The following is a 63737-nucleotide window of genomic DNA, read 5'->3' on the forward strand; positions in this document are numbered from 1 at the left end:
GCCCAATTAATTTTATGTCAGCTAGTGGCATACAGCTAGTGACAACTTATATATCAAATACAGGTGCGGATCGCAGTCTAACCCAGTCTTATATTTGGTACTCGGATGAAAACAGTTGCACCTCTTGCTTTGACCTAACTTTCTGTTCAATCAGTCTCTGATTACTCACTTAGCCCAAGACTTGAAATGCCAACAATAAGGCTACCGTAAACGTTGAGCATAAAAATCTAAAAACTTTTTGTGCATATAATTTATGAAGACCAATTTTTATCAGATGCTTCAATACCATCTTTCCTGAAGCAGCTTCGATCTCGAGTACAAACTTCCGAGTTTTGAAAACTTCTGCAAGCGCATTTGAAAGGAGTAGTTTTTGGACAAGTGCAATTCCATTCATCACTCCCATCCATGCAATTCACCACTCCATCACATAGCTCTGAAAACATAGCAATAATGCAAATCATTACTTTTTCAGAAAAGTAGTAAAAGTAAGAAGCAAGACATTATATTTGACTTTTTTTTAAATCTTTCTTAGAGTTGTATTGTCATTGCAAAATCTTCATCACAAAAGTTGATCTTCATTAAAATTCTTTATTACGTGCGTGCTAGGCCATTCAAGTTTGCCTAAGACTAGGTCATTAAAGTTAGTCTAAGTCAGTTTAGCCAAAGTCATTCTAGTTATCCTAGTATAGGCCTTAGTGCGTGCTCTTTCGTTGAACTTTTAATTCACATCAGATCGAAATGTTCATCAAGCATAAGAATACTTGTTAGAATTCATTAGTTATTTTCATAACAAAAATATTAAAACTTTTAAAACCAAAAGAAAGCTTTTGAAAGAGATTATCTCAATCCGAAGTGTATCTCATGCAGTGTTCTTGTTTTAGTGGTACTAACCCTCGGTTTTATAGCACGGTCGTTCCACGCATACGTCACTGTTCTGATGGGTACTACAGTGGCAAGATAGCTCTTCACATTTACAATTCCATTCATCACTTCCATCTGCACAATCTTTTACACCATCGCATTCATCTAAAAACATGGCTAAGTTTTTAAAGCGGTAAAAGCCGATTGGTGATGGCCATGGAAAGACACTCGAAAGAGCGCCGGTTCGACACCGCTCAACAGAATGCAGATGCGTCATTGGCAGGGCGTTAATGGCATTCTTGACTACGCTGTGTGCACACGAAAATTTGATTTTCTCTCCTTCCAGTAGCCATAATCTAAATTTTTAACCATCCGGCGTAAGCTTGGCTATAACAAAAATACTAACTGCATTTCACAGACAACTTGAGCTAGTTAACAATATCTATAAAAATTCTTTGAAGTTTAAGTAACGGATGCATTAATTTAATAATAATTTGGCAACCAAGTTTCATGCTGCAAATAATTAGCCACAAAATGCAGTGGTTCACAGAAAGATTGTGCTATAACCTATAACCACACACTTTAGTAATATGTGTCGTTTTCTTACAATCGTTTGTTTTTTAATCAATTCACTAAAGATGTTTTATCCTGTGAATCAATTGCACTCTAAAAACATTGTGATTTGATAATAATCGATCATTATCATGGGACAAGCAAAAAAAGATTTTCAAATTAACAAACGAAAAAAACGAATTCCAAAAATTTTAAATCAACGGCTGTTTTTCATATTTACTAAACCGTATATAGTCCCATTACAATACATAGGCCGAGTCCATTTCCAAATTAAAAGTTAGCAATTAAAAATCTCTTGGAACAATGATGGTTTTGAAATGTACAAAAAAAAATTCATTCGTTACCTTACTTAACTTAATCAACAACATTATCAGTATTTAAAAGTTCAGATTTTGAATATTTTTTACAACAAATAATCGTGAAAATAACATCCCATAGGTAACTAGATTAAACCTTTCTATATTGGTCCAACGTTTGTAAACGTTGAATCAAGGGCTGATTTGCTGGTAAAACAAAACCCACCTTCAACTCTATAGCAAGGCAATACATCAACACACGTTGAATCTCCTTTGCAATTGCATCTGTTGGGACGCAGTTTTGTGCACCCCGAGCAATTCTTTTCGTCTGTTCTTTCAAAGCAATTGTCAACCCCATCGCAGGCATCTAAATTATTATATAAGGGAATTAATTTAATTTTCTATTAACATTGCAACACTCAGATGCAACTAGATCACTTTAGGGGTGCAGAAACTGTAGTAACATTATTTCAAATTTTATTTTCGTGCAATGCAAATTGTATTTTACGTGGTTTTATTTCAACTTTTTTTTAGTAAAGAATTTTACTTCAAACTCCCTTGCTAAGAGAAATTTTTATTTTTAAAGCCTTGATTTCAAATATTGTATCTTGCTATAGTCTGTGGAGGTTACAGTATGTGCGCAGAATTCAGTTTGAAGTCAGTGTAACTTTATTTCTAACCATCAAAACGCATACAATACGGGTTACAACATAACCGGGGTTTAGGAAAAGGTAGATGCGTTTCCAGGAACAATAAAGGGTCAATTACCAATTTGGCTTTACACCTCGCTACTAGCCTAGCTTGCTTTCAACAAAAAAACTTAAAATGCTTAAAAAGCAACTTCACTACCTTTATATAACCATGGCCATTGGCCACCTGGAGATGCGGCCTGATTTGTCACATTTTACAGATTTTGATTGCAGCTACTGCTAGTGTTTGACTGACATTTTCTGGGATTTTTTTGCTTTTTGTTGTCTCCTAATAATATAAGAGCTTTTGGTTGCCTTGGGGAAGCAACAGAAAATGAGAAAAAGTAAGTTGCAAAACTCTGAATCAGACTGTTATTGAAAAATTAACAGTCTGACTAAAATCTTAGAAATCAAATTTTCTTCATTTTTTAACATCTGAGCGAGGATGTTAAAATCTATTGTGTCACCTGGGGAAAACAGTAAAGAAAGCGTAAAAATGTAATTTCTAGAAAAATTTATTGAAACATTCGCCCAAAGTTAGCAAAATCTAGAAATTTCTGCAATATGTGACAGATCATTCCGTATCTTTCGGTAGCCATGGTATAACCCATTAAAAGTAGCCCACGCTACAATATTGCGCAAATAAGAAAAAAGTAATCCTTCTAGTATTGCGGATAAGCCGAAAATGGAAGTAAGTTCACATTGTTATGAGTTGAAATTCCTAATGTTAAGAAGCAACTACAAAGTGTAGCGCGTCGTAACACCACAAAATATTATTCAATACATGCAAGAAAAAAAAAATTCAAAAGCAATAACTAGCCTTCTGATCTGTAGCATGGGGGACCGATGTTGCATGGGCCACTCTTGCATTCACACATGAAAGGTCTGGATTGTGGGCAACCCTCGCAGTTTTGTTCATCACTCCAATCACCGCAATCGTTGTGCCCATCACAAGAATCTAAACATTGCTTCTTTGTGACGTCATATTTGATGGAACGATGTAGGCTTAGTTATGTCTATTTTGTACTTTCAACTTTAGGGTTAAAGGTCTATTCCAGGGTTACCCAACTAACCTTAACAAAGGTCCGGTTTGACAAGTTGAATATTTTTAGCGGTCCGTGAATAAGTTATTTCACACGCAACCACGAAAGTTAAACTATCTGTACCAAACCAGTTTTTCAGGTAAAATGTAACTCGAATTGGATTTCTGAGAAAGTGTTGAGGAGTCTGGGAGTTGAAGTCCCCCAGCAACTAGGATAATAACAGTAAAAGTTGCTTCCTTCCAGTAGAAATCTGTTTAAAGAAGCCCTGAAACGTGGCAATGAGGTTATTCTTCCAAAAGCTCAAGGTCCACCATCAACAACCAGAAGGTCCGGATTCGGACCGCGGTCCGCCAGTTGAGTAGCCCTGGTTTATTCTTTATGTGCAAAGTAAATTTTATGGACGTGTCCCCCAACAAAATCGAAAACAATGCAATTTGTAAAATAAAACAAATTTCATTATTTCTTGGGAGACACTTCCAGACCCAACCAAGCTAACATTTAACTTCTTAAGACTGGATTTTGCCTCTTATATTTTTCACAAAGCCATTTAGAAACAAATTGTGCTGCACCAATATTTTCATTTCTGGACTGGCTACTGCAAGCGAGGACCTCAAATTGCTTAATTTGGCATGATGAGCAAAAGTTTTTAAGCCATTTTATCATGATTGTGTTGATGGCTACAGAGCAATGTCAATAAACTACCCTCTTTAAAGTAACGTGAAATTTAGGTTCCTGAAGCAAGATGTGGAATATGAAAGCAGCACTAACTTTTAGCAATATTAGTACATTGTGAGTATGTTGAATGTTACGCAATAAAAAAGTTATGTGTTTGTTGATAGTTCAGAGAAAAAACCTGTGTGTAAATAGAGCAAATTTCAGTTGCTTCCCTGTTGACAATAAGTAGTTTAAAAAAGTCTAACAAAGGAGTGACGTCAAAGTTCAGCTAATATTAAAATCATTTTACCTAACTCGCCGTAGCAAGATGGCGTGCCATTGCACGTAAAATTTCCCACTTTGTTACAAGCGCATTTATTTGGTCGAGATACTGTGCAAGAACTGCAGTTTTCTTCATCACTTCTGTCGGAGCATTGCGCAACACCATCACACACATCTGCAAAATGTAGGCCATAAAGATTCAGTTAGCTGGCAGCTGTTTTTTGGTTGAAATGCAACTTAACCACACAAATTATCACACGAAAACTTTAAAACAAGTTTGATAATACAATCAAATTTTTACTACCATCGACTTGTTTTAGCACATTTCTTAGCGAGTGCATATCTCTCTCAAAACAGTGATTTATTTTTTTCCCAAAGTGTTAGCTGCCTGTCCGATGTATTTAATTTCTGGTTAGTTTAAACTTTTTTCATTTTCTACGTTATGACATACAATTACCTTCTGCTGCAATACAAGGTTGTCCCAAGCAAGTTACGTTTCCGTAGACATTGCAGTGACATCTCCAATTCAGTGCATCCGGACAATGGGGACACTCGCGCTCGTCTCCCCAGTCTCGGCAGTGCTGAACTCCATCGCATTGACCTAAAGAGTAAAGAGTCGCTCTTGGCTGTCAAGTACAAGCTTACGTGAAGAAAAGGAACATTTCCTGTCGTATGCTGTAATGTGTGCAGCTCATGGATGCTTTCCTAAGATGGTATTTGTACATGCAATAATGATAATGACTTGTGTTTTTGTACAGGGCTGTGCTCATCGTGAATATGTGTTGCTTTCTGCGCTGTACAAAGCAGACAGCGTCAACATAGTCGTAGTAGTCGTAGAGAAAGTCGAGTACATTCAGAAATGAGCTCATATAGTAATTCTAGGCCTGGGTTTAGGCCACTTTAGCAGAAAAGATTGGATTGAAACAAACTCTGCAGATTAGGAGCAACAAAATTATTCTCTACTATCAAAAGCAGATGCTGAGTGCTAACCTTCCATGGAATAACAAGACTGCTCTCCAATACAAACATCTGAACTTTCCACATCTTTGCAAGCGCATCTCAGTGACTCATTTGTAGAAGAGCAGTTACAATGCCACTCATCGCTGCCATCGCTACATTGCATTATGGCATCACAACGTTCTAGAAAAATAATCGTTTGCAAGAGTTCATACCAAAATTATACAAAATAAAATTCCTGTCAAATTTATTCATGGTAATTTAATTTTAAAGAAGATGAAATAGAAAAGCGCGTCGTGGTTTCTGCATAAGCCTTTGTAACAGAGGGGGTATTTTTTATCACTGATGTTGGCAAAATTTTTCAACGACACGATGAGAGACTGTGAGAGAGTATAGCCAGTTCTTAGTCTCAATATCCAAGAGATGTGGAACTTCTAAAACTTTGGTCCTTTATAAGTAAATATAACCACAATAATAATTATTATCCCACTATTAAAATTATCCATATTTGTTTCAAACTACATGATTAAAGAATATTAAAAACAATATTGCATTTTGAGGTTAAATCAACTTCCAGCTGCTAAGGGTTTTTACAATTGTATTTGCTTAAATCCTGACATTCGTTTTGACTTAGTTTATCCACAGAAGGCTGTGTAAAAAAGAATATAAACGATACCATCTTTAAATTCTTTGGCATAACCTTACCGAAAAACGAACCTAGGCCTACCGTAAACAGAAATAGAAAAACAGAATACTTATTGCTGTGGAATGACAGCAAGAATCCGATTGCAGCAAGAATCCACAGCAATAAGTACTTGTTTTTGCCTTCCACTCAAAAAAACAATATTTTTTCCAATGATTCGGTTGCAGACGTTGAGTCAAGGTAAAAAGGAGAAATTTGGTGGTTGGGTTTGAGCTTCCCCCGTATCAAAGAAAGAAAATTGTTTGTTGACGATGCAGCTTTCATCATTTTTACTTGCGCGCACATTCACTAACTCACTATACCTTCCTCAAAGTAGCAACGGGGTGCAGCTGTTGGACAGTTATTTTGACCCTTGCATGCGCACTCATTGGGTCGAACTTGTGGGCAGTTCTGACACTCTTCATCTTTCTTGTCGTTGCAATCCGACACAGTATCGCATTCATCTGCATATAGGGCAAAAAGTCGAGTTAATTAGTTTAAGAGCAAAGCCCAAGCCAGCATTGCAAAAGCTGTTCATTTCCTTATCCATACTCTTGTATTGCACACAAATTAGACTTTCAAGAGTTGATTTGTGGTACAGAACTTGGGTAAAATTACAAACCAGATAAAAATTGATAATTTTTTTACTAATTATGTTTTCAGTAACAAAATAACACAAAATTATGTAAATTTATGCATTTGGGTTTAAAAGCAGATTTCGTAAGTTATATTGTAGAAAATGATTTCAGCAGGTCTAAAAAATGTTCTGATGCTCAGTGAAAAGTGTTCTATTTAAGTACACGTCTTGTGATTACTGCGGCACGAAGGTAAGAATAGTGTTAAATTTTTGCTAGTAAAATTAAATGCACCTTGGTGAAGACATCTTCAACGTGTATCGTAACAGTATTTATCATATTAGAAAGTGCTAAAAACTTACAAAAATTATTTCATCACAAGCAGACTTTCATGCAAATTTTACCCCATTCTGAAAAGCAGGTTAAAGCAAAAGCGAAATAAGTTTTCGAAGTGTGCTTGAGAACAACAGGAAGACATATGCCATCTTCTTGATTACAGCCGCACGGCTGGAAGGAGTTGTGAGAACAAACTTGGGAACAGTTTTTTTCGTCCGACCCATCACTACAATCCACCCAACCATCGCATTTATCTACAAAAGAAACAAACTTAATTGGTTAATAAAATGCGGGTACATACACTATGCTGCTTCAGCTGGTGCATGCACTGCTGCATCAGACCAGTGGATTGGCTATCAAGTGGGCAAGGCTGGGGTTGACGTGTCCAAGGTGTCAGGTCGTCCTTTGGCAAGACACTCATTAACTTAGTAAAAGGTAGGCAAAAATAAAGATTAGTTTATTCAGTATACCTTGTCTATTAAATCTGAAATCTTCTAAAAAAATTTAAGGAAAAATTAACAGTTTACTTGTCTTAAATTAATACAACTGCATGAAATCTAGAAATAGGCTACAGACGAAAGATCCCAGACAACCACTTTCTCTGGTCCAGATCTAGACAGATCCGTACCCGATCTGTTAAAGATATGGACCTGATGAAGTGGTTGTCTGGGATACAAATATGAACTTGAGATGGTGTTGCTTACAACATTCTAGCGCTGTGCAAAAACACAAAATATATCAATATTGCTTACCAGCGTCTGAATAGCATGGGTCCCCTTGGCAAGAGTAATTTCTGTACATGTTGCATTCGCAGAAATTAGCCTTTTCAACAGGACATGGCCGCCCTATGCATCCTGCCTCGTCGCTCCCATCGCTGCAATGATTTGTAACATCACAGGTGCCTAAATAATGTCTGTGTTGATTGAGGTAAGCCATTTCTTAAAGGATGTGTAAACATGGCATAATTAATTAATGAACGAAGTAGGTCTATTGTTAAATTATAAAACAAAAATGTCTAATTCTTGTGCAGTAAGTGTAGGAATGCATAAAAAGGCAATCAAGGTTAAACAAATATATTACCTCTTAAAAATCTTATTAGCGACGTAATGCCCAAGATGATTTTTTAAAAAACACATTCCATTTAAAGTTTTAATAATAGTTTGACTAAAAAGTAGCCAATTTAATTTTGTTTGTCAGAAAATGGTAGCATAATCCCACACATGTCACTCTCACCACTCTGATTGAAACAAGCGTAAATTCCTCTGCATTTAAACGAAGAGAGTTTGTTGCAGTCACACCGAAAAGGAAAGTTCTCTGGACAAGACGAACAGTTCCACTCATCACTGAAATCACTGCACGACTTGATACCGTTGCAGCGCTCTGCGTCGTAAATAGTACCGTAATACAATTTCAAAAAAATGATCGAAAATCGTCTAATAAAAATGGCGAAAAACGATAAAGTTAATAATAAAACGTTCGGTTCAGTTCGATACCGTAATGGAACTAAAAAGAACCAACAAGATCAAAGGACCCGAAACAAGAACAAAATATCTTAACTTGCTTCATCTATCAGAAAATGCTTTGAAATCAACAGTGCTTATTTATTTTCAGTGAAAACAGAATGCTAAACTTGTGTTCCGCACTTATGGTGAAATCGATATCGTATTTCAAACGTTTGCCACAGGACATACGTTTAGCTAAATTTACTGTGTTTTGAGCTATGTTTTTCTTTTTTAGTTCATTTACATAGATGGCTAAACCTTTCAACAATTTTGTTCTTGAAAGTTTTCATTTAAAAGATTTCACCATCAAACTCTTAAGCACTGAGCATTAAGCAACTGCTTTATTTCAAGCGAATTTTCATGCCAATGAACAAACGTGAACATTTTTCAGTTTTTGCAAAAGCATTTAGTTTTAAATAATCAATTATTTTTGTCAGCAACAAGAAAAAATAACTTTTCCTATATAATGGACCATGTCTGTAGTGTCAACTGTTTTCAATAATAATTTCTATATTATACTAGACAAGATTTTGTCGTGGGCGACGTTACTGCTCGAAGCCAGGTCCAAATATTTAAAACATTATCTTGATGTAGAAAAAGCATCATAAACCAAAAACAATTCTGCTTTTTACTTACCACTTGTGTGATAGCAAGAATATTTGCCTTCACAAGAGAAATCGTTAGGATTGCTACAGGCGCATCTGTAAGGAAGATGCAGAGGGCATTTTGAGCAGTTCCATTCATCGCTACCGTTTAAGCAATCAATTATTCCATCACACTGCTGCGATGTTCGTATTGTCTCTTCGGAAGAGCAATTAAAAGCACATTCGTTGACTTCTTCATCCTTGAAATTTTCACAATCTTTTACTCCATCACAAAGTTTAGAATTTGAGATGCATTTAAAACTGTCTGGACAACTTCCACCTAGTGAGCATCCGCATTGGAAGAATCCGTTGTCGCAGATGCAGTCGATCTCATCTCTTCCATCAGGACAATCAGAAACACCATCACATCTCCAAGATTGAGGGATACAGTGGAGCTCAGGATAAGTATCCCGGTAAAGATCTCCTCCACACCGGCAATCGAACTCTTCCGGAGCGCAAGGAGTTTGAATTGGATTGCACAAGACTAAAAAGGAATAAAATTATGATTTCACAGCAAAGTTTAGCTTTTTCTGCTTATACAGTAGCTGTAAAAATTATACAGATGCCAATGTAGATTTTTTCAGGTTTTGACTATTAGGCCTAACGCTCAAATGGATGTATTAATGGACAAAACACACAAATATTTCCAATTATGAAATGTCTTATAGTTCTGTGAGTGTGACTGGTAAAATAAATGATGGAGACAGCTTAAGGTATCTTCTTACCACGTGGAAAAGAGTCTAAAATAATTTCGAGAGTTCTGTTCAAAATTTCTTCATCAAAATGTCTCCCCTCTTTCCTGATCAATATAATGGCGTGCAATTAAAGCAAGTCACACCACAGAGTTAAGTTATTGTTATGCTTGTAGTAAAACAAAGTGAATTTTCTACCAAACGTCTAAATATTTTATACTAGAAGCAACATCGCGTTCTATTACAAACATTGACAGGGGTCACATGGATACGTTTAGCCGCGTCGTGATCTTTTTTTTAGGACCGATAGTTTTGAGTGGCCGGCTTTTTAATGAAATCGCCGCGTTTTTGTTATTCGCTTGGTTTGGTTTTGAATCTTTATCCTCGGACTGACAAAGCCTTGATAGATTATTCCTGGTAGTTTCGCATACTTGTAGAGGCTCTTAACGCAGGGCCGGCTACCGAGATTGGCACAGTGAAGTTTTCCGAATGTTGAAGTGTTGTTGGAAGGGAATTATTCCATTCACTGGGTGCTACTGAATGGAGAGCAGTCCTAAAATACGTTACTCAAGCGCGCACTCCGAGAGTCGAACCAGCACCGCGTGATCTTGAGCCGGGCGCGTAACCACTGAGCTAACGGGACGGACAGCGTAGCGAAAGCGATAGTGTCGTGTCCTTCCTTATGAAAGAAACACGTGACTTTCCTCTAAAAAACGCCTTTTTAAAGGTGTTTTTTTTTTACCAGCGATAGAGAGTTGAAATAGTTGCTTGGTACATGGCCTAACTTGTTCCTCTTTTTATTAAGCCCAAGATTGCTAATGTTGATTTTTCATACTTGTTTTGTCCTTACCGAGAAAGCAGCATGTATCCCATCAAAACGTTTTGTGGAGTGCCAGAAATAGAGGCGGTCGTAGAATAGTAGTCATTAAAAGACGTATCTGTGACTTCCAATGAGCCAGATGTAGACTTCCATGTCTAAAAAATAAAAGTCAAGAAAATTATTGCAATTTGACCAAATAATCGCAGTTATATTTCAATCATTTTTTCTTTATGTTGCTTTGCAGCAAACTTAATCTTTGCTGTTCATATTTGTAAAGATCTGCCATTTTAATCAACCACTTTCAGTGATAGTGGACGTTATCCAAGAAACAGTGTCGATTGGACAACACAGTACCAACATTGTTAAAGTATTGACATGGTGTATTCACAAACTGCACTGTATCCACACAGCTTATAACTATCTAATTAAATCCAACAGACAATCTCATAAACTCGTTTCTAAATTTTATTGTTCAGTTTTTTATCGTCATTTTGCAATGCCATTGTAGTGCAATAGGAACATTATAGAATAACAAGGAAAGTTCATCATTACAGGATATATGTTTTTCTTCAGAAGCTTCAATCTCCATGGTGTCAAAATTAATCATTTTATCAGTGTACATCAATAAAACGTGTCCAACTGCAAAGTATTATTGTCCAACGGTACATACCTTCTTTAAATTTCAAATATATGCAACTTTCAGTATTTGGAAACGATATTGTCTCAGCTTTGACCGTTTTTTGTGCCTCATTTGACAGATTGTGTTTTTTAAATCTAAATTTTTCTAATAAACAAAGTAATACTATTCAAATAATTGTTCTTACTTCTCCTTCCACAAGAAAATATACTTCACATAAAGAAGGAAAGCTTGTGTTGCGATAAACTTGAAACCAATGGTACTTCACATTCACGCCAGCTGACGAAAAGGAAGAGTTATTTCGTGACAGCACATGTCCAGATCCTTGAGGTATACCTTCAACCTGTTAGCACAAGTGATTAGATTGTTGTGCAAATGCTAGCATTTGATAAATGCAAAATAGCAGCACAAGTGACTGATTAGTTTTGTTAACAACTAAACATTAGTTGTCTGATGATTATATTGTAGCCAAAGTGCTTTTCACAACCTATACAAAGTATCTACTTGCCCAATTCAAAACCATGATAATGGGCAGAAGTAAAAGTAGCCCAATCGGCTAAGTTTAGCCCAATTGGGCAACTCTGCTCTGGTTTCTTATAGTACAATCTGTTGAAATCTCATTGAGTTAATTATTTGCCGATTAAAAATTAATTTTAGGCCATTTCATACCGTAAACATGTAGTTGGACTTATGCTCGAGTTGGCCTTTCACCCAAACCATGGCTACGAAAGGGTGGATTTGTCTGGAACCAAAGTCGAATGAAGGGTTGTTATACCTTTAAAAAAGTTGTAGTTATGTAAAAAAACAATGATTTTTTATTACATTATACGCATTCACGCAGTAAATTGATGTGCTTGAGCTGCATGCAAACTCTATAATAGCCTACTCAACCACAATAGAATACCACTGGTCCACAATTTGTTAAATGTTATTTGCTTAGGAGACAAAAAGAGTCTATTCAAATGTATTTTGCAACACTAAATCCAAAGACCTTGATTATAGAGCTGCTGATTAGCTCTGGTTTAAAAGATATGCGCATTCATTTCATGTGAGTGTACATAGTCTACTTGTTTGAACGCCAAGGCTGAGTAGCTATCAACCCGTTTATGCTTCAACATTTTTAAGATTGCCAACTCAAATGCTTTCCATAATTTTTTTTATTTTGACCAAATAATGATAGATCAAATTCAGTTTGTGTGTTATTGTATTTTGATTGATTGACTTTTACCTGTATGTGGTGTTGTACTGAACTGCCCGGTAGTTTCTATTATTGTAAGACTCCATTTGTCGCGTGGGAATTACATCATTTACTGATATCTGCAAAAAAATGAAATACCATGCATTGATAAAATTTGATCAACTTTGTAGGCCTACATGAAAAAACTTTAAGACCAGGCAGCGCGGGTTCGACCCTAGGTGTGGGCGCTTGAGCAACGTATTTCAGGGTTGCATTTCCATTGAGCGGCACCTAGTGGATGAAATAATTCACAGACAACAGCACTTTGACAATCGGATACTTTACTCTGCCAATCTCGGTAACCGAACCTGCGTCAGTGGTTTAAAGCTTTTACAACAAGTATGCGAAACTGCCAGATTTAGCTTTCGACAAGGCTTTTTCGATCCTCAGATTAAGATTCAAGTTTCAACCAACGGACTTAATTTTACATTTTCAAGTTCGATGAAACTAAAAATCGCAATTAGTTCTGCCCCATGGTTTTGCTGAAGCAAACTCCAATCGATACATTGTCTTTTAACTTTTTAATGTTCATGTTTCTTCAACCGACCAATTGGAGTTGCTTTGATGTTAGACCAAGGAAATCCGCCAACTAAGCTTGGCAGCACAAAGCATATGATAAACCATGATCCATGGATAAACATACAAACCTCAACGACAACACGGCATGTAACATGATAAAACAAAAATATCAAGGTTTTCGGCTACGCATCTAGCCCTAGCTGAGTTGTTTCGTCTGTTTATGGTTGAAAAAAGCTACTTCTCTACACAAATTGTGCCAAGCATATGAAACACATTCGAATTTAACGTTAGGCCTGATCTAGAGGCTATTTCTTTTTGACATGGAAAGGGTACGCTTTCGGTTTCTTTTTGTGTACATCAATAGTGTATTGTCCTCTCATAATGAGCAAACGCGTCAGTAGCGTTCGCATTGTTTAAAAACATCTCAAAAACTTCACTTTTACCCGATTTCCAGCAACAAACAGCTCTGTGTTCCGAATGGAAGTCATATCACCATCACTGAACTTATATTGGTGCCAGTCTGGTATGTATTTGATAACATCCTCTGCAGCATCTTCTACCGCGTTCAAAAACGTGTCAACGATGGAAGGATCTAGAAAGTTTAAGATTACCAGCGGTTTTATGCTGAAGCTATACATTAAGTTTGTGCTTTTTAGAGTATTGTCTTCATTTGATTTAATCTTTAAAGACTTCAAGTCCTGTATGTCTCCCAAACCAGTTGTATGTAGATATTGTTATTTTGCATAAATATCATCACACAGTAGCCTTACTTTATCACATAGCATTTTTGCTTTAATAACAAAGCTATTTTATGCAGATTTTGGTTGAAATATTGCAGAAAAGACAATCAACGTCAGTTTTGGAAAGTGCGAAAAAGTTTTTTTTATGAAAACCTAAATGCTGTCCAAGCCAACACTTCTCTGTAATCGATGTAGTTAAGCTACACGATCAAACAAATTAGGCTACAATCACTCTGTCTGTTTTTTTCAAAACATACCTTGCGTACTCGCAGGTTGAGCAAACCAACATAGTGCAGTGAGAGTTAAAGAGATGATGATCATCCTTGTGCTTACAATTCATTCAATGGAAGTTTAACCTTTCTTGTAGCTGACGAAGTAACAAACTCCTACTTTTAACCTGTAAGATAAAAATTATAGGTTTTCGCCAGCGTTGCCTCAGATTTATTTTGAACATTCACTGGAGCGAACATGTCCCAGACACTGAAGTCCTTCAACAGACATCTATCTCTAGCATTGAATGATCTCTGTCAAAAAGATAACTACGTTGGCCGTTGGGTCTACCATGTTTTCAGGATAGACAATCACAGACTCTCCAAGATCACCGCATTGTTGGTGCCCCAAAGACACCTCAAAAAAATCACTGAAATTATGCAACTTGGACACTCGACATTAGATCAACCTTGCAGAAGATAGAGACGCGTGGAGGCTCACTGTGCAAGAAACCGTCTCCAAGTATGAAGAAACGCGTATCACCAACCAAGAGGAAAAGCGTAGAAACAGACAAAACCGTCGGAATTTTCCATCATCACTGGTGACAGGCTTTACATGATGTCGTTGCTGTCCCGCCTGCCAGCCACGCATTGGACTTTTTAGCCGTAAGATGTGCATGCAAATGACGTGATTGTTAAACTGCTATCTTCGTTCCGAGATAATCGCTCTGCTTTTCTTTTTGCTTGGCATTGAGCACTTTTTGTAGTATTAATAGTTTTCATTGTTTAAGTGTCTACTTGAATGATTTGTTCGTGTTGATATTTTTGACAATGTTATCAAATTAAAAATTTAACACTTCAGATAAAAAATGTTTTAGTGAAGATCTATTCTGCTGGTATTGCACCACGTCAAAGCAAACGTGTTATCTCAGTAGTCCCCTACAAGCTATCAGAAAACAACCTATTTTTCTGTATTGCTCCAATACTTCCAAGTCTTGACAGAAGACTGTTGACTAAAGCAAGGATCGCTGAGGTTTTCTCCTGATTTGATTTATTTTTTGATCTAATTGTCTGCTGCATAGCCCACTGGTGAAAACTCTGCACCACTCTCAGAAGGGCATAAGTTCAATACTTACACACATCTGTGTCTTGAGCAAAACGCTTAAATAGATAGATAGATGTTTTTACCTTAGATATTTTTAAGATGGATGTTTTTACCTTAAAGACATGCTTAGGGTAAAAACATTGACTGGCTTTTTTGGTTGATCTAAACTTTCCATCACAAAGCGTAAACCTAGGACCTAGGTATAGCAAAACCTTTTTAATTCAAACACGCCATTTGGAAGTCAATTACGACGACATCTATTCTTTTCAAAGTTATCGTTTTAGACAACAAGCAATAAGAATAGCTCCAACTATCTTTGTCTTTCGTACATTTATCTTAATGTGTATAAATCTAACAATTCAATGTTCCTATCAAGAAAGCTGCCATTTTGAATGATGCATTCACCCCATAGAAGGACCAAAAGTGACAACTTTTGCCAACTTTGATAACCTGGCTAACAGTTTCATCTACAACTCATTAATATTTGCTACAGACATGCGCACTAATCTTTAACAAAGCAAGTGCCTGCAAAACACAGTAAAGGAACTGGTATCATGTCGACAATTTCCTTGTTGTTTGAAAGGAATACAAATATAATTTACAGTATCAGACGCTTAGAATGACCTTTTCAACGTTACTACAGCAAAGGTTGCTCCAATCATGCCTTACCTTTCAATAAAACAAAGCATTATAATCGTAGGTCTATTGCTAACATCACGCAATCTAAGCGCTTTCTCCCGAATGATGACGTGACATATCCCGTTTCTTAAATTGAGGAACTCAAAATAATCATTTAGGTTTCCTCCGTCGTGTTTCTGAAGCTGCTTTACATGCACTGGTGTTGTACAGAATAACAGAAAAACTATTATGGCTACGCAAAAACGTTAAGACCAACGTATGTAGTAATTCGAATTTAACTACTGTAAAAAAAATTCAATTTTGTGTTTATGGGTGTTATTGGCACGCAACTTCAATTAAACTTTGCTTTTTTCAAGTTGTGGTCTTCATAGCGACCCACTGTCTTGATAAAGCACCGCTGCCAACCAACAGAAATTGTTTGTTTACTGTATAGCTTTGTTAATACTTATATTTTTCTTTCACGTTTTTCCCCGTTTATATGTAGATGTATGTTGTGACAGCTTAAGTCTTAAGAGGTTTAGATCAAAACCAAACAGCATGACACAGGTCAAGCCATATACTAAAACACCATTTTGTCGCAACAAATACTGCACAAATGAAGAAGCTGTAAAGGAAGTCGCACATAAAACAAGTAAAATAATGAAAAGATGCTTGTCACTATAGTCTTGTCTTCCTTCATGCGTTCCAGCTGAATAAAGCATAAACCTCTGAATAATATAAAATCTGTTACAACAAAGCTATCCAGACAATAACCCCGTCATTTTTACATTGATTCAACGTCTGCAGACGTTGAATCAATGTAAAAAATAACTAATTTTGCTGTGTGGGTAGTTTTAAAACTGAAAACGATCCTTGTAAGAGTTTTAATAGTTTCATGAAAATTTATCACATCAATTAGGTATTGAGTAATGCAGCGTTGATTGAGCACGATAATTAAACGTAACTTGTTGCAGAATATAACTATTGGAACATATAAACAACACATTATGCGGTTTTAATTACATGCGGCTCATTTATTTTGATATTGTCACAACCCACACTTAATGGTGATTTTCATATCTGTTGCATTTCCATTATTTATAAGTAATATGGAGGCTCATACTAGGGCACATCACTAACGAAAATATTTATGGTGATCTTTCACTCTCACTGACACCATCAAAAGACGAACGAAGCTGCTTGCATCATTGCTTTGAAAATTAAAAGTAAACTTTAATCATTGTGCCTTGTTGACCAAACTACGACATTATGTTAAGAACAAGAATCAACACCTAAAAACGATTCTTCCAGGTTCTACCACAAGACACTGGAGTGCAAAAATGTGGATTTGTTAGTCTGGTGAGCGACAGAGAAGTTTCGAAGGACTAGTATAGTAGTGATGCATTGCACCAAATTAGTTTATGATGATGGTGATGTGGTAAATGTTACTTATTTGTTTTTTTACAACATATTTTATTAAAACATGGACAAATGAACACTTTTAACTCTTTCACACCTCAATCATTTTTTATGATTTGTACTGTTTGCCTTCAGCGAAACTGAAGGTGATCCAACAGATGGAAATTTAGGTATAATCTATATAAGATTGAACTGACTTGCGTGAAAAAATATCTGTATTATAAGACTCGTAATCGAATCGATCATATCAAGCATTGCTGTAGAGTTGACACCAGTCAGAAGCTAGTTTGTTTGTTTTTTTCGTTTTGTTAGTATAGTATTATCAAACAATGATGAAACAGTCTAAAGCAGCCTAATACATTACGGCATCAATTTGGTGTTATTCAGTAAAGGATATAAACCTTAACCCATTTATTCACAAATAGTTACAATCAACAATAAAATAATTATTGAAAACGACGAAGTCTATTGCTTCTCTTTTGACACATTTTCATATATTTTGCATGACGTTGCAATACATTTTCTGACCTTTTATTGAACCCCGGGACAAGTATCTCTCTTCACTTTAAATCTTAGGCTCTGATCAATGATTTTTACAGTCATAGGACAGTCCAAAACGATGCTAAGTGTATTCAAGGTAGCAAAATAACAGCGAAAAGAAGATATACTATGCTGTATGGCATCATGCTATTACATTGAAAATTAATTTAGGAGTTCATGAAGAAGTGAGAATTATTTTACCAGCATCGTTCCCGACGCCACTGATCAAAAATTGCCAATATGGAAAACCAATTATTGCGCTCTATCTTTGTCCCTTTAACGTCAGAACAGCAGAAGACATTATGAACAAGGTGCTGATAGTCTTGATGAATTGCCAGCTGCTTTCTACGCTTTCAGTATATAAATGATTGGCTTCGTTTACAGTGACTACAGTTGAACTTCGTGCAACCAGTTTGCAGAAGTATGATTTAAAACTTTTGCTGCTTTCGAATGAAACAGATCTTTCAAACTAGAGCAGGTAGTGGAAAACCAGGCCATAGTACTTTTTGTCTTATGCTGCATTTTTGTGAATCTCGCTTGCTAACACAGGTGGCTATAGGGAACTTAAAAATAACTCAATGAAAAAGGTGGCAGTTTAGTTCTTCAATCAGGTGCAACTCATGCAAAAAGTAAGTATTCCAATCGCTACAAGCGCAGGCGGCCTGGCACTCACAAACACAATAGGCGTTAGTATTTTTTCTCATCATACTCACGAACAATCGGTTTTAACCATGATACTAGCCGCTTAGTATTGACGTTTTATTAAGTCTTCTCACTTTTTTCTGCGGTTAGTAATCTTGGTTAACGTTTTGTATCGGTTCAGGATTTTCAATAGAATTCCTGCAGTTTTATTTGTAGAACTGATACGTAGCTTAAAACCATGGCAACCTTTGACTACGAATCTTGTCAAGATGCAGCTCAATATCTGCGGATGTCTCATGAGAAGATTCTGGAAAATCAAACCAAAAAGCCGGATGGTAAATACACGTTGTGCCGCATCGTAAACTGCTTTTTGTCTGCATTGTTTTTACGCATTTTTGTTATCACAAAGCCTTGTAGTTCTAACCAACTGATGTTACGAAATAACTCAGCTAGTTTGGAGTTAATGTATAGCCTACCATAATCAGTTGAAGAAAATACAGTAGGTCTAACCTTATTTTATATTGGTACGAAACAGACAAATAACGTTTTCCTCGCATCGCTGTCCGAAACAACAATCCATGCATCTGATTCAAAACGATAATAAAAATAAGTATGCCCGAAGAATATGAGCAATGTTACATTTCCATGAAACTCTATCAAGCTGAACAAACGTTAGAACTTGTACGAATCTGTCAAGACTATGCTGCTGCGAGAACGTAGCAGCACGGATTGACATAAAGAAGAGAGCTGAGCTCAATATGTACCGGCAGCAAAAAACGAAACAAATGACATAACAGGCGTTTCTCAAGCAGAATGATTTTAAAACGTCTGTTTAACCCAACTGAATCAGGTCTTAGTGCTTAGCTTAATAAATTGTTTCGACCATTTTGTTCTACGTTTTAACTTTTTCCTCAACAAAAATACAAAAATAGTTGAAACAGTCAGAACATTGGGTATTTGTGACTTTAAAGCACACTTTATGCAAGCAATATTTTTAAGGTAAAAAGTATGTGTGGTTTCCCGACAAAGAAGAAGCCTACGTCAAAGGAGAACTCATCAAAACTGAAAATGGCAAATGTACAATCAAAGCCATTGATGGAGGAAAGGTAAACTTGAATAGATCCGTTTTTAATTTGTTTTTTAATATTAGATGCTCCAATGCATTGATTCATAATTTAGAAGAGTAGGCAGTCACAACTCACAATATCTCTGTTAACAAATGCTGTGCTTTAAAAAAAAAAAAATATAGCAAAATGACGCTTTGATGGTTCAACTGCTGTTGCAGGCAGGTGATCTATGTAATAAACCCAGACAGCAAATCAGTCGTTTTTTACATGAAATCATCCGTCTACAGACGTTAAATCAATAAAAAAAACGACTGATTTGCTGTCTGGGAATGGTTTTCAATTAGCTTTAGCGCCTCTACTGGATGAAATAGTGCATTGGTCACAACACATCGACTGCAAAGGGAAATCTCAAACAAAATCGATGAACAAACCTGTATCAGGGGCTCAAAGCCACAAATATGTGAAACACCCAGCAATAAGCTTCAAAAAATATTTTCCTCTCCAAAATGTTACCTCAACTGTTCATACAGTTTATTGCCCTTAGATTATTAAGTTAAAATGAAAATTATGACAGTTAAAAATAATTTAAAAGAAGAATTAATATTAGCCCAATATGAAACAAATCATCTTGCCATTGTCTTCCTAGAGACTGGCACAGACAGAGCAAATTTTAACAAACACAAACACAGCAAATTCAAGCTTATTATGGATCTTTATGATTAAGGCAAAAAATTGTACACATTTCTCTGCCACCGTGCTCTTCCACTAGTATCTGAGTTGCTCAAAGAGTAGGTGAGAAATTAGGGAGAAATTCATTGAAAAAGATCAGTTTTTTAGCTGTCCAACTTGGAGACCAACAGCGGTTATAAGATAACCGCTTTTAAAAAAAAAAAAAAAAAAAAAACAAGAAAAGGGTATACAACATGATCTCATCTAAGCTTTGAAGAAATAAACAAAACAAACGATTGCTGCAGAAACATTAACTAAGAATATGATATGGTAATATGGTTTTGAGTTAAACCTGCTGTTTTTAGGAAATGGTGGTAAAGGAAGAGGACCTTCAGGAAATGAACCCAGCCCGTTACGAAAAGTGTGAAGACATGGCTGCAATGACTTTCCTTAACGAGGCTTCCGTTTTGAACAACTTGAGGACCCGTTATGAATCCTTCATGATTTATGTCAGTTTCTAAGTTTTGTTTATTCATTGTAAAGAAACTTATAATCTATGTAGCATATATGTAAATATTGCGAAGTATGTAGCGACATAACAAAATGCTCGTTAAGTTGAGATTTTACAACATCAAATTAAAAAATGTGTTACTCTTTTAGACCTACTCCGGACTTTTCTGCGTCACTGTGAATCCTTACAAGATGCTGCCAGTGTACGCTCCTTACGTGATTTCCGCTTTCAAAGGGAAAAGAAGAACTGAAATGCCTCCTCATCTTTACTCCATTGCTGACAATGCTTACACTGAGATGTTAATGAGTGAGTAAAGAACTTGTGAATTGAAAAGTGGCATACTTTCTTAATTAAGTAAAAGTTCAAACAAAACCTATCCACCAAATTACATTTATTATTTTTTTCATGAATAGGCTTATCTCCATATTTTTATTCATATCTTTGAAACACTTTTGAAACACTTTTTCTTAGTGATATTGCTTTCTGTATTAGGTAGATCGCCCATTTGAGGAAGTGTCATAGTACCAGATCACCTTTTTCAGTTGGTTTTTCCCATTTTTGAAACACTTTTAATGGTCTTGTTTTAGTCTTTAGCTTTTTAAGACATTTGCAACCCAAAGTCTTGTATGTTTTTAAACTTTTAAATTTGCGATCTTCATTTGATTTAATATGTCGAGAATTAATGCTTGGTTTGAAAACTTCAAAAAAAATTCTTAAAAAGCATGATTTTTTCTGATCTGTTTAGTACAAATTAAGTGTAGACAAGTATGCTTACTAACAGTCGGAATATCTAATAACTAGTTTATTACACTTTACTTTATGCTTTAGACCGTGAAAATCAATCTATGTTAATCACGTAAGTAGACTTGTTTTATTTGGCACAAAAAAAATTTATTCATAAACGGTAATATTAGTTTTCAAGAGATAGGTTCAAAGTTGGTCAAACTGCTTTTTAAATAAAAAATACAAAAGTAACGAAACAAGGTTAACATGTCCAATATACTATATAGCAGTGTTTTGTATGTAGAAATGTTTTAACGGTTTATGTATTGCTTAACGATCAATTGGTATTCCATATTGTTACAAAAGATACATTGATTAATTATGGTTTAAATAGATTAGTTATGAACAATGCGTGTATATTGTATAAACTGTACGGGATTAAATTTACATTGAGTGTCACTGTAATTGGTTTATGTCGTAATTTGTTCGCTTGGTATTGATGTTACTCACATGATCAAAACAGCTTTTTGCCGTTAAAATTCTTTCCGTATTCAATTGCTTGTACACGCCTATCTTTTCACAAAATCAGTTGTTCAATAATACACTGATGAATGAAACTGTTTTCAGGGGCGAGTCTGGAGCTGGTAAAACAGTCAACACTAAGAAGGTTATTCAATACTTCGCTCTGGTTGCTGCTTTCGGTGGGGCCGACCAAGATCCCTCCAAGGTCGGTCTACTTCGGCGTCTCAGTAAAAACGTGGCTTAAAATACAACCTGTTAAAGTTTACACTATATTTTTATGCAAAATTCATAGTTAACGTAGCTTATAGGTTACTTAAAAGTTGCGTGTTTTCCTGAAATTCTAAGTAGGTACTGCTATTTTGCATTCATCAAATGCTGGCATTTGCACAACAATCTAACCTCTTAGTGTTATTTAGGTAGATAGGATTTAGGTAGATAAATACCTAAATCCTATCTACCTAAACTTAGGTAGATAGGATTTTCTGTGTATCTGCGTATCTTTTTTAATTTTTGTTCTAATTTTTAAATAAAAACAAACTAATTCGAAAACAAACATTTTCTACTCATGTTTTATTTTTTGGTTCCAAAGGGGACACTTGAGGACCAAATCGTGCAGTGCAACCCAGCCATGGAAGCGTTTGGCAACGCTAAAACTGTCAGGAACGACAATTCGTCTAGATTCGTAAGTTCTTACTGTTTCGTATATTGAAGAGTGCTTTTTAAATTTTTTCTTATTGCCACCATTTTGAAAGCGCTTCAAATTTTGAACTGGATTGACTGAAAAGTAATGAGTAATGAGGAAGACCTGAACTTGGTCAAGCAAAGTTGACTTGGAAAGAGATGATAACCAATTGGCAATTGATAAAACCAAAGAGGGTGAAATATGTTGGAACTGGACCCTTGTGACCGCGAGATATTGAGATCCCATGTGAAATCTGCCATGCGTGCAGTTAGCCAGTCATCTGGGTCGGAGCGTATAGGGCCTAGGCCTACTAGTATAGGAATGCCCCACGAAATCTGTATGTTAAAAACAAAACTCGATAATGATGATAATGAAACACTAGCACAGTTTTTTTTTAAATGAAAGGCTGTTCTTCCTTCGCATAAAGGTGTGTTAGAAAGAAATGTTACTGCAGAATATTCTAGCAAATTTATGCTGTTTAAACACCTTCCTATTTATTTGCAAGTCTCATTACTAATTTATGTTTTCTCTCCCAGGGAAAGTTTATTCGAATTCACTTTGGAAGTACTGGGCTGTTGGCCTCTGGTGACATTGAGCATTGTAAGCAAAAGCAAGCAATAATTATCTTTCTAACATGCCAATTCTGTGGCCAATATTCACTAACTTTCTGTACAGAAAATAGCCTACATTTGTTTGTAAAAAAGCGTAACAATTAAACCAATAGTTTAGAATTTAAATAATTATACTGTAGCTGATGATGAAATAAATGACCAGACAATTATTGACATGGCTCTCGATTATTTTTTGAGTGGTTTTGTTTATGTCGTTAGAAAGCTTAAGTTATAATAATTACTCTTTACTATTACTGTAATTTCGATATTTTACAGACTTGCTTGAAAAATCTCGAGTGATTTACCAACAAGAAGGAGAGAGAAACTATCATATCTTCTATCAGATTATATCTGGAGGCAAACCAGAGCTGATAGGTAAGCTGCAGCACAAACATAATATCTCTACCAGACAAATTGTACGTATGCTACTTAAATGCAGAGATGTACGTATACGCTGCAAATTCTACTCCGCTTACTTGCGGCGTAGACTTTTTGTTTACGCTAACGCTTGCGCCACATTTTTTTTGTATAGTTTGCGCTTGAGGCTACGCCGTAAAGTTTTCGCGGTTTTTTAGCGCATAGCGTCAACGCATACTTTTTAATGTCTTTTTTTGCTACAACACGCCAATACCTTCCAGCGCTGCAGTTGAAAGAATGTTTTCAATGGGCAAAGACATATTGGAATCAAAACACAGCAAAATGTCAAATGAACACTTTCAGATGCTTGTGTTTCTTCGTGGAAATTCAAAATAAAACTTGTTTGGTTGGAGTGGTTTATACCGTGTGAATGTTTGGCACCTAGCAAACAAAATTAGTTTACGCTAGTGTATGCGCTAACGCTGACGCCGCCAACTTTTTTTACAAGTAGCGTTGACGCATACGGCGTATGGTTTTTCGAAGGTTTGCGTTAACGCTGACGGCGTCAATATTTTTTGTATCCGCGTACATCACTGCAAATGTGATAACAGCGTTGTTTAAATCTGTGTCACTTGTCTAGTCTGGATGTAGTTTCAACGATCTGACTTATTAGCAGGACTAAAATTAAGGTATCATGAATTCATAGCGTAGGTTATCTTTAAAAGTTTGTTTAAAAATATGGAGATTCGGCTTGAATAGGATGTAGACTGCGCTATGGCTTATCGTCCAGTTTGGGAAAAGATTTGGTAATAAGCTAAAATCTACAAAATAAAAAAGCGCAGCAACAGTGCTAGCATTGCTCTGTTATTGCTTTATATTAACGACGTATTTTTGTGGCTTTTTTCCTGTGCCAATTTTACCTGGATTTGTAAATGCGTTACTGTAGCATCAATGCTTTAAATAGATCAGCGTCTCATGTTGGTAAGCGTGTGGACGATTAGGCCACTTTTTCCGTTTGAAAACACGGAGTGAAAGTAGCAAAAATAACGCTAGGTCGAATTGTTTTGACTTTTGTGCAGCTGCGTCACTCTTAATGCCGTTAACAAAGCATTATTTATTTTTATTTCATTTTTTGTCATTACAAGGAAAATACCAGCTACAAAAAGCATCTAACACTCCGCTGAAATTAAAACATATGATAAAGAGGGAATTGCAATATTAAATTTCTCATGATGGTGGCTGTTTCGCTCCTTCCCTCCCAATATGTTAGCCTATAGTCTACCCCTGAGCAAAGAGATGTACACCGTAGGCCTACAGTTGCTGAGCTAGCTAAGTCAAACCCAAACATCAAGACAAGATGATTCATTTTTAGACCAGCTTCTGATCTCAAAAGACCCGTACGAGTACAAGTCAATCTGTCAAGGGGTGGTCACGGTTGACAACTTGGATGATGCAGCGGAAATTTTGCTCACTGACGTATGTTTGCATGCCACATAATTATGTTTGCATCTTTTCCATTTGAATTTTCTTGGATTTGTTTGATTTTTAATTGCAATAATTGTAGTACAGTATGTAAATATTTTTGGGCATTTCATTTGTTTTATTTCTCGGTATGCAGTATACAGGTTAACCAAATAAAAGCACTATCTATACCATCAAAATAACTTTTATTTTAAGGTAAAACAAACTATAAAAGTTATTTACGTACTTCTGGTTTCATGGATTTTGTATACAGTAGGCCTATGCAGGCTATCGATATACACCAATTGCCTATTATATTGTTTTAGAAGTTTGTATTCTTCAACCGTAAACAAAAATAAATCAAATACTTAAATCGGACAGGATGCTTTCCGAATTTTGGGTTTCTCCCAAGAAGAGATTACTGGCATCTACAGACTGATGGCTGGAATCATGCATCAGCAGAACATGAAGTTTAAGAACAAACAGAGGGAGGAGCAAGCTGAAGCTGATGGCACTGAAGGTGGGTTTTTATGGCTCCACATGGTTGGATAATTACCAGAATCCTATTTAGGCCTATCACTATTATGTAGGTTACCATAATAGTTGTTCTTCACTAAAAATCGTTTTGTACTAAATAAAACTACCAGTTTTTGTTGTTGCTAGTTTGCAGTTGTTTTTATGTAATTTGTTGTACTTTTCACATGGTATGTAACAATTCGGCTAAGTTGTCGTTTTGCCTAAGTCGTCACTTTTTCTTTTCTTGTAGCCAAAATATGATGACAACCTAGGTGAATTCTACTGTATACTAATTATTTTGTAATGATAGTGTTAAAGCTTTACAAATAACGATTTTGAGGAATCGTATTGCTAGATGTTTGTCTGCAATTTTTGTTTGTCAAGGTGGTAATTTTAAAAAGACTTAGTTTCTTAACTATAAAATTCAAACTCTCTGACAGGAAAAGTATTTTGAAAACCAACAAAAAGAAATTAAATCTTGGAATACACGCCAGATCAAATCATGTTTATCTTCTCAGTGTTGGTGTGGGACAGCAAACAGTTGATTACCCCCTGGTAAAGGGCTGTTGACTCAAAGGGTTAAACCCGAGAATAAAAGGATTTTTATGCTAAAACTTGCAATGTGAAGGAAACTAATAATTTGCATTTCAGATGCTGACAAGGTTGCATATCTGTTTGGCCTCAATTCAGCCGATTTCGTCAAGTACTTATGTCATCCTCGTGTCAAGGTTGGAAATGAATACGTCACAAAAGGACAGTCATGCAATCAAGTAAGTTTTATACTGTATAACAAACAAAAGTTTTTTTCACAAATTAGGCATTTCCGAGATAAGGATGAGACAAGGCTTGTGTACATTTGCAAACAAACAACACTGCAACTCACAGCAGAGGTTGTCAACTCCGATAGCCTATAGTGAGTATTGGCTCCTATCGAATGTCGAGTTTATGTTAAACTTTAGCCTATGTTTCTAGCCGACGCAAGAAATGATAAAAGTAAATTTCAGCAAAAACAATTACTGTACAACAGAACAATTTTTTTTAAGAAGTTTTTAGTCTGTGTATTTTGTTGAGGTGTTAAATTCCCCAAGTTTTAGGTATGGACGGAACCCGCCCACCCGTCAGTCCGAATAGGGTTAAATTCACAATATACTCGTGTTTAACATAACCCTAAATTAGAGCAATCATCCACGGACACGTTTCAAGTGAGAACTTGACTCTCTGATTAGAATTAATACGATTATTGTGTTTTCTTGTACCCTTTCGGTGTGATGGGAAAACATCGCCAAAATGGAGTGGTAAAAACTAAAAAGGTCCTCGGCCCCAAAACCTCACCAAAAGTAACAATAAAATTGCTTTGATTAAACAAAGATTTTGGAATTCTTGTTAACTTTCTTTTTGTTTATGTAAGGTTTCGTACGGTCTTGGAGCTCTAAGTAAGGGATTATTCGGACGACATTTTGACTGGTTAGTCAAACTCATCAACCAGACCCTAAGCACCAAACTACCACGAAGTTTTTTCATTGGTGTATTGGATATTGCTGGTTTTGAGATTTTTGATGTAAGTAGAGGTGTCTAAATTAGTTGCACCAAAACCACCTTGATCAAAAGCTTTCAAGATTTTATAATTTATCGAATCACGTTACATTATAAACTTATTTATACGTACAATGGAATCTAAAGTGCTTGTTGATGGTTTTGTAAGGTTACATTTGTCGACATCTTGGATTGATCGTAGCCTAATTATTAATTATTTACCTTAAGTGCGGTACAATAACCTACAAACGGTCAACACCTTTCAATTCTTATCTGCTCACTTTTAACAATTTGTTGTTACGTTTGTATGTTAACTTGCTACCATTAAAGCCGCAACTTAAAAAATATGCATCAAATTTATAGCTGTAGATTACTGCAGTCGACTTTCTGACCCTGTCGACTTTCTGACCGGTCGACTTTCTGACCCTGACTTCAGCTGACCCTGCGTATATCTTACTTTGAACTGTATTTTCATCTTTTTTCTTTGTCACAGAGCAACAGTTTTGAGCAACTTTGCATCAACTTCACCAACGAGAAACTCCAACAGTTTTTCAACCATCACATGTTCGTCTTGGAGCAAGAGGAATACAAGAAGGAAGGCATCCAGTGGACTTTCATCGATTTTGGAATGGACTTGGCTGCTTGCATTGAGCTTATTGAAAAAGTAAGAACGTTGTGTAAATATGTGTAAACGCAGTCTTTGAATAAAAACAACAACTGCAGACAACAATTTCTGCGGTGGAGAATCGATCCACTATTAAGCTGCAACAAATCATCTTTTTCAACCAACTACCTTAATAAGCTACAGCTGAATGTTGAAAATGCATTTGATGACTTAATTAAGTTAGGCTATCAACAGCTCACGTACACCTTTTTTTTTGGAAGCCATGGTTTGCTGCAAACGTTTTTACAATCGTAGGGGAATAAGAAAAAAAGCAACTATGTTAGGCAAAATGACTGTAATTCACTACTTTTCTCTTCAGCCACACGTTCAAACACTGGCATCACTAGCTCAAGAGTTCTAATTCACTGCCTTTTCTTCAGCCACTCGGAATTATGTCCATCCTTGAGGAGGAGTGCATGTTTCCGAAAGCAACAGATAACAGCTTCAAGGAAAAGCTCTATCAAAATCACTTGGGAAAAAGCAAGTCATTTGGAAAACCTATAAAGAAAACTAAATATGAAGCTCATTTCGAACTCTACCATTATGCTGGAACGGTAGGAGTGTTGGCAATTGTTTTATAATGATCCTTTTTTTTTCAATCGTTTAACAATGAAGAAATTGAAACATCAGAATGTAACTCCATATAGACTATACGGTTAAAAATTAAACTGTACTGTTCCCTGAGCATTTAATTTAACAAAGAGGTAGTCTACTTTCTTCTGGTGTAATACTTTTACTTATTTTACACAAGATCGTGTCATATATTGAAATTAAAATCCAGTGCGGTAGTTCAGTTCAGTTTATTTTTTGTTTTGTTGGCGAAAAAGAAAGACACAAAAAGCAAAAAGACAATAAACACAAATAATTCGCACAACAAGGATGGCAGCGAAAGACCAAAAGGTCACCAAAGTCAGCTGCCCCCCAAACATTTAAACAAAAGACCCAAAATTAAGAACATTAACACATACGGTATATAATAAATAGCACAATACCAGCACTTTAATTTGTAAAAATTAACAATGGAATTAACAATACATTAACAATGGAATAACACAGGGCAACATAAAAAAAATATTGTGAAGAGAAATAAGCGGATGATACGTTTCAGGAGTGATCATTGTACAAATTCTTTAATAAACATTTATATTTAAATTTAAAAACATTGTAAGACTTTTCTTTTATTTTTTTTGGTACTTGATTCCATAGTTTCACTCCATTAAAACATAGCATCTTCTTACCAGAGTTTGACGTTGCAGAAGGCAAATATAAATCATTTTTTTGGTTCTGACGGGTTTTATGATGGTGAATTTCATTTACAAAAATAAAGCAGCCAGCAAAGGCCCGGGGCAGCATTTTGTGCACATATTTGTACATAAATTTTGCAGTTTCTAATTTAATAATATCGTCAATTCTGAGCACATTAAATTGGTGATAAAGAACAGTTGTATTTGTTGACCTCGGCAAAAATAAGCAGGATCGAATGAACTTGTTTTGTAACACTTGTAGTGGAGCAAGCAATGTAGAGTTAGCTCGTCCCCAATTTATAATCGAGTATTGGATCTTGGATTGAAACAAAGCATAATATAAAGCCCGTAATACTGTTAAAGGGGCAATGTATGGTATATATTGCCCCTTTAACAGTATATCACCAATATATGTGCCCCTTTAACTGGTATATCACCAATAAATGTGAAACCGAAAAACGCATGACTAGTTTTTTTTTTCGATGGAATAAGCGAATGTCAGTGGTTAAATTGCCTGCACAATCACAGTCCCTTTCATTGCGATTCCAAGAAGTTTGTAATTTTTAGTTTATTTTCAGGTTATTATGTTAAATGCCGTCGTGTTGTTAGGTTTTTTTTTTTGTCTATATGGTTAAAAAAATCACCTCTTTATCAAAATTGTATTCCAAGAATAGTCTTATAACAGATAAGTGAAACAATTGAGGTTAAGCATAAGAATTTTTTTGCATAAATTTTTCTGTGAACAGTAATATGTGCCATACACAAAGTCATAATGTTTGCTTACACTGAACGCTTAGTTAGACTAAAACACTCAAGCGTAATTTTCCATTCCAAGTTTTTGTTACTGCATCAAAAATTTTAGGTGTTGCGTTTGTCGTTTGGCACAAAATTGAGAATTGCATTAAGGTTTAACTGCTGCTGTGCGTTGGCAAAGCGAACACTTATTAACTTTTACGTTTGCTCTTTATTTCAGGTGGCTTACAACATCTGTGGTTGGCTGGAGAAGAATAAAGATCCGCTGAATAACAGTGTAGTGGATCTTTATAGAAAGGCTTCTTTAAAACTTATGCAAACTATCTGGGAGGGATACGTTAGCCCCGAAGAAGGTATAAATAAAAAACGTTAAAACAGTTTGAGAAATATATGTTTGGTTATTGGAAAATTGTTATTGTGATTGTTAAAGATCAGAATTAAAATAAATAAGCGTGTTAATTATTTGTCAAGAGAAAAATCCTCAAACCTGTGTTGTCGAAATTGTAGTTTAGTCTGCCATTGTGTCGAGTTTCTTCTTTTAAAAGCTATAGTCAATTTTTTTTAGCTAGTTTAGCCAGTAAAATGAAAGTTTATCCATTTTCATTTTAGGGAATGGGCTATTTTAGTTTGTGTTTATCAAAAATCGGCTCTTATCTTCACTTTTTTATTTCTAGCTGCAAGTGGCGGTGGCGGCAAAGGAGGCAAGAGGAAGAAGGGGGGTTCATTTATGACTGTATCAGCTCTTCACCGACAATCTCTGAACAGTTTGATGACCAACTTGAGGTACCTGGTATATTGTTTTCAACGTTTACTAGCGGAGTGAAAGACCAGTCAGTTATAACTTTTTGTATTCCATGATAACAAAACTAAAAAGCGATCGTTGAGACAATTTTAAAAAGAAGCTAACGTTGCATTGGCCTACAATGTTGATACTCATTTTTACGACCTTCACTAATGTATATATACTATATCATTATATTGTATTATAGACTGTAATTTTTTTTTGTGGTATATTAACATTGTGATAATTGCCACTTTCACTTTTCTTGTAGATCAACTGCTCCCCATTTCGTCCGTTGCCTCATTCCCAACGAGCGAAAGTGTCCAGGAGAAATGGAGTCTCATCTTGTTTTGCACCAGCTCCGTTGTAATGGTGTGCTGGAAGGTATTCGTATTTGCAGAAAAGGATTCCCAAATAGGGTTCCATATGGTGACTTCAAACAGCGGTGAGATGATGTTGTTGTGTTGTTGTGTAAGATGTGTTGAAATGCAGCTAGTTTATATCAGATTTAACTCAAGAGAAAAATGAAGTAGAATGGTAAATTAACTTTGTCTTTCTGATAGTCCTAGTTAAATTAATATGATACACACTACACAGTTAATTGTATTGCAGGCAACCCCGATAAGAAATATTAAAATATTACCATCAACTGCCTTCATTTTCAGCGCTGTATTTCTTAGTAGACTTCTTTCATGTTCATTATGTTTAGGTATCGAATCTTAAATCCAAATGCTGCCCCAGAAGGCCAATTTATGGACAGCAAGAAATCTTCAGAAAAACTCTTAGGCAGCATTGACATTGACCATGAAAGCTACAAGCTTGGCCATACAAAGGTAGCAAATACATGATTAACGTTTTTTTGTTTGAGAAAACCAATCTGTAGCAATCATAAAGTTATTTCGAAGTGATAGTGCGCGATGTAGCGTTTTTCCATTGAGGGGCTACCGAGCACTCAAACGATAAGCAACAACTCCAAACTGTAATCTTTAGAGATGCTAGTAGTGATTTAAGGTCAAGTATACTGAAGTACAGAACTTAGAAACTAATAGGCTTTAAATTCAAATGATACTTTCCCGGTCTGCAAACGAGTGCGTTTTGATCGATTCTCTCAACTGCTCTCTAGGTATTCTTCCGAGCCGGTATGATCGGTAGATTAGAAGAACTCCGCGACAACAAATTATCTTCAATATTCAAGTTGATTCAATCACGTATGAGGGGAATGCTTATGAGGAAAGAATATCAGAAAATGATTGAACGAAAGTACGTGTCCATGACGCTTAAACAACGTGTCTCATAAAGATGACTTATTTATTCACGGTGACCTTTTATAGCCAGATTTTGATTTTTAGCTTTTAAGTTGTCGCTATGAAGGATTAAGCTACATTCGTTGATGCGCTTTTCCATTACAATATAATCACGGTAACTTAAACCTGCTTTAAAGAAAACGTAAACCTTGCAGCACCTCATTGAAGTTTATTAAGTCTTTCCCAAAACACTTTTCTAGACAAGCTTGTCGAATCATTCAATCCAACTTGAGAGCTTTCTTCGGAATGGCTAACTCTGAATGGATGAAGCTGATGTTTAAGATAAAGCCGCTGCTTAAAACTGCCGAGGCTGCTAAAGAATTAGAAACACTGGAAAAAGATTTTGAAGAATGCAAGGCAAACTTAGAGAAGGAATTAAAGCGACGGAAAGAATTAGAAGAAATGCAGGTCTCTTTTGTTCAAGAAAAGAATGATCTTCTGATGCAACTTCAAGCGGTGAGGACATCTAAAGTGTGCAACAGCTTGTACGACTTTGCAATTTTCTTTTCAAAGATATTTATAATTATCGCTTGTTTATAAATGAGAAGGTTGAATGCTTCTGACTCCATACTTAGCCTACTGTATACTTCAGAGATACCGGTTTAATTTTAATTGTGAGTTTGCCGTATTTAGCCTACCAATTCAACTTTCAATCAAGCTTATTGGAATTTAATTTCAAGCTCTAAACCTAACTTTCAGACTTGGCAAAAATTTTAAATTTGTAAACTAAAAAATTTAACACAATTTTTGCATTTTTGTACAGTCATGCATTCCAATCATAAATCGATTTTTGTATGACTGGGCAGACTACAGACAAAAGAAAAAAAAGGTTACAATGGCAAAAAAGGCACAACAAAGAAGGCACGGACGGCTCAAATCGACACTTTACATTTCAATTACATATTTGTCAATCCTAGCACATACTAATATATTTACGACCTTCTCAAATATTAACAAGTTTCTTTTCTTGTAGCAACAAGATCAAATTGATGATGGAGAAGACAGATGCGATCAATTGATCAAGACTAAAGTGGAGTTGGATGGGAAAATCAAGGAGCTCACTGAGAGACTAGAAGATGAAGAAGAACTCAATAATGAACTAGTCTCCAAGAAGAGAAGACTAGAAGATGAATGTTCTGAGTTAAAGAAAGATATCGATGACTTAGAAATTACTCTGGCTAAAGTTGAAAAAGAAAAACATGCAACTGAGAACAAAGTAAGCAAAACCAACATTTAATAACTACTGTACTTTAATGTATAGCCTACCTATACTATAGCTTCTGGTCAAAATCTTTTTTCCATTGCACAACAACGGCTTCTTGCTGAAATGTCATTTTAGAAACTTACACCAACTGTGGTCAGTTAAAAGAGAGGGAAACATTTTTATATATGCTTGAGTTTCGTATATTTAATTTTTCACTTTGTTGCTACAAGTTATGGTCGAACTAACATTTATTGAAATATCGATACAACTGAGGGGCAAGATAATTGGAACGCCTGATCAATCTAATCAAACAATAAAGAGCTGAAAATGCAGATACTAAATTCATGTTCAGCGTTTTTCGAAAACTAAACTGTTATTATTTTCAGTGCTGTTGTAAATATTATATTCAGTGCAATGGTAAAACTGACTTTATTGATTTATACAAATATTTGACGCTGTTTTCTGCCAATGCCGTTTTGCATTTAACCACCCTACAGTTTTCAACGTAGATTTAATATACCCGACATCATTAGCACACCACTTGCGGGTTTGTTTTACATAACACGGCTTTATATTTCAGCTGAAAAACTTACAAGAAGAACTAGCATCTCAAGATGAAATGATAGCGAAGTTACAAAAAGAAAAGAAAGCTCTTCAGGAAGCTCATCAGCAAACTCTTGATGATCTTCAGTCAGAGGAAGACAAAGTTAACAGTCTGACAAAGCAGAAGACTAAACTGGAACAGCAAGTTGATGACGTAAGCAATGGTCAAACCGTACTGATAAATAATTAAATTTATCTTTAGATAGTTAAATGTTGCCTTAAATGCTTCACTGTAATTATTGGTAGACATTAATATCATCAGTCTGCTATTATTTTCCCTCGGTACGTAAGCTAAAGAATCATTTTGTATCAACAGCTTAATGATATATTTAGTATATTTTTTTGTTGATACTGGACCTGTTTTTGTCACAAGCTGTGTATTCAGTTTTATTGTAACTTATGAATGACACCGTTCTTTTTTTGTGTAAGACTACTACATATCAATACAAAGTTTCTTGGCCCTACCGCACAAACCCAGTTTATTAATTTTAATACCAATTGTAAGAAATAGTAACTGAATTCCATCTTTTATCGAATTAATTTGTTTATAAAGTTGGAGGCTTCACTTGAGCAAGAGAAGAAGCTTCGCATGGATCTTGAGAGGACAAAGAGGAAGCTAGAAGGTGACTTGAGACTCACACAAGAAACTGTGATGGATCTTGAAAACGACAAGCAACGACTTGAAGAGAAATTGAAGAAACGAGAGTTTGATTACAGCCAGCTTGCAACAAAGCTTGAAGATGAGCAAGCTTTGGCTAATCAATTACAAAAGAAGATTAAAGAATTGCAGGTAACTTTTACACATTCTTAATTTAATGGTATATTGATTGATTTCAAGTTTTTGCTAACCTAATAAAAATGTTCAACGATCCATGTTGACATTGTAGGCTCGAATTGAAGAACTCGAAGAGGAATTGGAAGCAGAGCGTGCTGCTCGGGCTAAAGTTGAGAAGCAGAGATCTGATCTCTCTAGAGAGCTGGAGGAGCTCAGCGAAAGATTAGAGGAAGCAGCTGCAGCAACATCTGCTCAGATGGAGCTAAACAAACGACGGGAAGCAGAATTTGCAAAACTTAGACGAGAACTCGAAGAATCGAACCTTGCTCATGAATCAACTGTGTCCACACTGAGGAAGAAACACGCCGACACAGCTTCCGAAATGAGCGAACAAGTAAGGCAAATGAATTGATACACAAAAGCTATGGTACCTATTATTATTTCAATCTTAAGCTGTTAAAATTCTAATTGCTTGTTTGACAAATGGAATAATCTAAAAGTTAATTTTTAAGTAAAAGACATGAGTTTTTTGGGTTGAAACGGTTGAAACACTTGGTCAACCTGAGCAAGCAGAAAACAAACTAAAATGCAGCATCTAAACTCATCGTTTAGAGAAAGTTTAAAAATTGTTTCAAAAGCAAACTTATTTTGTTATTTTAGTTTTTAGCCTACTTCCAAATTATATTTTGAATTATATCTTGAAGTTATTTGTTTTGTCGTTGTAGCTTACTGTACTTTATGATCGTATCGCAACTACAGTAAATCATAAAATATCTTTTGTTAAAATAGATTGACAATCTTCAACGAGTGAAACAGAAGATTGAGAAAGAGAAGAGTGAGATGAAGATGGAAATTGATGACTTGGCAACGAACGTGGAGAGCGTTACGAAGGCTAAGCTCAATTACGAAAAGATGTCAAGGAACTTGGAAGAACAACTCAACGAAGCCAAGATGAAAAATGATAATTTTACAAAAGAAGTCAATGAATTGAATGCGGCCAAGGCCCGACTATCGTCTGAAAACGGTAACACTGTTGCAAGCGATGTATTTTAGTCTTGAGATTTCTATGCTTGAGATATTACTTTATTAGGGCTTATTCTTTAATTTCAAGAAATTCTACGCAAAGCGAAAGGGTAATTTTAGAAAACAAGTTTGATGCTCATAGTATAGTTGAAAAAAACACCAACAAATTTTACAAAAACAATTTTTGATTTTACTTTTCTTTAGGCGAACTTGGTCGTCGCCTCGAAGAACGTGAGCACTTGATGGCGCAATTGACTCGCAGCAAAAATAGTTCTTCTCAACAAATTGATGAGCTCAAGCGAGTCGTTGAAGAAGAATCAAAAGCGAAGGCTGCACTTGCGCATGCTGTACAGGTAAAAGTAATATAAACTCAAACCCATTGACAAACACATGAACATCACATCAGAAAATGCTGAAACCTCAAAGTTGAAACAAATATTCGATGGTTTCAGTTCTACAATTCCTCATCTGGTGACAATAAAACGACGATAAATCGGCGATTGTTGAGGAATTGGCTTTAAACCGAACTCAATGGAAGCAGATAAACACCAAGAAGACATTTTGAAAATAACAGTAACGCAATAACCTACTGAAAAATAAGATTCCAAGAAAAAGCTATAACTCAACACCCAACACAGGCTACACAGCTAGATGACGACACACAAAAGGAAACTGTTTTCAAAAGTATATAAACCAGGCTATATTTATTACAATTTAAAGGTGTAGTAATAGTCATTCTATTTTTATGTTTGAATCAAATTATTATTAAAATTCTTCAGGCGTCACGTCATGACAATGATCTTCTTCGAGAACAATACGAAGAAGAGCAAGAAGCCAAGGCTGAGTTGCAGAGAGCACTTTCGAAGGCCAACGCTGAAGTCGCTCAGTGGAGGAACAAATACGAAACAGATGCGATCCAAAGAACGGAAGAACTTGAAGAAGCAAAGTAAGTCACCGCCATGGCGACCTTTATATCGCTATGATCACAGCATAGACTTGTTTTAAAATGTAATTGTAGATACTAAACTCATGTTCAGCAAACGTTTTGAAAACTAAACTGTTTTCATATTTTGCAAATTCTTATTTTTCTACAATGGTTAGTAGCACTAAACTAGACATGTAGCCTATAGTAGCATTTCAAGAAATGAACCTCTAAATTGAAATTATATACACGCATCATGCATGTTGTAGCCGAGATGCATTTTTTGCTTTAGGCCTGTTAAAGGTAATGCTTAGTACAAAATGCTGGACAACACTTAGCAAGGTGTGGGCCTAACCTTACGTGGAACTATAAAGTGCAGTGCTTTTGAAAAATTTCAGAAAGAAGCTCGCAGTTCGTCTTCAAGATGCAGAGGAACAGGTCGAAGCCATTCAGGCAAAAGCATCCAGTCTCGATAAAACCAAGAACCGGTTGCAGGGAGAAATTGAGGATCTTACGATAGATTTGGAGCGTTCTAATTCTGCAGCTGCTGCTCTGGATAAAAAGCAAAGGAACTTTGATAAGGTGAAAAAAAAGCAGTAGCCGTTTTTTATTTATTGGTTGATTAAATGAACACTTACTGTATTTCCGGAGTAAAAAAAGGCTTTTTTTGAAGCTTTCTTCTTGGGATTGAATGTATTACAGTAGTTATTGTTAGACGGTTTTAACGACACAAGTTTAATAGACCCTTTTTTTCAAAGATTCTCGCGGAATATAAGCAAAAAGGCGAAGAAACACAAGTTGAATTGGAACAGTCCCAAAAGGAAGCAAGAAGTCTTTCTACTGAACTTTTCAAAATGAAGAATGCGTATGAAGAAGCTCTTGATGCTCTGGAAACTGTCAAAAGAGAAAACAAAAATTTACAAGGTAACATTGAAATTCATAACAATTAATTTTAAATAACAATTAACATTTAATTTATAAGCATTAACATTTAATTCATGACAATTAACATTTAATTCATAACAATTAACATTTAATTCATAACAATTCACACACCAACTCTGAAACTGGAGGATTTTTGTAGCCTCCTGTAGATAATGATTTACCTTTATTTATTCAATGTTGAGCCCTGACCAAAATTAGAAGAGGTAGTAGAAATAATTACCAAATTATTGTAACAACAGCGGTAATGCCTGACTGATCAAATAGTAGTCAAAGTAAAAATGAAATGCAAGGCAAACTTCTCGAGTTTTTTAATCAAAAGTTAAGCATCATTACTGTCACTAACATTTTTTAAACTTAAGCGTGTTTTCGTAGCCTATTTACCAGATTTGTCTTTGAAACATTTGCAGAGGAAATTGCTGATCTCACTGATCAAATCGGAGAAGGAGGTAAAAGTATCCATGAACTGGAAAAGGCAAAGAGGAACTTAGAGCACGAACGCAACGAGATGCAAGCGGCTTTGGAAGAAGCAGAAGGAGCTGTAGAAGGAGAAGAGTCAAAAGTTCTGAGGCTTCAAGTTGAGCTCGCTCAGATCAAGCAAGACTTTGAACGAAGACTCTCTGAAAAGGAAGAAGAGATTGACAATCAAAGGTAGGTCATTGTTTATTTAGATGAATCAAAAAAAATATTACTGTAGCGTAAAATCAAATAAAAAAAAACTTCTTTGGAAAAAATACAAGTTTCTATTTATAAAACGTTTTTGCAGCAGCACTCCGGACAAGGAATCACAACAACACGACAACAATTACAAACTATTATGCGCAAGTCTGAAACTAACAAGTTGAAACTGGATTTTTCTAGACGCAATCAGCAACGTTCGATCGAGTCGATGCAAACAACTCTAGATTCCGAAAGCAAAGCTCGGCAGGAAGCTGTCAGGATCAAGAAGAAGATGGAGGGAGATATCAATGACTTGGAGATTCAGCTCGGCCATGCCAATCGACAAGCAGCTGAAGCCCAAAAACAAGCAAAATCTGTCCAATCACACGTCAAGGTCAGTGTTTGTGTTAGAATATTCTTCGTCACAGCAAAAACCAAATCATCAAACGTTAGTGATTGCGTTATGCTTTGCATGTTTACCAGTGATGTCGGAGTCAAACTAGCAATAGTTTTCAAATTTAATTTCGCTTGAAAATCAAATTTTTAAATAAAATCTTGGGTTAATTTGCAAAAATTTTGTTGAAAACTGTTCTGTTTTGTAAGTAACGATCCATTCGACCATGATCAAACCAAAACTTAATAAACCGTTTGATGAAAAGCCATTAAGGTCTAGACTCTTCTCCAGTTCTGTTTTTAGACTACACATTACTGATAGGCTATAATAAATTGAACATAGACTAACTAAGGTATTGTAGGCTACACAGTACACTGCACCATATAGGCCTACCATCAACTACTCATCGAAATAACTGTCTCAGCTCAGAAAATTTTAAGCATATTGTGTTACTTTACTTGAGAACTCTTTGCAATATTTTGAAACTGTTAACATTTCTAAAGGATCTTGAAATGCAAGTCGACGAAGCGCAACGCCATGCTGAAGATTCACAAGAACAGGCCGCTGTTATTGAGAGGCGCAGTGGATTATTAACTGCAGAAATTGAGGAATTAAGAATGGCTCTTGAACAAGCTGAGCGTGGACGGAAGCTTGCTGAGACAGAGCTTCTTGAAAGCAGGTAGGTCAAAATCGAAAAAATATCTGCAGTATTTTCCTTTTTTTTTGCTTTTTGACAATACTTTGAAATAAGAGTTTATATTATTTTTGTAAAAATATTACAAAAACATCTTCAAAACTAGTGAGACTGTTTCGATATAATGCGTGTTAGGTTTGTCTATCACTTACACTGCTAGTTCTATTTTATAAACAAGTTTCTAACAGAAATCGACACAACTAAAAGTATCATGACTAAAAAAGTATTTTTTTGTTGTTTTTTAACGTTCCATACCTCGTTTATTTCCACAGTGAGAGATCAAATCTTCTTCACACTCAGAACACGGCTCTGATTAACCAGAAAAGGAAGCTGGAGGGAGAGTTGCAGATGATGCAAGGAGAAGTAGAGGAAAGCATCCAAGAACAACGAAATGCCGAAGAGAAGGCGAAGAAGGCGATTGTTGATGTAAGTCAAGTCTAATTCAACACATCACAACGCAAAGAACATGATAGGAAAGAAAATGTCATCGTTTAGTTACAGTATATGTCTCAAAAACTTTGCAATCCATAATATATAAATGAAATAATAAAAGTTTAGTTTTTGCAAAATGTACCAAAAATCTAGTGCAGCTGTGAATTGCAAAACATAGGCCACGTATGCTCATTTTGGTTATCTTGTTTACAAACCAGGCTGCCACAATGGCAGAAGAACTGAAGAAAGAGCAAGATCTCTCTTCTCATCTTGAGAGAATGAAGAAAAACATGGAACAAACTGTGAAAGATCTTCAACAACGACTTGATGAAGCAGAAAACATTGCTCTAAAGGGGGGGAAGAAGCAAGTTCAAAAACTGGAAACAAGGGTAAATGTTGCCAAACTTTTACGAGTAGCGGTGTTAGGCTAATACAAAATATGCAGCTTTAATGTAGCTTACATTAGTCCATAGAAAAATTTTCTTCACTATGACAATAAACACGTTTCATGATTAGTGAAGCTATTATGGTTTCATAGCTACACTTTTTTGTGAATATAAGATTATGCGCTTTTAATAACGTTTTAATTTTTGTGCATTAATTTTGATAGTTTACGATACAAAGTTCACGTAGGCTACTTAGGTTAACCTAAACGTAACCAACCTACATACTTGAATTATTTCTTTCCAGATTCGAGAATTAGAAAATGAACTTGATGGAGAACAACGTCGCAATGGAGAGTCTGTGAAGTCACAGAGGAAGTTGGAGAGAAGATTAAAGGAGATTTCTTATCAAGCTGAAGAAGACAAGAAGAACCTCACGCGTATCCAAGACTTAGTTGATAAGCTTCAAATCAAAGTTAAGACTTACAAGCGTCAAGCAGAAGAGGCTGTAAGTTGTTTTCAGTTATTTTTCTCATTAGGTACTGGCAGTGTTGTACGTTGACGGCGTCAACTTTTTGTTGACGCTGAGGCTAGCGCCGTCAGTTTATTTTTTAGTTGACGGAAGTGGTAGCGCCGTCAACTATTTTGCCAATTTAAGCGTCAAGCGCTATGTGTCATTTTTTGTTTTCATGGAAAATCTCGTTTCACAATGAGAGTTTTACAATGTATTCTGGCCAGCGCGACTCATCCGAATTACCCGCTTTCGCGTTGGTTGGAATGGTTACCTGGAATAGGCTACAAGCGGAAGAAGTTCGCCAAATGGTGATCACTCATATCGTGAGCAGTATCGAGAACGAGAGATCAGAGAGAGAAAGCGAAAAATCAATGAATGCCATCGCAGAGGTTGAAGATACTTTATTTCAAGAGCTCTATGCCCCTGAAAAAAGTGATGCTGGTGCAGTGGACCTCGTTAAAAAATTTATATGTGCTAAGCCATCACAGCACGCTTGGAACAGTGATAGCCTACCAACCCTACCTTTCCGAATAAACGTTTTCAAGGCTTGTTTTTGAAATACAACACACCAATACCATGCAGCGCTGCTGTGGCACGCATGTTTTCACTTGGAAAGGACATTATGCGTTCCAAACGCAGCAGATTGTCAGACAAATGTTTTAAAATGCTCGTGTTTCTACAAGGAAATAACTAATAAGCTAAGCAGCTACAAGACAGTCTCAAAACATAATACCTAGGCCTACTCTTTATTTATAGCTATTGTTAGCCTAAACTTGGTTGAAATGCTTCCGTTTTGTGAGCTCATGGCTAAAATAGCGCTGACGCAGACGCCGTCAATTTCTTTAAGAGCTGACGCAGTACTTTACGCCGCAAAGTTTTTAGGCAATTCGCGCTGACGCCGTCAATTTATTTTATTGACGCGTACAACACTGGGTACTGGATTCTAATTATTATGAATGTGTGAATTCAGTGGACAGACAAAACTCATAGAAAATATTTTGTGTATCTACCCAAGAATTTTGATTATGGTTGGTTGGTTTTGAATCTTTATCAACGGACTGACAAAGCCTTGATAGGTTATTCTTGGTAGTTTCGCATACTTGTAGAGGCTCTTGACGCAGGGCCGATTACCTAGATTGACATAGTGAAGTTTTCCGATTGTTGAAGTGTTGTTGCCGAAGAATTATTCCATCCATTAAATGCTGCTGCATGGAGAGCAGTTCTTAGAATGCGTTGCTCAAGCGCACACCCTGGGAGTCGATTGTGTCTTGTCGTATCACATCCGCGTGATGTTTTTACACCACCTTGAAATGATAATCTTTTCCTCTTAACTGCTCAGTCAGCATCTGGCACTTTATAACTTGAGCCTTACAAGGATTTTACTTCTTAAAAGTTTTACTATGTTTTATGTGGTATTGACCGTAGGCTACTATTGTCTTTATGACTATGAGAAATAAAACTAGAAAACTAAAGTCTTCCCAATTTCTTCCTTTCAGGAGGAACAAGCTAATACAAACCTTGGAAAGTATAGGAAGCTCCAACACGAACTGGATGATGCTGAAGAAAGAGCTGACATGGCTGAATCTGCTCTTAATAAGATGAGGAGCAAGGCCAGAGACATGAAAAAGGTGAGATTGTCGCTATAAAAGATGCTTCTAAAATCGTTTTTACCGCGCTCATCTCACATATAATTAAAAAAAAAAGATGGCAGTACAACTTAATACTTCAATACATGCGGCTTCATCAAATGAAAAATCAAACAAGTAATTCCCAATAGGCTATGTAGGCCTATTGATTTTAAGCATGAAGTTTCCAATATCTTATCTCCTATTTAGCGTTCGTTTTGGTTATGTGTTCACAGTAGAGACGTAGTTCACCCTAAATAGTGCAATTATTTCATGTTTCGACAGACAACTAAAAGTAGGCCTATTGGTGACTGTTACTGCCAATTTTCTTAAGTTAAGCCCTCTGCGTTCATTTGTGACTCGTTTGTTAATATTTGGATTTTTTCTCTTTTGCCGACCACTGTACTAAAAAAGCCACCTGTTTTTGTTTCTCTTTTATATTGTTTGGCCTCTTTCGCATCTGCGTTTTGGCACCTGTGGTCTGTTTTCGTTAAATCAGTAACTTATTAGTCGACGATACAACGTCAGTTTTCATTGAATTATACAACCATTATGACCTATTCGTTTTTCAATAATTGTCAATCCTTGAGAAAGGGAATTCGTAAATTGTACTGTAAATCGATTTGTTTCATTCTACAAAATTGCTTTTCTCTGGACGGTCGCAAATTAAGAAATCTCAAAGTTACCTGTGTTTAAAAGATTGTCTAAAAACGCACATTAAAAGAACACGTGAAAACCAATTCAAATTCATGTGTCGTGTTGTTGGAAGCAATCTAGACAGAAGAAACTGACCAGGCAGTTCAATAGAGCAAAGGTCAACGACAAACAAAATACGTCACTGTAACGTAGCAATCAAATAGACAAAGCGGACGTTACATTCAGTTTTTAGACATTTCAATCAAGAAAGTCGTCGTTGTTGACAGTGAGCGAAGTTGAATGTCAAGAAAATGGCAACAAATTCTGTAAAGGAGACAGACGTGGCAGATAAATCAAATGCCGAAGAATCAACAAATCCAGAACCCCAAACATCAAAGGTGACAACAAGATCACAATCAAAAATGCTCTACCAAGCAGAAAATGGCAGTCTGCACCCAAGCGACAGCACCAGCAAAGTTTCCAGCAAAAGCCGCTCCTCTACAATGAGCGCTAAAATTAAGAAGGCGGTAATATTAGCTCGATTGGAATCACAAAAAAGGATCTGCGAGTTGGAACAAGAGCAAGCGAAAGCAAGGGCAGAATTTGAAACAATGGTCCTAAAACAAAGTCAGCTACGTGAAGAACAAGAAAGAAAATTCCTGCAACAAGTCCAGGAAGCTAAACTAAAGGCAGAGCTCCAAGAGACAATTGCCCAACTTTCGGAAGAAGATGCTGGTGAGCGCTATAAAATGTCTAAAGACAATGTTGATATAAACGGACAATTTCAATCGAATTTAGCAACTAATGTAAACAATAATTCTGTGTATCCTATGTTATCCCAATTAACGTTGAGTGGCGTAGAAGCCAGGTCTAACATTCACGAATCTATTGTCGTTTCAAACAAAATTAATCCTTCACAAACAGTAACAAATAAATCGTTTGTGAGACATGAGCCGAGTACGTCGTATGCCCAGACCCCTGTACTAAATCAAATAAACAATAATCAATCAGTAAACTCGAAACAAATTCCAAATATTACTATCAACCCGTCCCCACTGTTGTCTGTAGAACCCCCAATCTTTGATGGAAATTCTGCTGAATACTGTGGTTTTATAGACGCATTTGATACGTTAATTGATTGTAATTTCACAGAGCCTAAACGTAAACTTTTTTATCTGTTGCAATACACCAAAGGCTCTGCGCACACTTTGGTAAAAGGGTGTCAATACATGCTTCCCCACGAAGGTTACACAAAAGCAAGAGCTTTGCTACAACAAACCTTCGGTCAAAAATTTCAAATAGCTCGCGCATGTGTTGATTCCGTCATAAACGGCCCATCTCTTCAAAATTCTAACAAGGATTCTCTAATCAAGTTCTCTTCGGAACTAACTTCCTGCATATGTACTTTGTCTGGCATGAATTACTTACAGAAAATGGACAACATGGATACCATAACAAAAATAATAAGACGCTTGCCAAGTGGCTGGTATTCTGGCTGGTTACGCGAAGTTGACGTAATTTTGCATGAAAGAAATCAAGAAATAAGCCTTTCAGATCTCTCACGGTACGTCTCGCGCAAAACGAGAGAAACGACCAATTTGGCATGCGATATTCTAAAATCTACTAAAAAACAATTCGATGATTCCAACTCCAAACGTAGGAGCAGCGTAACCTTTGCAACGCAAATAAAATCGTCGAACCATGAAAGGACATGCCATCTGTGCAGAGATAAACATTTTCTCAATCAATGCAAACAATTTCGAATGATGAATATTGACCAAAGGCTTAAATTTGTAATCGACAACAAACTCTGCAAGTGCTGTTTAAATGCTGGTCACTGGGCATATCAATGTAAAAGGAAGGACCCTTGCATAAAACTAGGATGCACTGAACGCCACACTACTCTCTTGCATCCCCCAGATGCAACACAAATCACCACAAATATCACACCTAAAGACACAACTCAAAAAATTAATATCAATCAACCTACACAAGCAATACGCAATGGGTTTGTCAACACACGAACAAATTCTCGCAGTCTGCTTCCCATAATCCCAGTAAAGGTTCGCCTGCAAGGAAGTAATCAAACTATCACTACACAAGCGTTTTTGGACAGTGGAAGTACAACATCTTTCATAACAAATGATTTGATAGAAAAGTTGCAAATTGCCGACTGTCAAGAAACTAATATTTGTACCACCACGCTAAACAACACTGGCAAACGTAACAAGGTAAAGGTGGTCACAAATGTCGAAATGTCAGATTTTGACGAAAACAAATACATTTCTCTAAGCTCTCTTTACTCCACTTTTCAAATTCCTGTTTCAAATACAGATATTCCTACCCTAGAAGACACTAAACACTTTCCAGAATTTGCAAACATCTCGATTCCCGATGTTGACGCAGAGGTAGGACTCCTTATTGGCAATGACAATCCGTACGTTCTCCAACCACAAGAAGTAATCCAAGCAAAAGGTGGCTATTATGCCATCAAAACGGCCATTGGCTGGCTAGTGAATTGTCCTAACAGCAAACAGGATCAAAGTAAAACTAAAAATTTCTTTACCAAAACTTCTACCCATCCAATGTGCGACATGTGCTTTGACGCTGTTGACTCGATTGTTAACTGTAAACCCGAATTATCTGTCCAACAAGCTCAATTCATGAAATCTGTTAACTCTAGTATCAAACTTTTGGAAGACTCGCACTACCAAATCGACTTGCCCGTTCGAAATCCGGACCTAAAATTACCCTTTAACAAATCTCAAGCTCTCCAAAGAATTAATTGCTTGAAACGAAAGTTTAAAAGGGACGCTAATTTTTACATGGACTATAAAAGATCTGTTGATGACATGATCATGAATCAATACGCCGAAAACGTTACTGATGTCCCTGGAATACATGGAAAAACGGCCCTGAATTTCTATGGAAACCACAATCCTCAATGGCCTAAGCAACCAGAATTTCTCGAAGTCGTGGACAATGACCCAGAAATTAAACAACCAAAGCAAACGTGTTTTGCAATCCAAAGCGAATCCCACTTTCTGGAAGATCTTTTGGGTAAGTATTCTTCTTGGTACAAGCTGAAAAGAATCGTTGCTTGGCTTTTCCGTTGTAAGCATAAATTTCTGACTTTAAGACTCACTAACCTTGCAAATAAACAAAATGCCCCAGCACACAATCTTTGCTTGTCTCCAGATGAGCTCACAAAGGCACAAGACTTTATTTTTACCTTTGTTCAGTCAAAACACTTTGCCAACGAAATCAGCCAACTGAAAGCACAAAAGCCATTAAACAACTGCAGTAGCTTAATAAAATTCGACCCTTTCTTAGAAAACAATTTACTAAGAATTGGTGGCCGCATCAAAGCTGCACCTCTCAAACACGATGCAAAACATCAAATTATCCTTCCAAATCGCTCCCAAATAGTTCCTCTCATCATTCAAGAAATGCACGACACATTTGGTCACAGTGGCAGGGAACACGTCCTGTCTGCCCTGCGCGAAAATCTATGGATTATAAAAGCCAATTCAGCAGTCCGCAAGGTTTTATCCAAATGTGTTGATTGCCGCAAAAGAAGCGGAAAACTCAGCACACAAAAAATGGCTGATCTTCCTAAAAACAGATTGACACCAGACAAACCTCCATTCACCTATGTTGGTGTAGACTATTTTAGCCCATTTATTATTAAAAAGGGTAGAACAGAACATAAAAGATACGGTGTCATTTTTACTTGCCTTGTAATAAGAGCCGTACACATTGAAATCGCAAACTCTCTTGACACTTCATCTTTTATACTCGCTCTACGACGATTCATCGCAAGAAGAGGGCAAGTAGAAGAAATTAGATCTGACAATGGTTCAAACTTTGTTGGTGGTGAACGAGAAATGAGAGAAGCCATCAAATCATGGAACAACAGTCAAATCGAAGATGCTTTAACACAGAAAAGCATCAAGTGGATCTTTAACTCTCCAAGTGCATCCCATCATGGAGGTGTGTGGGAAAGACAAATCAGATCCATTAGGAAATCTTATCAGCTATCTGTAAAGGCCAAACTTTAACAGATGAAACGCTGACTACCTTCATGTGTGAAGTAGAAAACATTATTAACAGTCGTCCACTTACAAAATCGTCAGACGATCCTAATGATATGGAGGCTCTCACACCGAACCATTTGCTTCTTCTAAAACAGCAAATAAACCTTCCTCCAGGCTCATTCACAAACAAAAAAGAGCTTTACTCTCGAAAACGCTGGAGACAAGTTCAATACATGGCCGACGTCTTTTGGACACGGTGGGTAAAAGAGTACTTACCTTTGCTCCAGCAAAAACAAAGGTGGACCAAAAAATCTCCTAATCTGACTGTGGGGGACATAGTTTTAATCGCAGATAACACACCCCGAAACAATTGGCTCATGGGTCGCGTAATTCAAACGTTTCCCGACAAAAATGGCATTGTCCGTAGCGTTAGCGTTCAAACTAAACAGTCCTTGATTGTCAGACCAATTCAAAAGTTATGCTTGATCGTTCCTGCAAAACCAATGTAAATTTGTGCTGATTTTGTTTTCTCATGTTGTTTATACCTGTGTATTTGAACAAATGTACGAGGCCTTAAAGGGGAGGGAATGTTACTGCCAATTTTCTTAAGTTAAGCCCTCTGCGTTCATTTGTGACTCGTTTGTTAATATTTGGATTTTTTCTCTTTTGCCGACCACTGTACTAAAAAAGCCACCTGTTTTTGTTTCTCTTTTATATTGTTTGGCCTCTTTCGCATCTGCGTTTTGGCACCTGTGGTCTGTTTTCGTTAAATCAGTAACTTATTAGTCGACGATACAACGTCAGTTTTCATTGAATTATACAACCATTATGACCTATTCGTTTTTCAATAATTGTCAATCCTTGAGAAAGGGAATTCGTAAATTGTACTGTAAATCGATTTGTTTCATTCTACAAAATTGCTTTTCTCTGGACGGTCGCAAATTAAGAAATCTCAAAGTTACCTGTGTTTAAAAGATTGTCTAAAAACGCACATTAAAAGAACACGTGAAAACCAATTCAAATTCATGTGTCGTGTTGTTGGAAGCAATCTAGACAGAAGAAACTGACCAGGCAGTTCAATAGAGCAAAGGTCAACGACAAACAAAATACGTCACTGTAACGTAGCAATCAAATAGACAAAGCGGACGTTACAGTGACTTTGTTTTGGAGGCCTGTACAAAACTAGCTCACTAGCCTAGGCTACATTATAATACACAAGAGAATGGATGAGCGACGTGATTTCAACTTCAAAATCGCTGTTGTTCAACCGCTTAGGCCTATCAATCAATTAAACTTTGAAATCACAGCTTTTAAAAAAATATGATTGACTCGACTTGGGCAACATGCCTGAGCTTCGTCGATCGCTACATAATTTAAACAGCAGAAGATTTAATATTTTACTTTTTTGCCTTAGGAATGAACATTGATGACGGCTGGAATTGATTTCAAAGATGAAACTCAAATTCGTTTGCATTTGCGTTTGATGTTTTCATGCATGCTTGAACAATAAAAATGATTTCAGCAAATCCATGTTGTAGCCTATAGGCCTAGGCCTACTGCTATTTCAGATTAGGCTATAGAGTTTTAAGCATGGGTTTGGGACAGAAGTAATTTTAGAAATTCAGAAGTAATTTTAGAATACCACAGAGAGATAGCCTAATAGACGACTATTTCAGTTTAAAAGAGTTAAGTGTTTTTAACTTAATCTACAGTTTAGCAAAGTAAAGAACAAATATTGTTAACAATAAGATATTTATGGAAAAGCCTGATCTTAGACTAAGAAAAGCAATTCTCAAAAGTAACCTTGAACAAGGGCGGATTAGGCCTATATCACTGGGAATTCAGGAACTTTTCCGGTGGGCCAGTTGAATTTATGAGCCGGTTGAAAAAATAAAATGAGCATAAATTGTTAATTATTTTATAGGCTAGCCTCAGTGCCGGTCTTTGGGGTGTGCAAACCGTGCGATCGCACAGGGCCCGCAAATTAGGGGGCCCAAAATTTACTCAGAAAATGCAGTAATTTTTGTCATTTACAATGGAAAAAATTCAATTTGATTCACAAGCAAGTACCGGTATCCTTGAAGTCAGTTGCGGCTTTAGGGTGAGGCAAGTGCTGAGACTGTCGTCGTCGGGTCTTTGCAAGCTTACATGCTATTAGGCCACCCACGACATTTCACCATGTGCCAGATAGCTAACATTGAACCTGCTCTCAGAATGCACCGAATTCAAAGTGATTTTTCAAAAAATTTTAGGGGAGGCCCTCCAGACCCCCCGCCGCTGAGTGTCACCTTTGGCAAACACGCCGTCACGCTTTGCCCGCCGGCCGTTAAACCCCCCTCCCCTTTTAAAATACCTAGCTACGCTACTGAATTGGATCATTGTCATTGGGGCCCACAAAGCATATTCCGCACAGGGCCCGAAATACTCTAAGACCGGCACTGCTAGCCTAGAGGCTACAAAATTTGCTTTGATAAAAGTGGGCCGCTTTTGTTTCCAAATCTCCGGACCAGTTCAGTTTGCTAACCAACCCCTGATTCTTAAATGACTATGTGCGCTATAAAGCTTTTAATTTAAATAACAAAAACTCTCTTGAATAACCTACGTTTTTGCGATTTGTAAGATACGTTAAGCTCAAGAGTGTATCCTGCACATCCAATAAAATGTAGAATGTAACAATTTATCACATTTTTTTATTCAAATCATAGCCTGCATTATATATCTTCAAACTGAAAATTCAGATTGGTGTAGCCTATTCTTGACAAATCACCTAATGACCGCTTTTTTATAGCAACCGATTTCGAATTAGCGTCAAACAAGAAAGCTTGAAAAAACTGTTCTTGTTTCCCATAGGCTATTTGTAGAGGCTTTTGACACAGGGCCAGTTACACAGATTGGTAAAGCGAAGTTTCCTATTATTAAAGTTTTGCCGAGGAATTATTCTATCCATTAGATGCCACTAAATGGAGAGCAATTTTGAAATGCGTTGCTCAAGCGCATAGGCGTAGCCAGGGGGGAGCGAACGGGGCCATGGCCCCCCCCCAAATTTCCAAAGTTTGGATTCCGAAGTTGAACCCTTTGTTGAAAATATAATATAATTTGTATAAATTTATATTGTTTTCCAAGACATCTGGCTATTAACACCCCCCAGGACTTGTTTTAGACACACAAAAAGACACCTTGATAAATTTTGCAAATCGTAAATCGCGCAAAGTTTACGCGATTTACGCTTCTTTTAACTAATCTGTGGAAGCAATTTCAGAATCGCTTACTCTGTAGGGTTTTTGTGTAGCTGAGTTTTTTGTGTTCTCTAATTTTAGCCGCAGTTTTTGCCCGTTTGTGCGTAGATAAGAGCTACCTTTAATAAGTTAATAGCTGTTTATCTGCTAATAAATTTCATACAAATATTACCCTGAAGGTGTTTCCAGAAAGCGTTATAATCCATTATTTAAGTGTAATTTTGCAAAAATTTTCCGGGGGAGCATGCCCCCGGACCCCCCTAGAATACGCGTGCCTTCGGCACGCTCTAACCCCCACCAGCTTTATTGCTTTCCTTGCTTAACCCACCAGGATGCGCCACTGCACATCAGGTGGCGATGTCTTAAATCAAACATTTTGTCGTTCTCTTCAATTCATCAAATATTTGGCCACCCCCCCAAATTTTTTTCTGGCTACGCCACTGCTCAAGCGCACACTCTGAGAGTCGAACCAGCGCCGCTTGATCTTGAAGATGGACATCTGGCAACTCTGGCTCGTTGCAGCCCGACTTTTTTTGTTTTGTGTTTTTATGAAAAAAGAGCACTAGTATATTGATTCCTGGTCTCAATTTAAAAATATCAGACAAAAAATTATGCAATAAATTATTATAATAAATATCATTTATCAACAAATTTTAAAAATAAATAAAAATAAATTCCACTTTTAAACACAATATGGCCAAGTTTTTTGTTGAAACTGTGAGAAAAATGTGGCAACCTTGCACTTCACCACCGTCATTCTGGCAGAATAATTCTGCGCGATCCGCCTAAAAAAATGATCCGTAAAAATTTGCGCGATAAACAATGCGATGAAAGTAGCAACACTCGGAAGCTGATAAAATCACTTCTCGTTACCACATCAAAGCAAATCTTAAATTTTTTCCATAGCCAAATGAACAGTGAACACAGAAATTTAAATAAAAAACTCGACTTGTCAAATAAAGCAACTGCAATTGCGAAAAGTTAGACAAAAAATCGTATCTATTAAGACTGCTATATGTGATATGGCAAGAAAAGTAAGCATCACAAAAACGACTATAAAAATACTTTCCCGAAATATTTTTCGGAATTTTATTTTTGAATCGTGTTCAGAATTAAATTTCCTTTCCAGGGGTGGCAAGCTCGTGGTGGGGCAGACGAAGGAAACGCGAGCAGAATGGTTTAAAAATGGAAGAAATGTCTTGCGTATTTAAAAGTAAATAGAGATTTTAACGTTGATAAACGCCTTCAATTAGGCGTCTATAAAAATATTTTCCCGATATATTTTTCGGAATTTTATTTTTGAATCGTGTTCTGAATTAAATTTCCTTTCCAGGGGTGGCAAGCTGGTGGTGGGGCAGACGAAGGAAACGCGAGCAGAATAGTTTAAAAATGGAAGAAATGTCTTGCGTATTTAAAAATAAATAGAGATTTTAACGTTTATAGACGCCTTCAATTGACCGTCTATAAAAATACTTTCCCGAAATATTTTTCGGAATTTTATTTTTGAATCGTGTTCAGAATTAAATTTCCTTTCCAGGGGTGGCAAGCTCGTGGTGGGGCAGACGAAGGAAACGCGAGCAGAATAGTTTAAAAATGGAAGAAATGTCTTGCGTATTTAAAAATAAATAGAGATTTTAACGTTAATAAACGCCTTCAATTAGACGTCTATAAAAATATTTTTCCGATATATTTTTCGGAATTTTATTTTTGAATCGTGTTCTGAATTAAATTTCCTTTCCAGGGGTGGCAAGCTGGTGGTGGGGCAGACGAAGGAAACGCGAGCAGAATAGTTTAAAAATGGAAGAAATGTCTTGCGTATTTGAAAATAAATAGAGATTTTAACGTTTATAGACGCCTTCAATTGACCGTCAATAAAAATATTTTCCCGAAATATTTTTCGGAATTTTATTTTTGAATCGTGTTCAGAATTAAATTTCCTTTCCAGGGGTGGCAAGCTCGTGGTGGGGCAGACGAAGGAAACGCGAGCAGAATAGTTTAAAAATGGAAGAAATGTCTTGCGTATTTAAAAATAAATAGAGATTTTAACGTTTATAGACGCCTTCAATTGACCGTCTATAAAAATATTTTCCCGATATATTTTTCGGAATTTTATTTTTGAATCGTGTTCTGAATTAAATTTCCTTTCCAGGGGTGGCAAGCTCGTGGTGGGGCAGACGAAGGAAACGCGAGCAGAATGGTTTAAAAATGGAAGAAATGTCTTACGTATTTAAAAACAAATAGAGATTTCAACGTTAAAAGACGCCTTCAATTAGGCGTCGATAAAAATACTTTCCCGAAATATTTTTCGGAATTTTATTTTTGAATCGTGTTCAGAATTAAATTTCCTTTCCAGGGATGGCAAGCTCGTGGTGGGGCAGACGAAGGAAACGCGAGCAGAATGGTTTAAAAATGGAAGAAATGTCTTGCGTATTTAAAAATAAATAGAGATTTTAACGTTGATAAACGCCTTCAATTAGGCGTCTATAAAAATATTTTCCCGATATATTTTTCGGAATTTTATTTTTGAATCGTGTTCTGAATTAAATTTCCTTTCCAGGGGTGGCAAGCTCGTGGTGGGGCAGACGAAGGAAACGCGAGCAGAATGGTTTAAAAATGGAAGAAATGTCTTACGTATTTAAAAACAAATAGAGATTTCAACGTTAAAAGACGCCTTCAATTAGGCGTCTATAAAAATACTTTCCCGATATATTTTTCGGAATTTTATTTTTGAATCGTGTTCTGAATTAAATTTCCTTTCCAGGGGTGGCAAGCTCGTGGTGGGGCAGACGAAGGAAACGCGAGCAGAATGGTTTAAAAATGGAAGAAATGTCTTACGTATTTAAAAACAAATAGAGATTTCAACGTTAAAAGACGCCTTCAATTAGGCGTCTATAAAAATACTTTCCCGAAATATTTTTCGGAATTTTATTTTTGAATCGTGTTCAGAATTAAATTTCCTTTCCAGGGGTGGCAAGCTCGTGGTGGGGCAGACGAAGGAAACGCGAGCAGAATGGTTTAAAAATGGAAGAAATGTCTTGCGTATTTAAAAATAAATAGAGATTTTAACGTTGATAAACGCCTTCAATTAGGCGTCTATAAAAATATTTTCCCGATATATTTTTCGGAATTTTATTTTTGAATCGTGTTCTGAATTAAATTTCCTTTCCAGGGGTGGCAAGCTGGTGGTGGGGCAGACGAAGGAAACGCGAGCAGAATGGTTTAAAAATGGAAGAAATGTCTTACGTATTTAAAAACAAATAGAGATTTCAACGTTAAAAGACGCCTTCAATTAGGCGTCTATAAAAATATTTTCCGATATATTTTTCGGAATTTTATTTTTGAATCGTGTTCTGAATTAAATTTCCTTTCCAGGGGTGGCAAGCTGGTGGTGGGGCAGACGAAGGAAACGCGAGCAGAATGGTTTAAAAATGGAAGAAATGTCTTGCGTATTTGAAAATAAATAGAGATTTTAACGTTTATAGACGCCTTCAATTGACCGTCAATAAAAATATTTTCCCGAAATATTTTTCGGAATTTTATTTTTGAATCGTGTTCAGAATTAAATTTCCTTTCCAGGGGTGGCAAGCTCGTGGTGGGGCAGACGAAGGAAACGCGAGCAGAATAGTTTAAAAATGGAAGAAATGTCTTGCGTATTTAAAAATAAATAGAGATTTTAACGTTTATAGACTCCTTCAATTGACCGTCTATAAAAATATTTTCCCGATATATTTTTCGGAATTTTATTTTTGAATCGTGTTCTGAATTAAATTTCCTTTCCAGGGGTGGCAAGCTCGTGGTGGGGCAGACGAAGGAAACGCGAGCAGAATGGTTAAAAAATGGAAAAAATGTCTTACGTATTTAAAAACAAATAGAGATTTCAACGTTAAAAGACGCCTTCAATTGACCGTCTATAAAAATATTTTCCCGATATATTTTTCGGAATTTTATTTTTGAATCGTGTTCTGAATTAAATTTCCTTTCCAGGGGTGGCAAGCTGGTGGTGGGGCAGACGAAGGAAACGCGAGCAGAATGGTTTAAAAATGGGGGAAATGTCTTACGTATTTAAAAACAAATAGAGATTTCAACGTTAAAAGACGCCTTCAATTAGGCGTCTATAAAAATACTTTCCCGAAATATTTTTCGGAATTTTATTTTTGAATCGTGTTCAGAATTAAATTTCCTTTCCAGGGGTGGCAAGCTCGTGGTGGGGCAGACGAAGGAAACGCGAGCAGAATAGTTTAAAAATGGAAGAAATGTCTTGCGTATTTGAAAATAAATAGAGATTTTAACGTTTATAGACGCCTTCAATTGACCGTCAATAAAAATATTTTCCCGAAATATTTTTCGGAATTTTATTTTTGAATCGTGTTCAGAATTAAATTTCCTTTCCAGGGGTGGCAAGCTCGTGGTGGGGCAGACGAAGGAAACGCGAGCAGAATAGTTTAAAAATGGAAGAAATGTCTTGCGTATTTGAAAATAAATAGAGATTTCAACGTTTATAGACGCCTTCAATTGACCGTCAATAAAAATATTTTCCCGAAATATTTTTCCGAATTTTATTTTTGAATCGTGTTCAGAATTAAATTTCCTTTCCAGGGGTGGCAAGCTCGTGGTGGGGCAGACGAAGGAAATGCGAGCAGAATAGTTTAAAAATGGAAGAAATGTCTTGCGTAATTAAAAATAAATAGAGATTTTAACGTTGATAAACGCCTTCAATTAGGCGTCTATAAAAATATTTTCCCGATATATTTTTCGGAATTTTATTTGTGAATCGTGTTCTGAATTAAATTTCCTTTCCAGGGGTGGCAAGCTCGTGGTGGGGCAGACGAAGGAAACGCGAGCAGAATGGTTTAAAAATGGAAGAAATGTCTTGCGTATTTAAAAATAAATAGAGATTTTAACGTTGATAAACGCCTTCAATTAGGCGTCTATAAAAATATTTTCCCGATATATTTTTCGGAATTTTATTTTTGAATCGTGTTCTGAATTAAATTTCCTTTCCAGGGGTGGCAAGCTGGTGGTGGGGCAGACGAAGGAAACGCGAGCAGAATGGTTTAAAAATGGAAGAAATGTCTTGCGTATTTAAAAACAAATAGAGATTTCAACGTTAAAAGACGCCTTCAATTAGGCGTCTATAAAAATACTTTCCCGAAATATTTTTCGGAATTTTTTTTTGAATCGTGTTCAGAATTAAATTTCCTTTCCAGGGGTGGCAAGCTCGTGGTGGGGCAGACGAAGGAAACGCGAGCAGAATGGTTTAAAAATGGAAGAAATGTCTTGCGTATTTAAAAATAAATAGAGATTTTAACGTTGATAAACGCCTTCAATTAGGCGTCTATAAAAATATTTTCCCGATATATTTTTCGGAATTTTATTTTTGAATCGTGTTCTGAATTAAATTTCCTTTCCAGGGGTGGCAAGCTGGTGGTGGGGCAGACGAAGGAAACGCGAGCAGAATGGTTTAAAAATGGAAGAAATGTCTTACGTATTTAAAAACAAATAGAGATTTCAACGTTAAAAGACGCCTTCAATTAGGCGTCTATAAAAATACTTTCCCGAAATATTTTTCGGAATTTTATTTTTGAATCGTGTTCAGAATTAAATTTCCTTTCCAGGGGTGGCAAGCTCGTGGTGGGGCAGACGAAGGAAACGCGAGCAGAATAGTTTAAAAATGGAAGAAATGTCTTGCGTATTTGAAAATAAATAGAGATTTTAACGTTTATAGACGCCTTCAATTGACCGTCAATAAAAATATTTTCCCGAAATATTTTTCGGAATTTTATTTTTGAATCGTGTTCAGAATTAAATTTCCTTTCCAGGGGTGGCAAGCTCGTGGTGGGGCAGACGAAGGAAACGCGAGCAGAATAGTTTAAAAATGGAAGAAATGTCTTGCGTATTTGAAAATAAATAGAGATTTTAACGTTTATAGACGCCTTCAATTGACCGTCAATAAAAATATTTTCCCGAAATATTTTTCGGAATTTTATTTTTGAATTGTGTTCAGAATTAAATTTCCTTTCCAGGGGTGGCAAGCTCGTGGTGGGGCAGACGAAGGAAATGCGAGCAGAATAGTTTAAAAATGGAAGAAATGTCTTGCGTAATTAAAAATAAATAGAGATTTTAACGTTGATAAACGCCTTCAATTAGGCGTCTATAAAAATATTTTCCCGATATATTTTTCGGAATTTTATTTTTGAATCGTGTTCAGAATTAAATTTCCTTTCCAGGGGTGGCAAGCTCGTGGTAGGGCAGACGAAGGAAACGCGAGCAGAATAGTTTAAAAATGGAAGAAATGTCTTGCGTATTTGAAAATAAATAGAGATTTTAACGTTTATAGACGCCTTCAATTGACCGTCAATAAAAATATTTTCCCGAAATATTTTTCGGAATTTTATTTTTGAATCGTGTTCAGAATTAAATTTCCTTTCCAGGGGTGGCAAGCTCGTGGTGGGGCAGACGAAGGAAACGCGAGCAGAATGGTTTAAAAATGGAAGAAATGTCTTGCGTATTTAAAAATAAATAGAGATTTTAACGTTTATAGACGCCTTCAATTGACCGTATATAAAAATATTTTCCCGATATATTTTTCGGAATTTTATTTTTGAATCGTGTTCAGAATTAAATTTCCTTTCCAGGGGTGGCAAACTGGTGGTGGGGCAGACGAAGGAAACGCGAGCAGAATGGTTTAAAAATGGAAGAAATGTCTTACGTATTTAAAAACAAATAGAGATTTCAACGTTAAAAGACGCCTTCAATTAGGCGTCTATAAAAATATTTTTCCGATATATTTTTCGGAATTTTATTTTTGAATCGTGTTCTGAATTAAATTTCCTTTCCAGGGGTGGCAAGCTGGTGGTGGGGCAGACGAAGGAAACGCGAGCAGAATGGTTTAAAAATGGAAGAAATGTCTTGCGTATTTAAAAACAAATAGAGATTTCAACGTTAAAAGACGCCTTCAATTAGGCGTCTATAAAAATATTTTCCCGATATATTTTTCGGAATTTTTTTTTGAATCGTGTTCAGAATTAAATTTCCTTTCCAGGGGTGGCAAGCTCGTGGTGGGGCAGACGAAGGAAACGCGAGCAGAATGGTTTAAAAATGGAAGAAATGTCTTGCGTATTTAAAAATAAATAGAGATTTTAACGTTGATAAACGCCTTCAATTAGGCGTCTATAAAAATATTTTCCCGATATATTTTTCGGAATTTTATTTTTGAATCGTGTTCTGAATTAAATTTCCTTTCCAGGGGTGGCAAGCTGGTGGTGGGGCAGACGAAGGAAACGCGAGCAGAATGGTTTAAAAATGGAAGAAATGTCTTACGTATTTAAAAACAAATAGAGATTTCAACGTTAAAAGACGCCTTCAATTAGGCGTCTATAAAAATACTTTCCCGAAATATTTTTCGGAATTTTATTTTTGAATCGTGTTCAGAATTAAATTTCCTTTCCAGGGGTGGCAAGCTCGTGGTGGGGCAGACGAAGGAAACGCGAGCAGAATAGTTTAAAAATGGAAGAAATGTCTTGCGTATTTGAAAATAAATAGAGATTTTAACGTTTATAGACGCCTTCAATTGACCGTCAATAAAAATATTTTCCCGAAATATTTTTCGGAATTTTATTTTTGAATCGTGTTCAGAATTAAATTTCCTTTCCAGGGGTGGCAAGCTCGTGGTGGGGCAGACGAAGGAAACGCGAGCAGAATAGTTTAAAAATGGAAGAAATGTCTTGCGTATTTGAAAATAAATAGAGATTTTAACGTTTATAGACGCCTTCAATTGACCGTCAATAAAAATATTTTCCCGAAATATTTTTCGGAATTTTATTTTTGAATCGTGTTCAGAATTAAATTTCCTTTCCAGGGGTGGCAAGCTCGTGGTGGGGCAGACGAAGGAAATGCGAGCAGAATAGTTTAAAAATGGAAGAAATGTCTTGCGTAATTAAAAATAAATAGAGATTTTAACGTTGATAAACGCCTTCAATTAGGCGTCTATAAAAATATTTTCCCGATATATTTTTCGGAATTTTATTTTTGAATCGTGTTCAGAATTAAATTTCCTTTCCAGGGGTGGCAAGCTCGTGGTGGGGCAGACGAAGGAAACGCGAGCAGAATAGTTTAAAAATGGAAGAAATGTCTTGCGTATTTGAAAATAAATAGAGATTTTAACGTTTATAGACGCCTTCAATTGACCGTCAATAAAAATATTTTCCCGAAATATTTTTCGGAATTTTATTTTTGAATCGTGTTCAGAATTAAATTTCCTTTCCAGGGGTGGCAAGCTCGTGGTGGGGCAGACGAAGGAAACGCGAGCAGAATAGTTTAAAAATGGAAGAAATGTCTTGCGTATTTAAAAATAAATAGAGATTTTAACGTTTATAGACGCCTTCAATTGACCGTCTATAAAAATATTTTCCCGATATATTTTTCGGAATTTTATTTTTGAATCGTGTTCTGAATTAAATTTCCTTTCCAGGGGTGGCAAGCTCGTGGTGGGGCAGACGAAGGAAACGCGAGCAGAATGGTTTAAAAATGGGAGAAATGTCTTACGTATTTAAAAACAAATAGAGATTTCAACGTTAAAAGACGCCTTCAATTAGGCGTCTATAAAAATACTTTCCCGAAATATTTTTCGGAATTTTATTTTTGAATCGTGTTCAGAATTAAATTTCCTTTCCAGGGATGGCAAGCTCGTGGTGGGGCAGACGAAGGAAACGCGAGCAGAATGGTTTAAAAATGGAAGAAATGTCTTACGTATTTAAAAACAAATAGAGATTTCAACGTTGATAAACGCCTTCAATTAGGCGTCTATAAAAATATTTTCCCGATATATTTTTCGGAATTTTATTTTTGAATCGTGTTCAGAATTAAATTTCCTTTCCAGGGGTGGCAAGCTCGTGGTAGGGCAGACGAAGGAAACGCGAGCAGAATAGTTTAAAAATGGAAGAAATGTCTTGCGTATTTAAAAATAAATAGAGATTTTAACGTTTATAGACGCCTTCAATTGACCGTCTATAAAAATATTTTCCCGATATATTTTTCGGAATTTTATTTTTGAATCGTGTTCAGAATTAAATTTCCTTTCCAGGGGTGGCAAGCTCGTGGTGGGGCAGACGAAGGAAACGCGAGCAGAATAGTTTAAAAATGGAAGAAATGTCTTGCGTATTTAAAAATAAATAGAGATTTTAACGTTGATAAACGCCTTCAATTAGACGTCTATAAAAATATTTTCCCGATATATTTTTCGGAATTTTATTTTTGAATCGTGTTCTGAATTAAATTTCCTTTCCAGGGGTGGCAAGCTCGTGGTGGGGCAGACGAAGGAAACGCGAGCAGAATGGTTTAAGAATGGGGGAAATGTCTTACGTATTTAAAAATAAATAGAGATTTCAACTTTAAAAGACGCCTTCAATTAGGCGTCTATAAAAATACTTTCCCGAAATACTTTTCGGAATTTTATTTTTGAATTGTGTTCAGAATTAAATTTCCTTTCCAGGGGTGGCAAGCTCGTGGTGGGGCAGACGAAGGAAACGCGAGCAGAATGGTTTAAAAATGGGGTAAATGTCTTACGTATTTAAAAACAAATAGAGATTTTAACGTTGATAGACGCCTTCAATTAGGCGTCTATAAAAATATTTTCCCGAAATATTTTTCGGAATTTTATTTTTGAATTGTGTTCTGAATGAAATTTCCTTTCCAGGGATGGCAAGCTCGTGGTGGGGCAGACGAAGGAAACGCAAACAGAATGGTTTAAAAATGGGGTAAATGTCTTACGTATTTAAAAATAAATAGAGATTTTAACGTTTATAGACGTTTATAGACGTTGTAGACGCCTTCAATTAGGCGTCTACAACGTCTTTAACGGGACGAGTGGTGCCTGTTCTGGTGCTATGAAATCTGACAAATGTACGAGTGGTGCTGGTCCTGTTGTTGTGAGGTCTGGTAAAAGGGCGATTAGTGCCGGTCCTGTTGTTGTGAGGTCTGGTACAGGGTCGAGTGGTGCCTGTTCTGGTGGTATGAAGTCTAATACAGGCTCGAGTTGTGCCGGTCCTGTTGTTGTGAGGTATGCTAAAAGGACGAGTAGTGCCGGTCCTGTTGTTGTGAGGTCTGGTACAGGGTCGAGTGGTGCCTGTTCTGGTGCTGTGATGTCTGCTTCCGGTACGAGTGGTGCCTGCTCTGGTGCTATGAAGTCTAATACAAGCTCGAGTGGTGCCGGTCCTGTTGTTGTGAGGTCAGTTACCAAGACGAGTGATGTCGGTGCTGGTGCTGTGATGTCAGCTTCCGGTACGAGTGGTACCTATTCTGGTGCTGTTTTGAAGTCTGACACACGTACGAGTGGTGCTGGTCCTGTTGTTGTGAGGTCTGCTAAAAACATGAGTGGTGCCGGTCCTGGTGTGAGGTCTGCTACAGGGACGCGTGGTGCCAGTTGTAATCCTACTCGAAGCTTTGTTTCGCAAAATCGGTTTTCTCCACTTGAAACGTTATTTCATTTTGATGAAGTTTGCCAAGAAAGCACCTTTCCGAAACGTAACAGCAAAATGTTGACAATGAACTTTGGAGGTGCTTCTGATGACTTAGTAAGTCAAACGGCAAAATGAAATTGGTAGGTATTTAGCGAAAATAATTTGCATTCCCTGAGAAACAAATCAAACCGTGTAGAGTTTTTAACGTCTTCGAGTTTTTGTGCAAAGTGTGCTGCTTCTAAACGAGAGAAATATTTGTTGACGTTTTGTCGAAAAAATAAAAACTTAATAGATCATTTTAAAACAAATTCCGCTTCGATATCACAAACTGTGCCCTCTCAGTTAGATATTGAATTAGCAAATTCCATCAGCAAGCATATGGACGACTTCCCTCGCGATGACTACCTTCCTGGTTCATGTGTCGCAGCAATGCTAAAGGAAAATCATTGGCCTGCTTCCTTTTTTCGCTCTGAAGTGAGAACAATTAAATCTAGATGGCATCGTGATTCTTCTTTAGGGAATCGGTAAAACTACTATATGTTTCTTCTAAACAAAAAAATATAGCGAAAGGCGTGACATCTCAACATATCTCCTCAACGCTAGGTGCGCAAAAGTTTTGCGATGTTGGTCAACAGAATAACCCAGATCAAAACGAAACAACTGTTTCTGTTGCCTATCGAAGTGACATTTCTTTACAAAATCATGAAGACAATCTTCTCTACTGCATATGTAACAAGCCTAATGACGGATCCCTATATGTGTGCTGTGGAACTTGCTTGAAATGGTTTCACCCTCGCTGCATATTCTCACCAAATAGTCCGGCATTAGCTATAACAGAAAAACAATGGAATTGTGCTAATAGTCATCTTGTATGCGAAGGTGAACAGATAGTGTTGCATTCTACAAATTCCGTGTTTTGTCATAAACTTGTTGGTGTAAGCAATTCTGAGAGTATATGGAGTTTTCTGAGAAAATTTTTAATGGACATTGTAAAAATTTGCGGGAAAGTAAAAAAGCCGGCATTGATGATGATTGACGGTTCAATGGCTATGTGGAATGCTGTATTAAGTGCTATGTGCAATGAAACAAGGTTAGATTATTACAACAGATGCTGGAGAGTAGTTACAGGCGAGACAATAACGTACGACTTAGAAAAAACGTTCGTTCACAATTGTTTAAGTCATGCCATGCGTGCAGCTAAAGTTATGGCAAAAAAACATTACAAACATAAACAACACAGATTGACTGCAATGCATTGGATTTCGTTGTTATTTGCATGTACAACCCTGCATGAACTGGACGAAATAATGGAAAGCATTATTTGTTTGTTTGTTTATCTTTATCCTGCATTGCGGGAAAGTGGACTTGAGCGCTATGCATCGGTGTAGCCTACGCCTTTCGACGTACACCTGACCCACGCTGCAGCCGACGGCAATGTCTGTTTCCGGTTGTCTACTTTACTTATGACTTAAATTTGGTACTACCCATTACTCGAAATCGATCACTGGGTAGAGGCAATTATCGTAAAGTTTCTTGCCTAGAGAAACAACAGCAAGTGCGGGTGGCTGGAGTCGAACATGCAGGCTTTTGACTGTGAGCCTAACGCGCTAACCACTCGCCATTGCTGCCATTGGGTAACCAATTGCGAACGAACGTCTTTTCAAGTGGACTATCATTTTAACAGACTGCATCAAGGCGTTAAACCTTACGAAACTAAATCAAAAGTAACAAATGAAATTGAAGAAACCGATGTAAACGACCTGACTGACCATTTTCATACCAGCATGCGTGAGGATCAAAAACAAGAATTGAAATCTCCATTTTACTTACGCTACCATAACCGACTTGTCGCTTTTTTAGATTCTAATAACTTTTCGTATCACCTTAACCATTGCAATTCAAAGCTAAAGCACAAAAATGTTTATATGGACAAAACCTTTTGTTCCCAACTCATTCGAATTGTTTTAAGTCGAATTAGTACAACTTCGCAGCTAATTCTGGGAGACTTATCCCGGCATTCGTCTCATCATCAATGCCCAAATGATCAACTCTACTTTCGGTATTCCTCTTGGTTTAAAAATGTTATTTCTTCCGAATTAAGAAATATTTCTCGGGATAACTTAACTCAAAAAATCATTGAGCAGCATTTTTGGGATTTGAAACAAATTTATTTAAAAGGAAAGCGAGTTGTAAGTATCGATAATTTTGTGAAACAATATGAAAATGAAATCAGAACTAGTGAAAAAATATACTCTGCACATTATATCCACCAAGGTTACAGAAAACCTCACATTTCTTCCAAAAACAAAAGCGACCAAACATTGAAAGATCAGTCAAACCATTGCACTAGTCTGGTAGTTTCTAAATTTAGAAAACCAAAAAAACGTCGTTCAACTGGGTTTTACACTAACAATGAATCAAAAAAGCATATTCGATACGGCAATGTCATAAGTGACTCCATGTCCACATCGGCTGTTTATAAAAACACTGCTTTTGCAACCTCTATGTGTGATGACAAACGGATAAATGACTTTTGGACTGCTATAAAAAAAGATTTCGGGTACATGAAGGAATTTTCAACAAAGGTGTGGCACGATTTGGCAATAAATCGTAACTGTTTATCTGATACCGCTCTCGTAATAGACAAAAACCACGAAGTGTCTTGGCTAGATTTACTTACGGCGTGTAATAACCCCTGTAGGAAAATCAAGAGCGAATTGGAAAAGCACTATACAAATCCATCGGCCGTTGGTTGGCTAAGCAAACGTCTGGTAGACGCTTACATTTTGCTAAAAGTCAATGAACCGAGCAACATTAACGCCATAGGGGCTTTAGACTGCGATTCCACAAGCAAGCTTCTTCAAGGAACACCCGCAAAGTCAATAAAATTTTTCAAAACGGCCATGATAGAAAACGAGGACAAACTGCGACCCGTCGTTCTTCTGCCTTTCTTGTGCAATGGTCATTTTCGCTTGTTACATTTTTCCATCCAAAAGGAGTTGTTACATTGCTATGATTCATTAAACAATGGCATGTCCAGTGATGTTTCAAAGTTCTTTCGTGACGGCGTAGATTGTTTATTAAATATCTTGGTTGATTACGGGCTATGTAAGGACGATTGAGCCGTAGACACTAAACACATCTTGATGCAACCAGACAACAACACTTGTGGAGTGGCCGTTTACATGACAGCGGATATTCTTTGCAACAAAAGCGATGAAAAGCTTAACCAAAGAAATTTGGATGTTGATTTTTTCACAACCTATCGACATTGGATGATATATTACATCGTTACAAACGCTATCAAACGCTATACAAACGCAAACGCTATCTGGAACTCCTAATAGCAATCTTCCTCCTGGCTTAGTAAATGTAGGTAACTTATAATGCATAATCTTATTGTTAACAGAAACGTAGAAGAAAAACTACTTAAAAACACGTTGAATGATATAAGAAGTAAATTTCCACTGGATTTGCAACGTGACCCTGCCGAATTTTTTAGCGAATCGTCATTGCCATTGTTATTAGAG

At 36.5% G+C, this 63737-nt stretch overlaps 1 protein-coding gene across 1 annotated transcript; it reads left to right on the top strand.

The window, feature by feature from the left end:
* The first annotated feature begins 18510 nt into the window (after positions 1-18510).
* On the top strand, positions 18511-47952 carry LOC145768372 (uncharacterized). Its single transcript, XM_082579855.1, has 38 exons — positions 18511-18607; positions 19272-19378; positions 20374-20517; positions 20669-20825; positions 21348-21375; positions 21870-21969; positions 22354-22446; positions 22983-23046; positions 23334-23432; positions 24787-24890; positions 25257-25395; positions 26043-26161; positions 26800-26949; positions 27418-27588; positions 27969-28142; positions 29806-29938; positions 30260-30368; positions 30638-30811; positions 31076-31199; positions 31490-31626; positions 31871-32126; positions 32644-32886; positions 33455-33631; positions 34031-34267; positions 34365-34646; positions 35042-35276; positions 35480-35628; positions 36055-36221; positions 36596-36779; positions 36956-37121; positions 37550-37790; positions 38001-38193; positions 38697-38872; positions 39160-39313; positions 39538-39708; positions 40010-40210; positions 41713-41844; positions 47929-47952. Exons 1-38 carry the CDS (start codon positions 18511-18513, stop codon positions 47932-47934), a joined length of 5793 nt encoding a protein of 1930 aa, XP_082435981.1. The 3' UTR covers positions 47935-47952.
* The last annotated feature ends 15785 nt before the right edge of the window (positions 47953-63737 follow it).

The sequence above is a fragment of the Aplidium turbinatum genome, chromosome 4 (assembly GCF_918807975.1).
Source record: "Aplidium turbinatum chromosome 4, kaAplTurb1.1, whole genome shotgun sequence".
Classification (NCBI taxonomy): Eukaryota; Metazoa; Chordata; class Ascidiacea; order Aplousobranchia; family Polyclinidae; genus Aplidium; species Aplidium turbinatum.

Coding starts and splice junctions, on each gene's coding strand:
- LOC145768372 (XM_082579855.1), top strand. CDS start 18,511: ATGGCAACCTTTGACTACGAATCTTGTCAAGATGCAGCTCAATATCTG. Junction 30,369..30,637: donor AGTTTGATGACCAACTTGAG/GTACCTGGTATA, acceptor CTTTTCTTGTAG/ATCAACTGCTCCCCATTTCG. Junction 30,812..31,075: donor TATGGTGACTTCAAACAGCG/GTGAGATGATGT, acceptor CATTATGTTTAG/GTATCGAATCTTAAATCCAA.